Genomic DNA, 72,089 nt, shown 5'->3' on the forward strand with positions numbered 1-72,089 from the left:
TCAAGCACCTATTCATAATAAGACAGGAGAACATTTTGACTGCATATTCAAACTGGTATTATTTCTCAGGAATTTTTAATGGCTAATATTGGTGAAGAAGGATAATTTGAGTTAGGATGAGACATTTTTGGGCAGGATTTGGAAGGAAACATTCATTTAGATGCATAGGAATTACTAAGGTTTTTATAATCAAGCCTTGAGGAAAATTTGGCTTTGGAAGCAGGAGGTGCTCAGTGGCTCTGCCCCGGGAAAGTCTCCTGGAAAGGACACCTCAGCTTATGGTCAGTACAGGGAGAACATTAGCAGGGAGGCAAAGTCTGCTCCCCATGACATCTGCTGTCCCTTCTTGGACATTCTATTGTCTCCTAGAGAGTTCTTGGCGTCCTCTGCTATGTCACCAGTGTTGTAGTGACAACCAGTGCCCTAGTTTGTCTCAGTCCGAGTCTGGCAGATACATCCTAAGACATGTTTTCCAGTCTTAGAAGTGTTTTGGGAGGGGGGATGTCCATTGTGGAGAGACTAGGGTGAAGGAGTCTGACCTTTCATCTCAAAGAAATGATGGACAAAGAAAGTGGTTATGGGAATGTGGAGTAAGTTCTGGGCAGTGTCTTTTGAGCTTTCTGTGGAGGCGGGGGGAGGGATGGTGGGGGTCCTGCAAGCTTAAGCTGACCTTTCTAGCAATTGGCCACAACAACTGGAGCATCTGCAAAGGAATTGAATTTCCATGAATATCACAATTCCTGAAAGTCATGGATTTCAGAACATTAATTTTCCCATCCCCAAAGAAAGGATATGGTAAGGCCAATGCTACTATTCTGTGAACTTCTGGCCTTTACTTTTAAAGTTGATTGGTGGCTTGTTTTTTGTTTGTTTATTTATTTATTTAGTTGGTAATATTATCTATTGCCAAAGTCAAACATCTGGGTTACATCCTGGGACCCACATGACAGAAGGAGAGAAATGGCTCCTGAAAGTTGTTTGGTCATGTGCTGCGCACGCACACACACACACACTCACACACACACACAGACACTCACACTCATACACACACAAACTTTTATGCAATAGTAATTTTTTTTAGAGTCTGATATAATTGGTTCTAATACAAAGACAGCCTGAGTGTAGTTACTATATAATTAAATAGTACTCATGCTCTCAGGCAAAGAGTTTTAAGTTTATAAGTACCTAATAAACTAGCATTGGGACTTATAAAGAACATTTAAATGTTCAGCAGAAATACAAAGAACAAATAATTTAATTTGTTAAAAGTGAAAGCTTATACAATTCTGAAGGTTTCTATACTGGTTTTATTATACATGTAATTATGAAAAGAAAACATACATACTTGATCAATGAAATGAGGAAGAGTGATTTAATGAACAGAAAAATGGATGGTACTTCAAAATTTCCATGATTACATATTATCTATTTAATTCCCTCCACAATAGCAAGAAACGGACATTATTATTTATGCGACATTACAGATACATAAACCGAGAAAATATTGTTTGGCCTGATTATCTGAGCTTTTTAAAGGTTTAGTTAGTTGACAGAGCTGTGGTTTAAAATTAGGGTCCATATTCTTCTGTTTTAAATGTGTGACACTTTTCTCTTTTTTTCTCCATCTTTATTAAATTGGGTATTTCTTATTTACATTTCAATTGTTATTACCTTTCTGGGTTTCCAGGCAAACATCCCCCTAGCCCCTCCCCCTCCCCTTCTCTATTGGTGTCCCCTCCCCATCCTCCTCCCATTGCCACCCTCCCCCCAACAATCCCTTCACTGGGGGTTCAGTCTTGGCAGGACCAAGGGCTTCCCTTTTATTTCTAGTGGGTGTGCTCTCCCTGCTCCATGGGAAGTGGATGGGGGGAAGGCCCGGGCCTGAGCTGAGTTGGAACTGGGGTAGAAAGGCATAGGGTCTCCTAGGTGAGAATGCCAAACCACCACTGCTGCTGCAGCCACCATGGAGAAGCCCTTGTTCCTGCTGCAGGGAAGAGAGTCTTGTGCCCACAAGATGGCTGAAGGGGAGCTGAGAGTGGACAGCTTCATCACCCGCCTGCTGGAGGTATGAGGATATCGTCCGGGAAAAATTGTGCAGATGACTGAAGCAGAAGTCCGAGGGCTGTGTATCACGTCTCGTGAAATCTTTCTTAGCCAGCCAACAGCTGTGAACACAGGTTTCTTTTGGAGAGCAGGCCTGTGCAGGCCCAGAACCTAGGTGGGACAGTTCAAGCTACCCTTTTTCCATGGCCAATCTCAGATCATATTCAGAAAGTATTTCTTGGGCTAAAGAGATGGCTTAGTGGTTAAGAGCACTGACAGCTCCTCCAGAGGTCCTGAGTTCAAATCCCAGCAACCACATGGTGGCTCACAACCATCTCTAATGAGATATGATGCCCTCTTCTGGTGTGTCTGAAGACAGTCACGGTGTACTTGTATATATTAAATAAATAAATAAATCTTTAAAAAAAAAAAGAGTATTACTTCCAGGTGAGGAATTTCCAATTTATGGAATTGAACTAACTTACTGATGGTGGAAGTGACACAGAGAGTTAAAGTACAGAAGGAATAATCCAGAATGTCCACCAACAGTTGCCGTCACACCAGGACTTTTAAAAGCTCAGCTGCTAGAGAAGCAATGTAGTCTTTGGTTATTCTCAAGCTTAGGTCTTCTAGTCATTATAAGCTGACCATGACACAAAAAGAGTCATCTATATCAAAATAGAGAATAGTAACTAGATTCACAACACACTATCACATTACTACTGTATTTGAGGTTCTCAGTTAATATCTAAGAACCTGGAAGAGGCCTGGGTCTTGCTACACATACTTATAATTTATGTCCCCATTGTCAGCTGAGATTCTTCATGCAGCCTGGGGTCAAGGAGGTCATCCCACAAAGCACAAAACACCCATCTCAGATAAACATGTATGGTTTATTGAACCCAAAACATCCATGAATTTCAGGACACAATTAAATGTTGAAACCTAAGATTAATAGATAGAGAAGAGAATTAAGATTTCTAGTTCATAGATCCAGTAAACACCTTCAACAAATCATAGCAGCAAACTTCCATAAGGTAAAGAAAGAAAAGGCCATAAAGGTACAACAAGCCTACAGAACATCAAACTAATTGTACCAGAAAAATTCCTCCATTCACATAATAATTAAAACGCTAAATGCACAGATCAAGAAAGAACATTAAAAGGGGTAAGGTATAAATATCTAGTAACAAATAAATTCAGACGTATCTGAATTACACCAGACTTCTCAACAGAGATTCTAAAAGTCAGAAAATCTTGGGCAGATGTTATGCAGACACAGGCTCCTATATCCAGCATAATCCTCAATCACCATAAAAGGAGGAACCAGGATATTTCATGACAAAACCAAATTTAAACAATTCTTTTCTGTAAGAAAGCACAACAGAGTCAAATAGGAGGAAAACTCCAAGACAATGAACTAAACTATACCCAAGAAAAACCAAGAAATTAATCTTCTCTCAATAATTTAAAAAAAGAGAAGCACACAAACATAATTTCACCTATAACCAGAAAAAGAAGAGAATGCAGCAATCATTGGCTTTAATATCTGAACAGATCTTCTTTCCCTAATCCCCAAGCTCCCAGGGGCCAAACTGCCAGCCAAAGTGTATGCAAGGATGCTCTATGGTTCAAGGTGAGGCCTGTAGCCCCACCAAAGGCAGATCCTAGAGGTGTGAGGTGGGAATGGATATGTGTGGGTGGGGGAGCACTGTCACATAGGCAAAGCTGAGCAGAAATGGGATGTCAATTTGATGAGGGGATTCTGGAAAGCAGGACAACAGTTGAAATGTAAATAAATAAAATAACCGATTAATAAAAAATAGCCAAAAATAAAATAACAAGTAAGAAGGTAAATGAAAATTAAAGCAAACCAAACAAACAAACAAACAAAAATCCCTGTGGTGGATGGGCCTAATGCTGCTTGTATTTTAATGCTAATTTGTAGAACTCAAGAATGGTTAACCCAAAATAACTACCCTGCTCCCAGTTAACTGTGATTATAAAGAAGCCAACAGCCAACAGCTGCACAGCAGAGAGATGGGGGAGGTGAGCTTTGAGGGCTTTGCTAGAGAGGATCATGAGGACGGAAGAAGGAAGAAGAAGCTGCCATAGAATAAAGGAAGAACGTGTGTGATGGAGAGGAGAGAGGAAGAGGACAGCAGCCATGGTTAAGGGAGAGGAGAGCCTGGTCCCGAGGGCTGTCCAAGTGGAACAAAGAGCAGCCAAGATGCTACACAGCCTGTAAGAGTTGAGCGTTATTGTTTGGAAAGTAGATCTGATACCATGGAGGGCAGGCAGCTGCCCAGCTACTGTGCTGACTAATGCACACTAAAATAAATTTAACACAATATGAGTAACCAGTAAGACAGCTCTGTAGAGGATCCTAAAAGGAATACTTTAGTTTGAAGGGAAGAACAAAATACCAGAGAACACAGGGGATAAATTAATAAAACTAGGAAAGTTAATTAAAGAAGACTGTGAAAACCACAAAAACTAACAAAATGACAAAATTTAATACACAGGTTTAAATAATATTTACATATCACTAAACTCAATATCTAGGGTGGTGGGGCATGAATTCTGCCATGGTCTGAACTCAGAAAGGTGGGGTTGGGAGAAACATGTCTGGTTAAATAGTCCACCCACATTGTGTCAATGTGATTTAATCTAAGGACAAAGAAGTGGAGCATCTCTCACGGCTTTCTTCTAACCCCTTGAAAGGATCACTGGGGTGTGGCCTCAGTACTTCATACTTCTTGCTGGGTCAGCGAAACTCAGGGAAGCTTGAGATTGTCATAGCACAGTATTAGGCTAGATATACTGAGTAGATGATACTAAGTTGTTCAGATGGTGATATCCATTTGCATGTGTTCTTAATGTGGACCTAAGGAAAGAGAGATCAAGGTCTTAGAATAGAAGGAACATTCCCAGTCCTTTTCTACCATTCCAGACTGAAAGGCTGGTAGGGAGAAAGTGGTAAATAATAAAGAATTAATAGATGATGGTTTGAATGAAGGGTTGGTTTTTGTGCTGGTTTTAGACAGGGTCTCACGTATCCATGATGCCCTCTCCCTGGCTGGCCCGGTTCACTTTGAAGTCAGTGCTTCCCCTTCCAATAGACAGTCTTACAAGAGGGGCCTCCGAGGTCTCTAGGACAGCATTAGCCATTGACAGTTGAGGTGTGCAACCCACAACTATAGTTTTAGCCACTTTGTTCCATGTCTACCAGCTATTTCAGATTGTTGCTGTCTATGCCTGACAATCAAGGACACAGAAAAATAACCTGATAGAGAGCAAGGACATGGTGATCACATCCTTGCCTCTGCTGTATGTTCTGGAGAGGTTTGTTAAAATTCCAATATTGCAAAAAGCTTTATATAGGGCCCATCACATTAAGGGTCACTATGCACTGTTTCATCAAAAATGGCCTAATCAGAACTGACCGCCAGACAACACTTCCTGCGAAGTTCCTATGAGAAGCTTAAGTTTTTTGTGTTTTTTCTTCTTCCTTCCTTCCTTCCTTCCTTCCTTCCTTCCTTCCTTCCTTCCTTTCTTTTTTCTTTCCTTCTTTCTTTCTTTCTTTCGCTTTATAGGTTTAGAGGAATGTATTTTGGGCCACGGATCTGCCCCTAGTATCTTAGCTATGGATGTGATCAATCAGTGTTAGTGTATGCATTCAATAAAATGTCCATTTTTGACTAAGGTAGATGCTTCTGTGTTTTGTGGGGTGACCCATTGTCAATGTCTAGTGATTTGGGGCCCTGGGTATGGTCGCATACCCCCAGGACACAGGGGGTGCAGAGCAAAGGTATAAGAAACTGCACGCAGTTGCAAGCTTTATTAATCCTTATTAAGCTAAGAATATGCATTACTACAATTTTCATTGTGTCAAGATACCATAAAATTATTATTCCCAGGATACCAGGAACAATGAGGGAAGATTAAACAAAGAAAGACGAATAAACAAAAGCTTCTTCTAAAAATATTCATATAACAAATCACCTCTCTTATTATAATCAAAATATACTCACCATTACCAAGAGAGCGTTAGAACCACTTCCACAGAAACGGGACACAGGAGAACATAATTTAAGGCCAAGTGAGAAAAACATTTTCTTCTCCAGGGCGGCATTCCAGCCCCTACTTGAATCTGTCACCAGGCCTTTCTTGACCCTGCCTGGGAGCTGCATCTCTATGTCTTAACAATTCCTTCTTTTTTCTTTTGTTTTAAAGTAACACTTTACATAACATAGCTAAAGGTCCTTGTAGGGGTTTAGTCATGTAAAAATAAAGCAACATAATACATAATGTACATAAGATTATGGCAAAACTAGCTCCTCCCATGCTATGGAAAATCCTTTGAAGCCAAGCCTTGGGATCTAATCCTGTCAATTGATCAGCCAATAATTTCGCTATTTCCATAGGGGTAGTATCTTCTAGCTGTTTACCAGAAGACATTCAAACATCATATTTCAAGGCATTAATTACTTTTGAAGCACTTTCATTACCCTCTAAATAGGCTTGAATTAACTTCCAATCATGTTCTGTGTCATTATCCATATATTTACTAACAGAAAAGTAGTAGGATTTCATCATGATAAGCAATATAAACCCGATAACTGGCATTGTCCGCAGCAGAAGAAACCATGAGTACCATGAGTGGTACTGAATGCAGCTGTGCTATAGGCTGACATTGGAATAGCCTTGTCCTGGGAACTCCAAAAGAGCAACACCTGCCAAGACAGATATCCTTGGTCCTTGTCCTGGGAACCCCAGGATAAGAAAACATATATCACGTCAGACGTCCTTCATACTGAAATAGCTGCATTGATGTGGTTACAGCCTTATCCCAGGAATTCCAGGATGAGAAACATCTGCCTAGTTATCCTTGGCACGAAATAGCTGAGCTAATGAAATTGTGTAATCTTAACTGACTATTTAAGCTGTACATTTCTGTTGTTTGAGGCTCCTCACATCCCTCCTGCGTGAGGACCGTGTCGAGCCCCAGTGCATTGGTATCCCAAAGTAAACCTCTTGTTTTTACATCAAGACTGAGTCCTCTGTGTTCTTGGGGTGGTGATGGTCCTCAGGACTGGAGCGACAGTCTCCTCTGTCTGAGGGTCTTTCAGATAAAGCTATAGTTGTGGGTTACACACCTCAATTCTCATTGGCTAATGCTGTCCTCACAGTCCTTGGAGGCCCCTTTGTAAGACTACCTGTTGGAAAGTGGAAGCAGCTTTATTTGAGCTCAAAGTGAACCTGACGAGCAACGTAGAGAACAAGATGAGGTAATTGAGAACCTGTCTAAAACCAGCACAGAAACCCACCCTTCATTCAAAGCATCATCTACCAATTCTTGAATTTTTACCATTCTCTGCCAACCAGTCTTTCATTCAGGAAAGGTAGAAAAAAACTGGAAATGATCTTTTTATTCTAAGGACCTTGATCTGTCTTTCCTTAGGTCCACGTTAAGAACAAATGAAATGGGTATCACCATCTGAACAACTTAGTATCACCTACTCAGCATTTCTAGCCTAATACTGTGCCTATGGCAATCTCAAGCTTCCCTGAGTGTTGCTGCCCCAGCAAGAAGAATGAAGAACTGAGGTCAAACCCCACTTAACCTGTCAAGGGGTTAGAAGAAAGCCATCAGAGATACTGCACTTCTTTGTCCTTAGATTAAATCAAGATGATACAACATGAATCTATTGGGATATTCAACCATACATCTTCCTCACAACCCCACCTATCTGAGTTCATTGCTTGGCAGAATTCATGCCCCACCATCCTAGATATTTCTTGATTCATTGCTGCCAAGGGCCAGGTTTCCTGAATTTTGTTTTTTGTAGAATTGGGTGTAGTCAATCATAGTTGCCCTCTGTAAGAAATGACAAATATCTATAATAACTGACCACACTGGACTTGTGTATACAAGTACAGTGGTGGAAAATTCAGCATAACTGAGGAGTGGGAAATCACCACTGTGTCCTGGCCTTTCTCTGCCCATATCACAGCTCACAGGCGGCTGGGGCAAACCTTGAGTTCCTCTGTAGAAACAGAGTGATGTTGAATGGACACTGAGCAGGCAGAGCAACACAGCTGAGGCAACTCAATTCCAGCAACAAATGCATTATGTGTTTCCCATCTTAACAGCTCCTTTTGAGGACTTGTCCCCACACCTAGCTTAAACACAGCAATTTTCATACATGCCTGCCTGCTATTTCATATTGTTGCTGTAATACGCCTCCACATCATAGATTTCAAAAAAGAAAGAAAATAAACCTGACAGTGAGAAGGGTGATGCTTGTCAACATCTAGTGTGTTGGGGGCCCAGGTATGGTCACAAATAACCAGGACACAGGGGATGCAAAGCAAAGGCAGATGCAACTGCATGCAGCTGCAAGTTTATTAACCCTTATACAGGCATGAATATGGATTACCTCACTTTCCCTTTTGGCAAGATATAATAAGATCGTTATTCCCATGATATCAGGAACGACTGAGGCAAGACTAGGCAAAGAAGTGAGACTAAGCAAAGGCTTCTCCTTAAAATATCTGTATAGCAAGTCACCCCTCTTGCTAGTATCACAATCTACTTGTCATACCCCAGAGACCATGAGAGCTGCTTCCACAAAAAACGGACACAGTACAGCATAGTGTAAGGTAAAGTGAGAAAAACATTTTCTTCTCAAGGGCAGCGTTCCAGCCCCTGCTTGCATCTCTCAGCCGTCTTTCCTTGATCCTGTCTGGGAAGTGTATCTCAATGATTCCTCAATTTCTCTCTTTGTCCTTTTGTTTTAAAAGTAACACTTTCTATAACATAGCTAATTGTCCTTGAAGGGGTTTAATCATTCAAAAAGAAAGCAATATAATATATAATGTATGCAACCTTTAATGACTGTATCTATTTTCTTAGGGGTATTATTCAGATACCTTCCCAGATCTGGATTTAACTTTGGTAATTGTTATCTGTCTACAAAATCAACAATATCGAATGAATATTCCAGTTTTCTGGCGTAAAGTCCTCGGGAGTAAGAACTAATGATTTTGGAATTTGCTCGGTGTCTATTGTTATGTCCCTCATTTCATTTCTGATTTTTAATTCATGTATTGTCTCTCTTGTGCATTGTTAGTTTGAGGAAGGGGTTGTCTCTCTTGTGGATCTTCTCAAAAAAAAAAAAGAGGAAGAAAAGAAAAAGACAGCTCTTGCTTTCCTTGACTTTGTATTTTTCTCTTTGTTTCTAAAGGCTTGATTTCAACCCTGAGTTTACTCCTTTCATCAGATCCTACCAGACTCTCTATGGGATGAGGCTTTGCCTCACTTGGTAACAGCAGCATGGAATAAATGAAGCTTCTGCTGATCTCTGTTGTGGTGTTGCACATCACAATCTCACCGAAAACCATGCATAGCCTGGTTTTAGGCTCTATTAAAGCAGCCCAGTATTTCAGTGTTACCTGCAAGGTGCCATGGAACGGTAGTAACATAATTCTGCATGCACATCGACAGGTTTCTCCACGGTCTTCTGGGTCATTTGATAATAATTTATAGTGAGTTCATGGATGAACACACACACACACACACACACACACACACACTTTAATGACATGGTGCATATTCTTTGCACACCAAAAATAAAGTGAGAATTACTGAAAATGCACCAATAATGGAATCGATGGAGGGAGCTGTGGGGAAGCTGGGGCTTAGAGTTACTTAAAAGACTGGATGCAGATTCTCCTTCTATTGGAGGAGAAACTTGATAGACAATGTGGTTCTTTATTTTCTTTCTCTAGAGCACACAGGACTAGGGTGGCAGCTAGGGCTTTGAGTGTATTCGGCAAGTACTGTAGCACTGAATTAAATCCTAGGGCTGGAACCCTATTAATCATCGACAACAATTACAGGGCAGGCTGGATGACGACACTCAGCTGACATTGTGGACATCTCAAGACAGTCACTGGACAATGGCTGACACACTTGTCTGGAGACTGGAAATGTTTCTCGATCTTGGAGAGGAAAGAAGGACCCTCCAACTACACAGTCCTCTAAGGAAGTTTATTCAGGTGAGGGATGACAGGGACTGTTTTGTCTCATGTCACACATGACAGTAGAAAATATCCTAGGTATTGGATGCCGCTGTTAGCATTTACAGAACAAAGCACATAGTGTTGGGAAGGATAATAAATTATGAGTAGGATTAGAAAACCCCAAGCCTCTTCCAGGTTCTAGGAGAGCAAAAGAAAAAAAAAATACCACGAAATACGGCATTAATGTGATAGTTTGGTTAAATCTAGTTACTAGTTTCTATTTTGATACCTATTATCAGTGCCTGCGCCTACAGTGTGTGAATATCGGGTGTAGGTTTGTGGGGTTGAAAGAAAACACGTACATGGGTCACCACTTTTTAGCGAGTGCCACCAAGGCTTTACTGAGATCTCCTTATATACCAGAGGCAAAAGCCGTGGAAAATCAACAAGGCAGGTGAAAATCCCCAACCAGGAAAATAGGACAAGTCTGTGTGGTGAAAGTTCCAGCCCAATCAGGGGCATAAACAGCTTCTTAAAAACAAGAAGCAGGAAAGCTCAGTGGGGAGGAAGGGTGCCATGGAAAATCCCAGCCCCAAATCAGGGGCTAAGAGCAGCTGTCAAAGGTGTAAACAATTTCTTCCTATACCAGGCTGAAAGGCTCAGCGACCGGGGAGGGAAACACCAAGGTAGGGCCCAACAGGAGCCTTCACTGGTGGCTCTAATGTTTCACTTTCCTATGCCAACTGGCCTCCACACTGTTTCTAGCACCATAATGATTTCAAGTCTTCCTCCTAAGGAATTTTGTGGCAACCGTTGAATGCTAAGCACAAGGCTTCATGAGTGTTCCCCTAACACACACCCATGTTGCAACCTTCCATGCAGGCTATTTCTTGATGTGATTTCAAGCACCTGTTCATAATAAGACAGGAGAACATTTTGACTGCATATTCAAACTGGTATTATTTCTCAGGAATTTTTAATGGCTAATATTGGTGAAGAAGGATAATTTGAGTTAGGATGAGACCTTTTTTGGGCAGGATTTGGAAGGAAACATTCATTTAGATGCATAGGAATTACTAAGGTTTTTATAATCAAGCCTAGAGGAAAATTTGGCTTTGGAAGCAGGAGATGCTCAGTGGCTCTGCCCCGGGAAAGTCTCCTGGAAAGGGCACATCAGCTTATGCTCAGTACAGGGAGAACATTAGCAGGGATGCAAAGTCTGCTCCCCAAACATCTGCTGTCCCTTCTTGGACATTCTATTGTCTCCTAGAGAGATCTTGGCGTCCTCTGCTATGTCACCAATGTTGTAGTGACAACCAGTGCCCTAGTTTCTCTCAGTCTGAGTCTGGCAGATACATCCTAAGACATGTTTTCCAGTCTTAGATGTTTTGGGAGGGGGGATGTCGATTGTGGAGAGACTAGGGTGAAGGAGTCTGACCTTTCGTCTCAAGGAAATGATGGCAAAGAAAGTGGTTCTGGGGAATGTGGAGTAAGTTCTGGGCAGTGTCTTTTGAGCTTTCTGTGGAGGTGGGGTGGGGGGAGGGATGGTGGGGGTCCTGCAAGCTTAAGTTGACCTTTCTAGCAATTGGCCACAACAACTGGAGCATCTGCAAAGGAATTGAATTTCCATGAATATCACAATTCCTGAAAGTCATGGATTTCAGAACATTAATTTTCCCATCCCCAAAGAAAGGATATGGTAAGGCCAATGCTACTATTCTGTGAACTTCTGGCCTTTACTTTTAAAGTTGATTTGTGGCTTGTTTTTTGTTTGTTTATTTATTTATTTAGTGGGTAATATTATTAATTGCCAAAGTCAAACATCTGGGTTACATCCTGGGACCCACATGACAGAAGGAGAGAAATGGCTCCTGAAAGTTGTTTGGTCATGTGCTGCACACACACACACACACACACACACACACACACACTCACACACACACACAGACACTCACACTCATACACACACAAACTTTTACGCAATAGTAATTTTTCTTAGAGTCTGATATAATTGGTTCTAATACAAAGACAGCCTGAGTGTAGTTACTATATGATTAAATAGTACTCATGCTCTCAGGAACAGAGTTTAAAGTTTATAGGTACCTAATAAACTTGCATTGGGACATATAAAGAACATTTAAATGTTCAGCAGAAATACAAAGAACAACTAATTTAATTTGTTAAAAGTGAAAGCTTATACAATTCTGAAGGTTAAACTATACCCAAGAAAAACCAAGAAATTAATCTTCTCTCAATAATTTAAAAAAAGAGAAGCACACAAACATAATTTCACCTATAACCAGAAAAAGAAGAGAATGCAGCAATCATTGGCTTTAATATCTGAACAGATCTTCTTTCCCTAATCCCCAAGCTCCCAGGGGCCAAACTGCCAGCCAAAGTGTATGCAAGGATGCTCTATGGTTCAAGGTGAGGCCTGTTGCCCACCAAACAGAGATCCTAGAGGTGTGAGGTGGGAATGGATATGTGTGGGTGGGGGAGCACTGTCACATAGGCAAAGCTGAGCAGAAAAGGGATGTAAGGTTTGATGAGGGGAGTGTGGAAAGTAGGACAACAGTTGAAATGTAAATAAATAAAATAACTGATTAATAAAAAATAGCCAAAAATAAAATAACAGGTAAAAAGGTAAATGAAAATTAAACCAAACCAAACAAACAAACAAACAAAACCCCTGTAGTGTATTGGCCTAATGCTGCTTGTATTTTAATGCTAATTGTAGAACTCAAGACTGGTTAACCCCAAATAACTGACCCTGCTCCCAGTTAACTGTGATTAAAATGAAGCCAACAGCCAACAGCTGCACAGCAGAGAGATGGGGGAGGTGAGCTTTGAGGGCTTTGCTAGAGAGGATCATGAGGAGCGAAGAAGGAGGAAGAAGCTCCCAGAGAATAAAGGAAGAAAGTGTGTGATGGAGAGGAGAGAGGAAGAGGACAGCAGCCATGGTTAAGGGAGAGGAGAGCCTGTTCCTGAGGGCTGTCCAAGGGGAACAAAGAGCAGCCAAGATGCTACACAGCCTGTAAGAGTTAGCGTTATTGTTTGGAAAGTAGATCTGGTCCATGGAGGGCAGGCAGCTGCACAGCTACTGTGCTGACTAATGCACACTAAAAATAAATTTAACACAATATGAGTAACCAGTAAGACAGCTCTGTAGAGGATCCTAAAAGGAATACTTTAGTTTGAAGGGAAGGACAAAATACCAGAGAACACAGGGGATAAATTAATAAAACTAGGAAAGTTAATCAAAGAAGACTGTGAAAACCACAAAAATTAACAAAATGAAAAATTTAGTACATAGGTTTAAATAATAATTACATATCACTAAACTCAATATCTAGGGTGGTGGGGGATGAATTCTGCCATGGTCTGAACTCAGAAAGGTGGGGTTGGGAGAAACATGTCTGGTTAAATAGTCCACCCACATTGTGTCAATGTGATTTAATCTAAGGACAAAGAAGTGGAGCATCTCTCATGGCTTTCTTCTAACCCCTTGAAAGGATCACTGGGGTGTGGCCTCAGTACTTCATACTTCTTGCTGGGTCAGCGAAACTCTGGGAAGCTTGAGATTGTCATAACATAGTATTAGGCTAGATATACTGAGTAGATGATACTAAGTTGTTCAGATGGTGATACCCATTTGCATGTGTTCTTAATGTGGACCTAAGGAAAGAGAGATCAAGGTCCTTAGAATAGAAGGAACATTCCCAGTCCTTTTCTACCATTCCAGACTGAAAGGCTGGTAGGGAGAAAGTGGTAAATAATAAAGAATTAATAGATGATGCTTTGAATGAAGGGTTGGTTTTTGTGCTGGTTTTAGACAGGGTCTCACGTATCCATGTTGCCCTCTCCCTGGCTGGCCCGGTTCACTTTGAAGTCAGTGCTTCCATTTCCAATAGACAGTCTTACAAGAGGGGCCTCCGAGGTCTCTGAGGACAGCATTAGCCATTGACAGTTGAGGTGTGCAACCCACAACTATAGTTTTAGCCACTTTGTTCCATGTCTACCAGCTATTTCAGATTGTTGCTGTTCTATGCCTGACAATCAAGGACACAGAAAAATAACCTGATAGAGAGCAAGGACATCCTTGACTCTTCTGTATGTTCTGGATGAGGTTTGTTAAAATTCCAATATTGCAAAAAGCTTTATATAGGGCCCATCACATTAAGGGTCACTATGCACTGTTTCATCTAAAATGGCCTAATCAGAACTGACCGCCAGACAACACTTCCTGCGAACTTCCTATGAGAAGCTTAAGTTTTTTGTGTTTTTTCTTCTTCTTTCCTTCCTTCCTTCCTTTCTTTCTTTCTTTCTTTCTTTCTTTCTTTCTTTCTTTCTTTCTTTCTTTCGCTTTATAGGTTTAGAGGAATGTATTTTGGGCCACGGATCTGCCCCTAGTATCTTAGCTATGGATGTGATCAATCAGTGTTAGTGTATGCATTCAATAAAATGTCCATTTTTGACTAAGGTAGATGCTTCTGTGTTTTGTGGGGTGACCCATTGTCAATGTGTAGTGAGTTGGGGGCCCTGGGTATGGTCGCATACCCCCAGGACACAGGAGGTGCACAGCAAAGGCAGAAGCAACTGCACACTGTTGCAAGCTTTATTAATCCTTATATAGCTAGGAATATGCATTACTACAATTTTCATTTTGTCAAGATACCATAAGATCATTATTCCCAGGATACCAGGAACAATGAGGGAAGATTAAACAAAGTAAGATGAATAAACAAAAGCTTCTTCTAAAAATATTCATATAACAAATAACCTCTCTTATTATAATCAAAATATACTCACCATTACCAAGAGAGCGTAAGAACCACTTCCACAGAAACGGGACACAGCAGAACATAATTTAAGGCCAAGTGAGAAAAACATTTTCTTCTCCAGGGCAGCATTCCAGCCCCTACTTGAATCTGTCACCAGGCCTTTCTTGACCCTGCCTGGGAGCTGCATCTCTATGTCTTAACAATTCCTTCTTTTTTCTTTTGTTTTAAAGTAACACTTTACATAACATAGCTAAAGGTCCTTGTAGGGGTTTAGTCATGTAAAAATAAAGCAACATAATACATAATGTACATAAGATTATGGCAAAACTAGCTCCTCCAATGCTATGGAAAATCCTTTGAAGTCAAGCCTTGGGATCTAATCCTGTCAATTGATCAGCCAATAATTTCGCTATTTCCATAGGGGTAGTATCTTCTAGCTGTTTACCAAAAGACATTCGAACATCATATTTCAAGGCATTAATTACTTTTGAAGCACTTTCATTACCCTCTAAATAGGCTTGAATTAACTTCCAATGATGTTCTGTGTCATTATCCATATATTTACTAACAGAAAAGTAGTAGGATTTCATCATGATAAGCAATATAAGCCCGATAACTGGCATTGGGTGCAGCAGAAGAAACCATGAGTAAAACACACATTGCTAAGAATAAGTGCTCAGCAGTAAAGGACTTTCCTGAAGGGGACAAATTATTCCTTTCAGTGCTTAATCGCTTCACCTGACCCCACATAGGTAATAGGGTTGTCACTGCACAGATCCTTATCCATTGTTGTTTGTGGACACTAAGAGAAGCCAGGGCCTCAGTAATGGAGGACACCTCCTCATCTCCTGAGAACATCCATCAGGAGAGAATGTAGCTGGTTTAACTGGATTCCTTTGAGGGTAGGGAGCAGTTCTTATTATTCTGTGCTTGGATCCATCTCCCGGGTAATCAGAATAGTCTCCCATCCTGTAATGAGACAAAACCCTCTCCCCTATATACAATGATGTCCCTTCCTGCCATTCAGCATCCTGGGCAATTTTTATCCATACTGTCTGTTCCATGCCTTCTGGGGGAAGTTCAACAAAGTGTCTATCTGCTCTTGATATAACTTCACCTTGTGGTAAATTAAGAAAATTAATAACGTATAATGCTTGTGCCATATAGCTCTGGGACTGGTCTGCAAACTCCATTCAGGTTGCATAAGGCCATCTCTTTTCCCCCTTTTTAATTTTATAATTTGTCATTTCAGGATATGGTGAATTCTTTCAACAAAAGCTTGTCCTTGTGTATTGTGTTCTGTACCAGTAATATGTACAATATGATATCGTTGACAAAATTGTTTATATTGATAAGAAATATATGTTGGTCCATTATCAATTTTAATTTTAGAAGGCAGTCCCATAACAGCAAAATTTTCCAATAGATGCTGTATAACATGAGCAGTGCGTACTCCTGGCAATGGTGTAGCCCACACAAATTTTGAAAAATTGTCTATGCTTACATCTATATGTGAAAGGCGACCAAACTCAGAAATATGGTTTATATCGATCTGACACGATGTATTAAGTTGCATCCTTCTGGGATTAATTTGAGATGGAACACATTTTATACGTGAAGACTGACACATAGGACAATTAGCAATAATTTGTTTGGCTTGAGAATAGGGAAGCTTATATTTAATATGTAAATATCCTGTATTGGCATGATTATGACTGTGTTCTTCTGGGGTAGCAAATGCCACTAATTGATCTACCATATGATTGCCATGTGTTAAAGATTCTGGAAATTTTGAATGTGATCTAGTATGTGTAATGCATATTCTAGAGTTTCATAATAACAATAGTCCTTTAATATGTGAGAATAACATTTAATATAGGCTTAGATGTAGAAACAACAGCAGTCGCAGTATTCTGTACTACTCCTACAACTCCTATAGCTGACTCAGCTATAATATTTTTCATCATGAGTAAAATCCTGGAATACATTAATTACCGCTAATAATTCATTTTGTTGTACTGACCCAAAAGAAGATTCTTGTCCCCAAAATTAATCTTTGGTCCAATAAGCCATCTTGGTGTTAGAGCCATCTGTAAACACAGTAAAGGCTGATGGTAATGGATCAACAGAAATTAGTGTATTTATCAAATTTTTTTTGTTGTTTTTTAAAGCAATCCCACAATTTACTATGGGGAGGATGAAATTCAATATTTCCAGTGTAAGAAATCATGGATAATTGAAAAACCTCAGACTTCTGCATTAAATATTCCACTTTATCTTTGCTTAATGGGAAAACAATAGCAGCACAATCATATCCCCACAGAGTAACAGGTCTTTGTATGCCTTGCTGAACAATTAAAGAAATTTGTTCCTCATAATTTGTTAATGTTTGGTTAAAGTTGTATTTAATATAAACCTACTCTAAAGGCAACTCATCCTGAGCGAAAGTGCCTGTAGGATATTCAAGAGTATTTAAACATATAATTTAATAACTCTATCTGGATCAATACATGCCAAATATGCATCTTTCCATTTTCAGAAAAGATACCCTTGCATGCCTTCATATAAGCATTAATATCCCCAGCCTCCTTTATAGGTAATAATGCTCTCCTGTACTCTTCATTAGCATTTTCAAAAGCAAGCATTTGCAGCAGTTGTCCTCCAGCTTCCTCTCCTACCATTGTTCTTTCCAATGTTAATTTTAATATACATAAAAACTTAATACATGGTTCATAGTAAGCTACTACCTTTTTCAACCAACCAGTATCATCCTTTATAATAAGTCGGTTGGGCCAAACCTTGAATCGATGCTGGACTAATTATAGGAAAAGAAAAAGCAGGTTAATTCGTCATTATCATCGTGTGAATCTAATGGTCAACATGCCATCCTCGGGAAACGACTTAGAAAAACCTGCTTTAGGCAGTGGTGCAGAGGGCAAAACTTTTACTTTCGTTTTGTCTTAATGAAGCTCTAGCTTCTTGTTCTGTATTCGTTATTACCCTGTCTGCATTCATGGCCTTGAACACAGTAAAAATTACAGCCCAAAGAGACCAGAAATTGGAATCTTTTTGCCCTGCCTAACAGCCTTTTTCACCTTAACTTTCACTTTGACCCAGATATCAGAATCCCTGGAACCCTCGTCAGGGAACCATGGAGTTTACTCTTGCTGTCTCTAAACACTTTTCTAAACCAGACTGATAGACATGAATTCCCTGCACTCTTAAAGATGCTTAAGCATAGCGAGATGAAGAGAAGATTTATCTTGTCCCATTTCCTTGTAATAAAATGTACTTACCTTATCTGACTGTCCAGACTTACCTTCAGGGACCCTGTTCCAGTGCCATAGGTCGACGTCTAGGGTGTTGGGAGCCCTGCATCCGGTCGCATTCCTTTCTGTGTTTCCCGATGCTCAGTGGCCATGCCACTCCAGCATGCTTTGAAATGAACCAGTCCGCAACCACCACCACCACCACCACCACCAACACTACCACCACCACCACCACCACCACCAGCACCACCACCAATTTGGTTTTGTAAATAAAGTTTTATTGACATCACCATCCTCAGCATTTACATCCTGTTCAGTGCTGCTTCTGGCTACAGCTGCAGGGCTTAGGAGCCACAGAGCCCTTTAGGCTCCCAGAGCTGAGAGCATTGACCTTTTGCCTTGTTTGTGAAAGAGGTGACTGACCCCTGTGCTCGAGGTGGCCTTTCCGTGCCCCTTAACCCATAGCATAGGTCTCTGTGCCATCCTCTCCCTTTGCTGTGGTGTGCACTTCCTGGTACATTTCCGTTAGCTCTTGACATTTCCAGAGCATTGGGTCTTACAAATTGAATTTGCATGGCACCAGGAATAGACCAGATAGCAGGGTGTGGGACACTCCCTATGGGGACCCTGCCCAGGATCCCCTTACTTTTCCAGTCAACTACCTGAACAGTGAGCCTTTGTGGGACAAGGTACTTCACGACATGACTTGACCTCTCTGCAGTGCACCCAATCCCTGTTTGGCTCAGATGTCCCCCAGAGAGGTTGTGTGAGTGTCCCCAGTAGAGGCAGCACTCTGTGTGGTGGCATTGACATGGCATCCAGGAAAGTCAAAACCAGAGAGACATGTCGGGCAGTTGGAAGCAGATGTCTGTGTCCATGGGGAGAAGGATGGACTAGACACTCCTGCAGGGGGTGAGCTGAGAAGCACTTCCTTGGCTTTTTCACAACTATACATCCTGCATGCCATGCTGTGTACCCATGCTGAGCTGAAGCCCCAGGCTTTGAGTCTCCCACAGCTGCTGTGTCCTGGGGCCAGAGTAGGATTAAGCAGACTTCAGTAGGAGAAAGGTGAAAACCCTGGTTGCGGGGTGGGGATGGCACAGTCATAACACACCTCACATGAGGCCCCTGACTTAGAGCCGTATAGCAGCTGTGACAAGCCAGCTCTGGTGACACTCATCTGCAATCTCAGCCCATGGGGGGTAGAGGCAGTAGGATCAGTTGTTTAATTATCCTTGGCTACACGGCAAGTTCGAGGCCAGCCTGGGCAACTTTGTCTATGAAAATAAGACAAAATGAGGTCTTGACTCTGAGCATCACAGTCTGTACCTGGCACAGTTGACCCACCCAGGTAAGAAACCCCTCTGTCCAGAGGCCATAACTGCAGGAGACCCCTGGCCAAGTGTCTATACAGCGCCCTGTTTGAATGGACTGTGCTGAAGACCAACCACGCTCTCCTCAACAGGAAGGACAAGGGAGAGGCTGTTTCTGTGAGATTCCGGGCCCTGAGACGGCCATTATAAACCCTGTCCTTGGGAAAAGCCATGGAGACTGGGAACCCACGGGATCTCTGCAAACACCAGGGCTGGCAGAGGACTCTGATCCTCTACAGCAGCTGCTCTCAATCTGTGGGTTCTACATCAGAGCTCCTGCACACCAGACATTTACATTACAGTTCCTCACAGTAACAAAGTTACACTCATGAAGTAGCTCTCCAATAAGTTTATGTTGGGATGACAACGACATGAGAACTGAAATAAAGAGTCACAGTGTTAGGAAGGGTAAGAACCGCCATTCTATAGGAACCCAGGCATCTGCACTCGGTGTCTGGAAGTGTGATAGGCTAGACTTCACCCTCAACGATGCCAGCATGTGGGCACCAAGCCTAGGTTCCACCCCAATGCTTACTGGATATGTGCAGGCCTGGTTCCATCAAGAAGTAATAAAGGAACCCTTGGCAAAAAAACACTGGGTACCAAACTGGTCAGGAAAACACACCCCCTCTGCTGCAACTCCTCTCAGGAGGGCTAGTCTTCCCAGGAGACCCCGGCTATAACCACACCTTGTCTCCCAGTGCTTGCCCATTGGTGCCTTGGCCATATTCAGATTTGAGGGCTTTGAACAGAATAGCTTCCAGCAGATTTGCATCAATGAATCCAACAAGTAGTTGCAGTTCTACTTAATCCAGAGCACCTTCAAGCTGGAGCAGGTGAGAGTGGACACCTATTCCCCAGCCCAGCCCAGCCATCACCCTGAATGTCAGCTGTGTCTCTCAGTATCAGCAGGATGGGGCCTGGGCACCGTAGGTTCCCCAGGACCTAAAGCTATGTCCTTGAACTCACTGCCATGCTCAGCCCTTCCAGCCTCTTTCAACACTTCTGGATGCTCAACTGCTCCTGCAGCAAGGCAGCAGTGTGCACATTCTGTCACGTCATTTGTGTGTGTCTACAGGAGGTCAGAGCCTGTCCCCTCTGTTCATTTCTTTTGCTGTATTTGCCTTTCTGAGGAGGCAGGACCCACAGGTATGGGAGGCAGCCACATGCATATTCTGCAGCCATGTCTGATTCCTCTGAGGCTCAGTCCCACCCACACACCTACCCTCCAACCTCCCGACTCCATGTCACCCCTGGGGCTCTGTAAACCTTCCTGCTTTCTGTCTTTATATAACTGGTGACAGTCCAGCCCTCAGTGGTGTCATACAGTGTTAGTTTGTCTTTGCACTGCCTGGAGGTCTGACTTAGGAGAATGGCTACCATTCTCATTCCTGTTCAAGGGTCAGAATCTGAATCCTATGTAAGGCTGAATAATACTCCAGCACATGGCTGGGCCATGTTGAATTTACACAGTCACCTATGGATCTTATATTTTGGCTTGTAAACACACACATATAAGACTCAAGTGACACCCAAGTGGAGAATTGCTGGAGTCCTCCATGGCTTTCTGAACCGTCTGAGAGACCATCCTGTCCACAGTGTATAGGACACCATCTACTCATAGCTCACACAGCATGAGAAGATTAGGGAGGGTTAACCTGGCTTCTCTGTCTCCTACTTTCTCCCACACTAGCCCTAGCATCTTTCTGTATTGCAGTGAATGTTTAGAACCCAGGAGGATTCCAGCTTCCTTGCTCAAATATAGCAAGTTCCTCCTTGCCTGCTTTGAGACTGAGTCTCATGCAGCCCAGGCTGGCTTTGATCTCACCATTAGTTAAGATGGCCATGAACTCCTGGTTCTCATGCCTCAGACGTCTCTGAGTGCTGGGTGACAGGTATGCACCACTCTTAAGTTCTGCCACTGGGACAAGAATGAGCAGAGCCAGCTCTGAAGCACACACTGTGCTGGTGTCAGTGATGACTGACTTATGATCCTGTCTTCCTTGCACATGGCCCTTCTCCTTGGTGCATGCCATCCTTCCTCCCTGTGACTCATGGGGGACACCAAGCCTGAGGATGTCAGCAAGAAGTTTACTTACTTCACTGGGTTGGAGGCTGTTAGGTTCCTGCGTCAATAGGTGAGATTCAAGCTAGAAGGTTTGTGGCATGAGAAACTGGAACAGAACTGGAATGGCAGGAACAATAGTCACCTGGCTCTGAGAAGACCAGGTGGGCAGAAACTCATCGTTGGGCAGGTAGTGAGCTCAAGACCAGGCTGGGCATTGCTCAGCGCATGTGAACAGGTGTGCTTACATGGACATGTGTTTCCCCCACATGGTCACCACTTATCCAGGCACGGTGAATACTCCAAGGAGCTTTTTATGTTTTAACATTGTGTGTGTTTGTGTGTCCATACATACATATACACACATACATTCGTACATAAACACGAATACACGTACATGAAAACACATGCATATACATGACTATACACATTCATGCTCACACACACATATATACACACCTACATGCATACACACACACACACATACACACACATACACACATACACACATACACACATACATGCATACACACATACACATATACATACACACATACACACACATACAATACATATACACACATACAAATACACCTATACACACATATAGACAGACATATACACACATATACATATACACATATACACATACATGCATACACACATTCATATCCACACGTACATACAGACATATACATATATACTCACATACATGTAAGCACATGAGTGGAAGCCAGAGGACAGCTTGGCCCTTGGTTCTCTCCTTTTTACCACGTGGGTCCTGGGGATATAGTCAAGCTCATCACACTTGACAGCAAGCCCCTTTAACTGTAGAGCCCTCTTGTTGGCTGCCAGTCACCTCTTTCCACAAATTCTATCCATGGTGGAATGTTTACAGTTGTTATTCTCATGATTCCTTCAGCAATAGCGCAGACATCATTTACACTGCATTAGGAGTTATAATTCATGTAGATGTCAGGAGAGCTGGAGGCGTGGATCAAGAAGAGAGCCCACTTTCAATGTCATTATGTGGTATTGCCTTAGGCCCTTTTATACACTCCCCTGGCTTTGTCTGAGTATATGTTTGAGGTCTCTCTATGACTGTGCAAAGAAGTAAGAGCTAGGGCTGGGCCACAAAATAGGAAAGTACTTGTTCATCCAAAAACAAAAACAAAAAACAAACAAAGAAACAAAAATAGCTCTAGGGTTAAATATTGGTGCTAGTACTGAACTACACAGCCAGAAGGTATTTTTCTAAGTAAATAACACAATATTGGGGATGACAATATGATCAAATATCCTACAACATAAGTTTGCAATGTTACCTACATTTTATAAATCAAGTCTGACCACCGTTTTGGTTGTTTCCCATCTTGTCTGAGTGCATCATCACGGGAATCCCAAGGAAAATCAGAAATGGGTTCTTGAAGCTGTTGCACAGGGCCAGTATAGACCTAAATACCACAGAGGAAACCTTGATTCTTATCTCAAGGGATCATTCACCATCCCTCTTGTCACATAACTTATGACAAGACATCACCTTTCCTAAACTTAGCCTTTTTCCCAAGTGCTACAGAAGGGAAGATCTGGTGTCAAGGGGTCTGGATTCAAACCACAGGAACACTGAATTCATTTAAATAGGTGTAGTTTATTAATGCACACACCAATACAGTTCAACCAGAGCAACAGCTCACAACTGTGTACTGGACATTTCTAGGCCCAGCTCATTGCAAAATCCACATGGGCTCATGCACAAGTGTTGGAAATGCTTCAGTCTACGGGCCCTGACTCAGGCCATTTTACACATAATTGTTCCTATTTTCCTTGAATCTATTGGGTCCTATGTGAAGAATACACTTGGGGAACTTGTTAAGATTAACAAACCTCATAACATACAGAACATAACAGGGTATGTGACCAGCACCACACAGTTCAACGTCAGAGTTTTTTGTTCTTTGTTAGTGTTTTTCTTGGCATCCATGATGTGGAGGCATATTACAGAACAATAGGAAAGAGCTGGCGGCTGTGTAGCAAATTCGCTGCTATTAAGGTAGGTATGGGGGCAAGACCTCAGCAGTAGCCCTTAAGATGGGAAGGCGATGATGTGTTTGATAACTGAAAGGAGCTGCCTCAGCTGTGTTTCTCTGCTTGCTCAGTGCCCATTCAACATCACTCTGTCCCTGAAGAGGAACTCAAGGTCTGCCCCCTGCTGCCTGTGAGCCAGGACTAGGCACAGAAAGGCTAGGCCACAGCACTGGTTTCCAATCCCTCAGTAATGCTGGATTTCCAATAATGTACTTGTATACACAAATACAGTGTGGTAAGTTGCAATAGATACTAATCATTTCTCACATAGGGCAGCAGTTGATTGACTACAACTAATTCTATTTAAAAAAAGAAACCTGGCTCTTGTAGAAATATACAAAGAAATATCTAGGATGGTGGGGGATGAATTCTGCCATGGACTGAACTCGTGGAAGTGGGGTTGGGAGAAAGATGCATGGTTAAATAGCCCACCAGGTTCACATTGTGTCAACTTGATTTAATCTAAGGACAAAGAAGTGGAGTATCTCTAATCGCTTTCTTCTAGTCCCTTTAAAGCATCACTGGGGTTTGAACTCAGAACTTCACACTTCTTGATGGGGCAACTACACTCAAGGAAGCTTAAGACTTTCATAGGCACAGTATTATGCTATATATACAGAGTAGATAATACTAAGATGTTCAGATGGTGATGTCCATTTGTATGCACTCTTAATGTGGACCTAAAAAAAGAGAGATCAAGGTCCTTAAAATAGAAAGATCAGTTCCAGTTGTTTTCTACCATTCCAAACAGAACAACTGGTAGGGAGAGAATGGTAAATAATCGAGAATTCGTAGATGATGCTTTGAATGAAGTGTGGATTTCTGTGCTGGTTTAAAACAGGGTCTCAAGTATCACATGTTGCCCTCTACCTGGCTGGCCAGGATCACTTTGAGCTCAGATAAACCTCCTTTCACTTTGCAATAAATAGGCTTATAAGAGTGGCCTCCAAGGACTGTGCAGACAGCATTAGCCTTTCACAGTTGAGGTGTGTAACCCACAACTACAGTTTTAGCCATGTTTTTCCATGTCTACCAGTTATTTCAGATTGTTGCTGTTATATGCCTGACAATCAAGGATGCAGAAAAATAACCTGATGCAGAGTAAGGACATGGTGATCACATGGTTATCTCATGGTGCCTCTTCCGTACGTTCTGGATGAGGTTTGTTAAAATTCCAATATTGCAAAAAGCTTTATATAGGGCCCATCACATTACGGGTCACTATGCACTGTTCTATCTAAAATGGCCTAATCAGAACTGACTCCCATATAACACTTCCTGCAATCCTCATATGAGAAGCTTGAGCTTTTAGTTTTGACTTTTTCTTTTCTCGTTCTTTCTTATTTTTTGCTATATAAGTTGAGACAAAGATAGTTAAGGCCATGAATATGCCCCCAAAATTTGAACTATGGATGTGATCAATCAATGTTAGTGTGTGCATTCTATAAAGTATTCATTTTTTACTATGATAGATGCTTTTGTGTTTGGTGTGGTGGCCATTTCCCAGTGTACAGGTGCAGGGACCTTGCTCTATCCACTTAATGATGTTTATAGCCTCATTTTAGACGTTTCATTGCACCCCCTATATCTCTTGACTATTTTATTTTTCTGATAGAAGCTCATGGTATATCTTACTCAGGCCTGTGAGCAGTGCTCCTTTTCGACATTGGTGGAGAGAGGAGAAGCCCACCACCAGCATGAGGTTCCCTTCACTGGTGGCTCCAATATTGCACTTTCCTCTGCCAACTGGTCTCCACTCTTTTCCTAGAACCTTAAAGACTTCAACTCTTTCTCCTAAGGAATTTTCTGGCAATTGTCGATTGCTAAGCACATGACTTCATGAGTGTTCCCCTAATACACACGCATGTTGTAACCTACCATGCAGACTATTTCTTGATGTGATATAAAGCACCTGTACATAATGAGACAAGAGAACTTTTGACTGCATATTCAAGCTGGTGTGAAATCTCAGGAAGGTTTAATGGCTAACATTGGTGAATGAGGACAATTTGAGTTATGATGAGACATTTTTTGGGAAAGATTTGAAAGGAAACATTCATTTAGATGCATAGGAATTACTAAGGTTTTATAATCAAGCCTTGAGGAAAATTTGGCTTTGGAAGCAGGAGATGCTCAGTGGCTCTGCCCCAGGAAAGTCTCCTGGAAAGGGCACCTCTGCTTATGCTCAGTACAGGGAGAACATTAGCAGGAGGCAAAGTCTGCTCCCCATGACATCAGCCGTCCCTTCTTGGACATTCTATTGTCTCCTAGAGAGTTCTGGCATCCTCTGTGATGTCACCAGTGTTGTAGTGACAACCAGTGCCCTAGTTTCTCTCAGTCTGAGTCTGGCGGTTACAAGCTAAGACATGTTTTCCCGTCTTCGCAAGCTTTTTGGGAGGGGGAACGTCGATTCTGGAGAGACTAAAGTGAAGGAGTCTGGCCTTTCGTCTCAAAGTAATGATGGACAAAGACAGCACTTCTGGGGAATGTGGAGTAAGTTCTGGGCAGTATATTTTGAGCTTCCTGCCAGGGTGGCTGCAGGCTTAAGCTGACCTTTCTAGCAATGGGCCACAGCAACTGGAGCATCTGAAAAGGAATTGAATTTCCACGAATATCACAATTCCCTAAAGTCAAGGATTTCAGAATTTTAGTTTCCCCATCCCCACTGGGAGGATATGGTAAGGCCAATGCTATTATACTGTGAACTTCTGGTCTTTACTTTTCAGTTCATTTGCTCTGTTACATTGATATAATAACACCATCAGTAGTCATGGATGGTCCACCTTTTCTGAGTTTAGACAGGGCAGCAATGTATTTCACTATCATTGCTTCTTTAAATACAGTGGGTATCTGACAGTAGTAACAGGGAGAGATTGTGCTTCAGGCAATAATCTTATGTTCTTAGACCTTCTCCGATTTCTTCTAACTGGCAGGGTCATCGTTTGCTTTATATAATAGAGGTTGTATGTTACAAAAATTTTTCTACAATACCAAAACTATTTGGAACGTGTAGACCAAGATTCAGCCTGTAACCTATTCGCACTTCTGGGGCATTTGTTATTTCATATAGGGGAATTGATAAGTCTGTTGAACATGTCCTCCCTGGAAATGTGTTTTAAATCCAAAGTTGTTGGCCTAGAGTATCAGGGTAGGACATCTGAGTGTCTCCAATCACTCAAGTTTTGTGGATGGTGAATTTATCATCTGAGTTCTGAAACCACAGGGGTGAGGGTCCTGAAACCAAGCTGTACCCTGTTCAGCTGATAATAATCCTGGAGAAGCCATCTCTGTGGTACATGTAAGCACGTGATGTCCAGCATAGGGAACACCTGGCTGCTTACATCTCTTGGTCTCTATAGAGTAGTGCGAGAACTGAGATCCCCTGAGGAGGTCTCTTAAGCATAGACCAATCGCCTAGCAGTGACACTGGGTTCCAGGCTTGTTCTCCTGTTTAGGCCTCACTGTGATCTATGTACACTCTATGCATTCTCCCCATGCAGGTTCACTTGTGTTCTTCTACCTACAGATGCTGGGATAGAAACATCTTCCCATGGCACTGACCTAAGCAAGAATCAGGCCATGAAGGAAAAGGAGAGGCTGATTAAAGAGCTGCAGCTCATTACCGAGGAGAGAAATGACCTGAGAGATCGCCTGAGGTTTCTGACAGAGAGATCCATGAAGAACAGGTATGAATCACACCAAATGCTCTTGTTTCATTCCTGGGTCTGCAAGGTCACCTTTTTCTTATCCTGTTAAGGTTTTGGGTTCTAGAAAGCTGTGCCTCCCTAACCACCCTGTGCTAAACCTCACCTCCCATATAGTGGAGATTCAGAACCTTACCCTTCCTCAGGAGTGAGATTGAAAATGGACTCATCTGCTTCCACTTATTTAAAAGCAGAACTTGTGGTCTGAATGAAGAATTCAGGGATAAAGTCAGGAAGAGTGAGTTCCCAGTGTGCATTTGCAAAGCCCTTGACAGCTGGTGGCTTTGCAAGATTGTAATTGCAGTGAGTTTATGGTGAGTCTCTGTACTTGCTAGGCAGGGGACTGAGTGCTGGAAGATCCAGGCAGCAGCCTGGAGTAATATAGGACCCACCCTGAGTTCATATATTCCTAAATGCCGATGTTCATTGTATTCTATCATTTGGGGCCAGGCCACACTTCAGGCCAAATCCATATTATGAAGACCTGGAGAGAATGGAGGAGGCGGTCATGTCAATTCTGCACAACTTAGAGATGGAGAACACTGAGGTCCATGAGAACAACCATAAGCTGAAGAAGGAGATTACCTTCTCTAGGTAAGTCCTGGTCAGAAAGGCTATCACTTGTGGAATGGCCATTTCTGACTTTCTTTGTTCTGGATTGGACGGTCTTCAGCTCTGGTTCTATCTCTTGTGCTATTTACCCATCAGTGTTCCAGGGTCATTAGGACTCAGTTTTCTATTCCATAAAAGACTGTTACTCATCCCAGGATTGTCTAGGCATCTTCAGAAGGCTCTAGATAGAACAGTACTGATTGAAGTCAGCAGAAGGTTATTAGGCTGACCTGGACCTATGGTGTCACACCAGGTTTTATAAAATTCAGTGCGTGGACCACATGGTTAGCATATCCTTCTCTTGGTTCTACTGACCTCCTTTGAGGGTGTTGGCCCACTACTAATTGATGTTGGCCCCATGCATTGGGCTTTCATGATAGTTGTAGATCCATGTTCTTTCTCAGAGGTGTGGACACTAATTGGTGTCAGGCCAAGCAAACAATTTATTCTTCCCCGAATTAACCCTTTACGGTTTGTGCAGCAGCCTTATATGTGTCAAGATGCATTTTATTAAGTCTTCATGGGTATCTGGGATCTGGTAGAGTTAGTGGGACTTGGGAGTAGGAATGGGAGGAAGGGCCAGCATGATCTTACTATGCATACTGTATTTCCAGAAACCTGCATAGCCAGCTCCTGATGGAGAACACATGTAGGAAGAAGTTGGTCCCCCTGAAGCAGGAGAGCAAGGAGGTACATCTTGATTGTGCACTGAACCAGAAATATTTGGTTGACTGCAACAAGAAAGATAAAGACCATCAACGGCCAGAACCAGCATTATCAGGTAGGGATGAGCAGATGTGTTAGCTTAACAATATCTGATAAAATTTGCCAATTTGATACATCTTTGCTTCTCTTACCACCTTTCTAATTTACACTCACAACCAGCCAACCACCTCATGTAATGGAATTGTTCATTGCTCTGCCTATGCACAAGTATTCTGGGAAGTTAACCACTTTTCAGAAACTGAATTATTGTGCAAGCATATTTTGCTGCTCTTTTTGAAGCTGCAGTCTAGAAATGGTGACAGATGAGTAACATATCTAAAATTGCATAACCATGTGATAGATTGGATCCTATGTAGAGTTTTGAACAATTTCTTGGTTCTTGAACAATTGACACTCTGTGGTCATGTGACCTCTTGTGTAGGAAGCACCTTTGGGATAAGAACCAAGTGCAAATGTCAAATTAGTACTTGTCATTGGCTTTAACCTTGGTGACATATGGACATCTCCTTTCTGCCTGCAACCCGATGAGGTCTCTTCCCATTGCCCTGTTCTTGGTTTGCACTGGTATAAGTCTGGGTCCCAGATTGGCAGCCCACATTACTGTGAGGCTTGCTGGAGATTTTGCCCTGCCCACAGAGTTAGCAACAATGATATCAGTTAAAAGGTCCATGTCGACTGTCCAATAGAACTGAGGTGGTAGAAGGCAGCATTCTGACAGCTGGCTTGCATTTCCCGACCAAATCAGTGTCTGAAAAACTGCCTTCCTCTCCCAGGTCTCAGAAAGTGCAAGAGAGCTGGAATTGGACACACCCCAGTAAGAGAGCTTCCTGAAGAATAAGTTGCTTTCTCAGGAGTCCCTGATGACCAACATCCTGAATGGTAACAACATTTTTTGGATGAGTATTCATCCTCTGCGTTAATTTGTCATTTATTAGAGACCCTAAATTTATATACCACTAAGCCATCCTGACTGATTGAGGTCTTACTCACTTTCTTCTTCAGAAAACAGCACTTGAGAGACAACTTGGGGGACCGCCTTTCATTATTTGTGCTAGAGGAGAAACAGCAATACGTCTGTGCTTCTAAATGTTCGTTAAGAATATGCTGTTTAGAAATATTTTTGTTATGATTTTAATTGAAGTTTTCTTTTTGTTGTTTCATATTTATATGTTCTTGTTACTATTTTTACTTTAAAATATTTTTAAATATTTTTATTCATTTTAATCCTGTTTTGTTGTAAAAATGTATTTGTTATGAATAAAAATTGAATTCTATGTCTTGACTCTTAAGACTATCTTTCTTACTCAAGGGTTCTGTCCCTTCCTGTGGACCTAGAACTTACAGCTACAGATGGATCTCTGCATGTTCCATGGAGCCTGGGCTAATAAGTGAATTCAAAGTCACCAAGGTGTACCCAGTTTGACAGTGTCTTTTGTGTGGATAATGTGGCTGTGTCTCGGACACACACTTTATGATGTAATCACTGACACACTTTACCCAATTGTTAGGGTCCATGTGGTTCTTCTGAGAGAGCAGCAGATGCTCTACCCTGTGAGTCATCACCACAGCTCCTGCAGGTGGCTTTTGTTATTCCACATGAGGTGCTGTATTAGGTGGACAGGATCACCTCCAATTAAATAGAGAGATCTCAGGAGATGTGTGTTCACAGGGAACTTACTGAGGCGTGCGTGCTCAACGTGTTAGGTTGTCAGGCATCCCTACAGAGCTCTGGTGTTCCCACTGCTCATTGTGTGTCAGGATCATCCTCCAGCATCACTTAGTTTTCATATTAGAGCAGATCTTTCACCTATTATCAGTGATGACCATATGTATTCTGCACATCTGATAAAATACAGAATAGAAACTAGCTTCTTGTAGGCCAGATTGGCATAATCAGTTTTTTGATTGTTAGCAAGAAAATTATTTTAATCTAAGCAGTTTAGGAAGGAACCTCTAGAGCATCCATAGTGAGTGTAGCTTGCAGCTGTGAACACAGGTTTCTTTTGGAGAGAAGGCCTGTGCAAGCCCAACCTAGGTGGGACAGTTCAAGCTACCCTTTTTCCATGGCCAATCTGGGATCGTATTGAGAATGTATTTTTTCCAGGTGACTGATTTCCAATTTGTGGAATTGATCTAACTTGCTGAGAGTGGAGGTGACTCAGAGAGTTAAAGTACAGAAGGACCAATGCAGTATGTCCACAAAAGCTTGCTGTCACCCCAGGGCTTTTAAAAGCTCAGCAGCTAGAGAAGCAATGTAGTATTTGGTTACTCTCATGCTTAGGTCTAGTCATTCATTAAAAGCTGACCATGACACAAAAAGTGTCATCTGTGTCACAATACAAACTAGTTGTAACTAGATTCACCCCACACTATCACATCACCACCATATTTGAGGTTCTCAGTTACTATCTAAGAACCTGGAAGAGGCCTGGGTCTTGCTACACAAACTCATAATTTATGTCTTCATGACACTATGTGCTTTGTTCTGTTGATGCTACCATTGGCATACAACACCTTGGATACTTTGTGCTGACATCTGTGACCTGAGACAATAGTTCATGTCATCCTAACCTGAATAAACTGTCCTTAGAGTACAGTGTATTGGGAGGGGCCTTCTTTTCCTATGAGATACCAAAACATTTCCAGTCTTCAGTCAAGTCTGTCAGCCATTGTCCAGTGCCTGTCTTGAGATGTCCACCTTTTCAGCTGAGAGTCTTCATCCAGGCAGCTCTGTAATTCTGTAGAAGATTAATAGGGTTCCAGCCCTATTATTTAATTCACTGTGACTGTACTTGCCGAACATGCTCAAAGCCCTGTGATCCACCCTAGCCCTCTGTGCTTTAGAGAAAGAAAATAAAGAACCACATTGCACTTGAAGTTTCTCCTCCAACAAAAGGAGAGCCTGCATAGGGCCTTTAAGTAACTCTAAGCCCCAGCTTCCCCACAACTCCCTCCATCAATTCCATGATTGGTGTGTTTTCAGTACTACTCACTTTCTTCTGTGTGCAAAGAATGTGCACCATGTCAGTAAAGGGTGTGTGTGTGTGTGTGTGTGTGTGTGTGTGTGTGTGTGTGTGTGTGTTTGGTCCCTAGTGAAAACTGTCGAGATACATGCAGACTCATGCTACTACTGTCCCATGGTACCTTGCAGGGAACCCTGAAATGGTGTGCTACTTTAATGCAGTCTAAACCGGGTGTGCATGGTTTCTGTAAGGTCACCACTACAGAGAGCAGGAAAAGCTTCAGTAGTCACATGGATGTGATCAATCAGTGTTAGTCATGCCCTTCCAGCGTGGTAGACTGCAGGTTGTCTGTCCGCATCACTTTGCTCTCTTGTGCCCAAACAATGCCAAGGTCAGGGCCATTGAGCCGTGAGGCAGAGGCTTACCACACTCAGTTCTGCCTACGACCCCTAAGACTGTCTCTTTCGGGTGTGTGTGTGCTGGACACTCATGGATCCTGAGATCTCCGCAGCTGAGGTAAAACAGTACCGGAGCCATTGCAATGTGGGCACACATTGGGTTGTGGAGCTGGGCCACTCTTTGACATTTGGTGAGTGGAGAGACAACTGTTGGCTGAGCCTTTGGTGAACCGGATTGCCCCTGGCCACATCAGCAGTCAGCAGTATCAAAGCTGAGCAACCAGTGTTTTATGTTCCATTTTGTCATCGCTGGTCAGTGTTCTGATGCCACAGCACATGGCTGGTCTCAATCTCCCCATGTGGCCACAATCCCTAATTGATATTGCCTCCACTTCCCAAGTGCCACTGGGATTTCTGTAGAACCCCTAAGGCAGCAGCAAGCAGGAGCTCCTGGCTATTCCCTCCCTGCTCTCTGCATCTGCATGTCGTTCTGTGTACATATGGCTATGTCCTCATATACTCTTGATGCCATGATACCTTAATAAACACTTGAATCATGCCCTGATGGCCAGTTTTCAACTGCTACCTGACACAATCTATAATCGCCTGGGAAATGAGGGACAGTCTGGATCAGACTGGCCTTTGAGCATGACTATGCGTGACTGTCTTCGTTGCTGTGGGAGATGCCAGGCAGCCTCTTTTCTGATCCTAGAGTCCCTATACCCAGCCACTTGTCCCCTCTACAGCCAGACCCTACTTCTGCTCCTAGGCACTGTCTTGGACTTCCTTCCCTCAGGTGGCTTCTCTCCTTTGGCTGCTACAGAAACCTGTTATGAGGACAGGAACAGGGAGTTAAGAGTTCAAAGCCATCTTCCCTTTGATGTTCTTTCTCAGAGGTCAGTGGGACACTTAAAGAGTTTTGTGTATACATTTTATTAAGCAAGGGACAATCATGCATCAGGCACAGGAAACTAACAGCACATCTACCGGACCTCCTTCAACACCTGGGCATCTCTTCTGGCCTGTGCTTCTGTGTGCTGAAACCTGGGGACCAACTTCCTGTGGGGTTTCCCAGGATGACTGTGCACATTACTACACTGACGTAAATCCTCAAAACTCACAAACGGCAACAGGACTGACCGCCACAGGAACGGTTCTCCATCAACAGATACCACAGACCAGCAAGCAGAAGCATGGGCAGGTGGTGCTGTGGTTCACACACTTCTCTTTCCTCACTAGGGCAGGTGACCCACTGAAGAAAACAAGGAGGCAGCAGGATGGAAGAGGAAAACTACAACCCAGTCCTTGCATTAAACACCCAAGCACATTTAGACTAGAGGAGAGAAGTTTGCCAAGAATGAGGGCCACTTTGGACATCCATCATCAATAGCCCTGGCTGTCTAGGCCAGCATCAGATCCAGCCGTCTCCAGGCAGGTGTCCGCCAGGCCCTCAAGGGCACTAAGAGCATTAACCATGAAAAATAGAGCAAGATCTCTGCCTCTTGCCTGCCTGACAGCCAAGCATGTGTATGCCCTGGCTATGCTCACGCTGGGACCCCTGCTAGATATTAAGATATAGAGACCTGATAGTTGATTAGGACCCTGTTCGAAAAGGAAGATACAGGATATTTCCCTCTGGCATCCATATGTGCATGCATGGTTGTACAAGCTGGTAGAATCTCTCTCTTTCTCTCTCTCTCTCTCTCTCTCTCTCTCTCTCTCTCTCTGTCTTTCTCTGTCTGTCTCTCTCTCTCTCTCACACTCTCTCTCTCTGTCTCTCTCTCTCTGTCTCTGTCTCTGTCTCTCTCTCTCTCTCTCTCTCTCTCTCTTTCTCTCTCTCAAAGTTTTGAAGCACAGCAAAAGAATCTCTGGGACTCTAAGCCTGAGCAACCTCATCTGTGAGCCACAGCTTCTGTGTGAGAGCTCCTTTGTGTGAGAGGCATAGGGTGACTGAGGAAGGTTGCTGGTGTCCATCCCTGGCCTGCATGTGCATGCATACAGACACATGGACACATGCACACGCTGAGTTCCCCTCATCCAATCCTGAAATCTGAAAACACTGAATTTCAAATCCAGGCGTTCTCCTAACCTACACCTTCCCTCAGGAATTGGAGATGAGGCCTTGCAGGAATCCTCAACCAGTGAGACTGGCCCAGACCTTCTGAGATCCATTCTGCCCCAGGAGAACACAGCAGGTGTTATCAGGACAACACAGAAACTCAAGACTCCAGCCTGATGCAGGGACCGCCTGCTGGGTTAGGAGAAGACTCAGCATCAGGTTCCTGAATGAAAACATCACCTCTGAACACACAGGGTCGATGTGGCTATGCCTTCAAGGCATCTTCAGCAGCAGCTTAAATGGACTAGGGATGACTATGGGAATCTGCCTGCAGGGTGATGTGGGAATCCTTTTGCTAAGGCTTGATCTCTAGATGTTGCCACAGAAACCCTTGAACTCTTCTTGGAGTACAGTCCAGGCAGAGGCTGAACACAAAACATTCTGATTATGAACTGAGTTTAACAGATAATCCGGAACCTGAAGGCCACAGGTCCAAAGGTCTGCACTGCAGGGGTGAGGCATCACTGCAGGGATGACCACACAGTGCAGGGGTGAGGAGTCACTGCAGGAATGACCACACACTGCAGGGGTGAGGTGTCACTGCGCGGATGACCACACACTGCAGGGGTGAGGCATCACTGCAGGAATGACCACACACTGCAGGGGTGAGATGTCACTGCAGGGATGACCACACACTGCAGGGGTGAGGAGTCACTGCAGGGATGACCACACACTGCAGGGGTGAGGCGTCACTGCAGGGATGACCACACACTGCAGGGGTGAGGAGTCACTGCAGGGATGACCACACACTGCAGGGGTGAGGTGTCACTGCGCGAATGACCACACACTGCAGGGGTGAGGTGTCACTACGCGGATGACCACACACTGCAGGGGTGAGGCATCACTGCAGGGATGACCACACACTGCAGGGGTGAGGAGTCACTGCGGGGATGACCACACACTGCAGGGGTGAGGTGTCACTGCAGGGATGACCACACACTGCAGGGGTGAGGAGTCACTGCGGGGATGACCACACACTGCAGGGGTGTGGTGTCATTGCGGGGATGACCACACACTGCAGGGGTGAGGTGTCACTGCGGGGATGACCACACACTGCAGGGGTGAGGTGTCTCTGCAGGGATGACCAGGAAGTTGACTGAGCTCCTCAGGGCTCTCCCTGTCCTGAATGTGCTTCCCTTCTAGGTGAGCACTGCAGCTTTCAGGGTACTGAAGGCCTGTGTGGGGAGCAGTAGAAACTGCTAGCCTTGTTATTCACAGCTGAAACTATCACACAGGGCATTCCAGAAGTGAACACCACCAAAGTGGGGCATTTCACAGCATTCTGGGTAGGATGGCACAAAGCCCCATGACAATTTCGCCTGTGATCCATACCAAATGTCTGCTGTCACTGCCTGTCTCTTAGGAGCCACCTGGATGATTCAGGGGATGGTCCTGAAGAAAAGGCTTGGCAAAATTGAGGTCTCCAAAGCCAGAGGAGCAGTGAGGAGGTGCAGGGGCCGTAGACCATGGAGACTGATATATGCTGATGTTAGACTACCCAGACTCATCCCTGTGTCCAAGTCTGGATGTCACAGAGGCACCTGGCAAAGGTCCCAACAGTGTCCTTCAGGATTCAGCTGTCTCCCTACTTGCCCTCCACCTAACCCACTTCCTGTGGTTCTGGGAGTCAAGGACTTCATCACCTTTTTCGTTTTCTTCTCATGTTGCAGGTACTGTGACTCGACCACTCTTCCTCCTGCAGGAGACACATCATTTGTCACAGAACAGGACTGCTGCACCAGGAAGACCCAGAGCATAACCAGGACGCTACAATGAAAACATGACTGGCCCTTCATGCTGAATGACAGGAAAAGCACCCAGCCTTCTCTTTGTTGCAGACTGGATTCCTCAGCCTTCCTGTTATGAACAGGGCACTAGTACCCTTCACAGGATACTTAGTGTTTATAAGACATTTATAGAATTCATCTTGTATATAAGGCCATTGGGCTAGGAGCCAGCATCAAGGCATCAAGTAGGAGGAAATACAGAAACATTCTAGGAAGGGACAGCCAGGGGCCAGTGGGATGGCTCAGTGATTGAGGACCAGAGTTCAGATCCCAGCACCCACATGGATGTTCACAGTCATCTCCAGAATCAGATCTAGGGGGTCCCATGACCTCCCCAGCTCCCAAGCAGCTACATGTATACGTCTTAGACACTTCATACTCACCGTGAAACAACCTAAGCCACAAAACATCCCACACCTTCTTGGATGGGCCAATCCCTGGGGGAGTCTTGTGTGTTCTGGGCTTCAACTCTAGGAAGGCTTGGCCTTGTTTTATAGGATGTCTTATTCCTTGTATCAGCAGAGAGAGAAAAAAAAAAAAAGATCCAGTCCTGGAACCCTAGAGGACACTGCCATGATGTCACTGCTGTGCTGGCATAGGCTTAGAGATATCTCCATGATCCATCCGAGTCACCTAGAGCTCAGGGAATGATGGAAAAGTCCATGTGAGATCGCCCAGCGCTTGCAACCATGAGAAAGCTTGGAAAACACAGGGCACATGTTGTGTTTGATCCTGGGACTGTTCAACCCTCTTGAGCCTGCAGCTAAGACAAACAGTTACCCTGGCCTGAGTGCACAGGCCAGATCTCAGAACCTGTTTGCCAACCATGGAACACTCTGGATCCCTCCTCACAGCTGGACCTTGATCTGCTACACCTCATCCACCCAAGCTTCTCAAGAAATGAAGCTACCAGGTTAATATAACAACTAACTGAAGGCAGCAAGAGCCTTCAGCCGCCCTGTGGCAGTAAGGTCAGTTCATAGGTCTCCTGTCCCTGCACCCTCAGTACCTGTGAGAGCCATGGCCACCTATTCCCTTCTGAGGTGAGAACAATTATACACACAACCTTGCTTTCAACAAATCCTGCCTTGGCCACTGGTGGGACCCTCATGAGATGCAGCAATCTGATGCAGGCCTCCTCAGACACTTTGGCTTCCTTTCTGGCTGCTGGAGCTTGGGTCCTCTGGCCTGGCCTAATGTAGGATCAGCAACATCCAACTCTGTTGGGCCTCAGCCATCCCACATTGGGGGCCCTGCTTCACTCCTAGGTGCATCCGTTTCCCACATCTCTCCAGTCTCTCCCTCATCCCTAATTCCCCTCGCCTCTCAGGCCCAGCCCTTCAGTCTCTGATGGAGACTGTCCTGGAAGGACAGGAGCCACTCCCCTGAGATACTCTCCCACCCCATGCTGCTGGACTCATCTCTACAGGCACAGCCTGCTGCTCCCTTGCCCCTGCAACCCACTTCCTAGCTCTGCTTCACACAAACACTCTAAGATCTCTACACTGGATTCCTGTTCTATTTTGCTCCCTCTCTGTCCTCCAGAAGTTCTGCTGCTCTCTCTCACCACAGCAGGACCCACCAAGACACTGCTCCTGACCCCAGCAGCCACCAGCAGCCCAGGTCATGGGGCTACTAACAGGTTTGGCCCAGGACTCAGGGCTCCTTCCTTCTTCAGTATCGAGTCCAGGCTGAGACCATCTGGCCTGCTGCTGGGTCCTTGAAACCCTCAGTCTCACAGCCTCTGGGCACTCTGAGCCCTAGTCCTTATGGCTAACAAGTAGCTGCCCAGTCAAGCAACATGGGCCTCACTGGCTTCCTGGTGTGCCATGATGCTTTCCCTGCATGGCCGGGGATGACTGCATGCTAGGATTATGTCTGGAACTAGACCTGCAGGTAACACCTGATGGGTTGGCCAGGCTGTCCTCCTACTCCTGTTCTCAGGAGATTCTCCTGACTAAGCCTCCCAAGTGCTGGGATGAGAAGTATGTGCCACCATGCCAGCTAGGGGTCTTCAGGTGTGATGAAAGACTGGGATCTGTGGCCCTGGTTACTTCCAAGAGTGGGGACACCAGTGTTCTGAGCATTCTGTCATCTGGGACTTATATTCCATGTACTTCACACGAACACTCTGAGACTTCTGCACTGGTTACCTGTTCTCTTTGAAACCTGTCTTCAGGTATCTGACAGTGGGAGTCTCCATGAAGTTTTTGTCACCCTGAGGATGTGGCTATATTAATAAGCTCAGGCAGCATGCAAACACAGCAGAGGTTACAAACAAGACTACCAGGCTGGGGCCACTTAGTGATAGAGTGCTCCTTTGGCATGGTGAGGGCCCAAGTTCTCTTGCAACCAACATCTGCTGGGGATGTAGCTCAGTGATTAGGCACTTGCCTAGCGTATGTGAGGTCCTGGGCTCCATCCCTAGGACTAAACCCTCATCCCCTACCCTGAACTCACCAGGTCCAGGCATCACTGTCAATCCTGAGGGCTTGAGTTTGATCCTTAGGCCCTCTCTGATACAAAAAGAGAAAAAAACTCCCTTGATTTGTGTTTGACCCCCACATGTGTCATGCCCGCCCCACTTCGAGTGTACAATTAAGGAAAGCATGAGTAAGTGGTTGAGAGGCACACACTGCCCTTGCAGGAGACCCCAGTTTGCTTCTCAGCACAAACTGCATGTGACTCAGCAGGTCTCAGTGTGGAACTGGATATGTGACCCTGTGCTATAGCACTGTCCAGAGTGGTAAATGCAGCTTCTGAAGAGGAATGCAGGCCTGGCCTCCAGACCTCCACCTTCAAGTCCTGTCTGGAGAGCCTGATGCCCTGGCAAAAGAGACTCCTTCTCTCCAGAGGAGCACTGCACTCAAATGACACCTCAGTGATGAAAACTATCTGTCCCCAAAGGCATGCCACTGAGCAGAGATAGCCTCAGTCATGCACCTCTGCCCATCCCCAGTTCCTCATGTCAATAACTCAACCTTTCATGAACTAGATGGTAATGCTTGAGGTAGGATGATCAGTAGTTTACTGGCCAGTCTGGGCTGTATGAGATGCTCTCCCTGAAATCAGAGCCAGCAAGAAATTCAGCATGAAAGCTCTTTGTAAACAAGCTCAATGACCCAGTTCAGAGCCTGGGACCCCGCACAGTAGGATAAAGTGACTCCCATGGCTTTTCCTCCACCTTCAACACTCATGCTTTGGCATGCACACCCCTACAAGGAGATCAATACACATGGAATAAAAAATTAAACAGAAACATTAATGAAGACAATGCAGATAATGTTTTAAAGGATCCCGGGAACCCTCACTTAGCACTTTCCTTTCCTTTGTCTTGGGAACAGCACCTGCACCAGAGACTGGAGACTTCCTGCAAGAGAGAGAGGAGAGATGCACTGTTCATTCAGCTAGAGAGCTGTGCAAAGACCAGAGCCACCCTCCTTTTTCTGACAGTGGGAGCTGGGCCCAAGTGTGGGCTGCTCCTACTAGAGGCACCACAAGAAGAGGACCCCCTTCCTCAAACCTTCCTGGAAGTCAGAGCACTGGATATGGATGTCCCTCAGTCCTCAGAGGACTCTCTTTCAGCGATGGCTCAGAGCCTGTTAGGACAGAGAGGGACCAGAGCTTCCCCCCAAAGGGGAAGGCAGCAAATCCTTCATGAACTCTACAGCTCCTAAGGCCTAGGAAAATGTCTATACCGGGGCTAAACTCATGCTGACCTGTAAGACTACATTTTTCCTTTAAACAGAAGGATGTGTGGTGGTGTGGCACAGGCCTTTGATCCTAACACTTGGGAGGCAGAGGCAGACAGATTTCTGAATTCCAGGCCATCTTCCTCTACAGAGCTAATTCCAGGTCAGCTACACAAAAAACAACACTGTCTCCAAGAGTAAATCAAAAAGAGAAAGAAAGAAAGAAAGAAAGAAAGAAAGAAAGAAAGAAAGAAAGAAAGAAAGATAGAAAGAAAGGAAGGAAGGATTCATATTTTGTATACAATGAGATGCCTGCCTGTCTATACCTGAACCACCATGTTAACTATAACTCTTGTCACATCTGTATTAATTCAAATACTGAAGGCCAAATGGTTAAATCTTAATGACTATACAATTGGGGGGTGGTGCTGAAGAGATGGTTGGTTTAGTGGCTAAGAGCAGAAGACCAAGGTTCAGTTCCCAGTGGCCACATGGTGGCTCCTATTAACCTGTAATTGCAATTCTAGGGAATCAGTCTGGACTTCATGGGCACCACACATACCACATGGTGCACAAGCATTTATTAGGTGAAGCACTCAGGCCCATAAAAATAAGTAAATAAAATATATGGTTAACAGACACTGTGATTCAGGAAGTTCTTAGTGACTTTGGTTATCATTTCTCTCTCCCAGAGACCTGTCTTCCTCATGCTCAGCCTCCCTGGCTTCTAGGACATTTCCTAGCTCTGTGGAGCATGAAGTACTCAACACCATAAGCCAAGCATTGCAAAGCCATCTGCACCTTCACTGCTACACCTTCTCCATGGCTGTGTCTAAAGGGAGAGACTTGGAATCCCACAGATGCAAGGACAAACCTGTTGGGCTATATGAGCCCAGCCACCCAATAGTCAGATCTACTCCTGTCCTTGGCTATGGCATGAGGCTCTTAAGACAAATTAATCTGAAGGATCTCAACAGCTATGCTGTTAGACCTCTCATTGCTCTGCCCAACCTACAAGCTCCTTTACTGGCTCAAATTCACACCCAAACTCCTCTCCTGCCTCAGCCACCATCAGCTCTTCTACTCCTCTCCACCTGTGCTCTGAAGAATCCACACTAAGGTGGATGTTAACCTCTCCATGGACCTCCAGACGTATGCTTGTGATTACTCTTCATTGGCTGTTTTGTATAGGTAGGCGGGTTCTTCTACTCTCATGCAGAACACTGCTCACACATTTTGGAACTTACACCACCCTCTTGATTGAGAATCCTGACTAATGACTGACTGAGCCTTCCATGCCTGAAGTCACCCTCTGTCTCCCAGTCCAAGATGAGAATCCCCACCCTAACACCATAGTGTCCAGTTTCATCTCAGAAGCTAGACTCTGCACTGCCCATTACCTTTTGGTTCTCTCCCTCTAATTCTGTTAAATAGTTCCTCTCTTCTTTAAAACAAATTCATTTTGTTGTTTATTTTTTGAGACAGGGTTTCTCTGTTTGGCCCTGGCTATTCTGACAGGCTCTCTGTAGATCAGACTTGTCAGGAAGCCAGATATCTGCCTGCCTCGGCCTCTTAAGCACTGGGATTACTGGATTGTGCCAGCATGTTTAATTAAAAATTAATTAGTGGCAGTGCATGTTGGCACATGCCTTTAATTCCATCCGTTGGGAGGTAGAGGCATTGTGAGTTCCAGGACAGCCAGGGCTATAAATTAACACCTTGTCTCAAAGAAAACAAGCCAAAAATGAAACAAAAATGTTGCAATATGGTCTTAGGAATGTAACTGAGTCTGTTCTTGAACTCTGAATCCTCCCACTTTCACTCAGGTGCTAATCAGCAGGCTTCTGTCTTGACTTTCACTGAGCACTCAGGGCTGCCAGGACTGTTACCTCTCCCAGTGTAACTCCTGACTCTCTCATCAGCATCATCACAAAACTCCTGCTAAGAATTAAGGAAACCTGAATTCTAAGGAACAGTCGGAGCTCCAGTATTTCCAAAGCTCACTCTAATAGAGATGGATCCTATGCTGCAGTAAAATGGTCACAGCTGGAGGTCTTAATTCCAGGACTTGGGACAGAGGGGTTGGAGGATCTTGAATTCAAGGTTATTTTTATGTTACAGTGTTGCTCAAAGCGAGTTGGGCTGCTACAAGATACCCTGTCTCAAAACTATACCAAACACACCTAAAATGAGACAGAGGAGTTTGAGTGGGCACAGATGGGAAAGCTCGGCACTTTGTGGCTAAGCCACCTGCTGCCAGCACCAAAGTCCATGCACAGCCCCAATTCTGAGCTGTGTCTGGGACCCCACTTAGGAGCACGAACCAAAGTAGCTCAGATCCAGGGCTTTTGGTCTAAGAGGAATTTAGGCAGTCACACTTTGGATGCCAGTTCTCCAGCTCAACTGCCTGTCAGCCCAGGATCTGGTCTTAGTCATGGCTTGGCATCCCTAAATTCCTCCCAGCTGTGCTCTGAACTCACCCTGTGCCCCGTTCTGATGAATCTGCCATTCTCCATGGGAGTAGCCTCAAGAAGTCCCTCACATCTGAAGCACCACTCTGAGTGCACTAAATACTGCAGGGGAGGGGCGTGGCCAGCAGAGCACCCACCCCTTTCAGCTGTAGAACATTTAGCTCTAGAGTGAGCACTGCTGTGCATTGTGGACCTTAAGGAGTATTCCAGCCTTGGCCTGGGAAGAGCCGTTGACACCCACACTTTCTGGGGTGACATTGTCTCCTGAGGATAGAGTCAGGTCAGGAGCGGCAACTGATGTTCACGAGAGACAAACTTTCTTCACCTCCTGCCCATGCTGGCCCTAGGATCTGGGCTTTTTGGGTGACATGAGTGTTGAGCCCCCCAGGTAGATGGGTTTTCAGGGGTCAGGTGGTTATTGTCACCAAAGGTATCCACAAGGATAAGTCATACTGTACTAATTCCCATATTAGATCCCTTCTCATGGGTCACAGAGGTCGTGCTGGGTCCTAAATGTGGACCCAGGTTCCTGGCACTTTTGAAGAGACTGGTCAGGGCGCAGGCTTCAGGACATTTTGTTTGAATTATTTTGGGGGATTTTATTTTTACTGTTGGGGGCAAACCTAGGGCTGCCATGTGCTGGGAAAAGGCTTTGCCACAGCTGTAGATCATCCCTAATTATAAACTCCTAAATTCTCCCAATCTTGGAACTTTCTAGGTCCCTCACATGATGCAACCTTTGGGGGATTCCTCACATAGAATCATGGGGTGGATTGCATCCCAAAGAGAGACAGTGGGAAATGTTCCCCAGTGTCTGCCTGTGGCTGTGGTGATGAGAGTGGATGTAGTGACCAGTGGATGGCAGGACCCATGTGAAACCCTTTTGGTTTCCACTTGAGTGGAATCTTCCCCATGCCTTTTTTTTTTTTCTTGAAACACGGGTTGGCCTGGAACTTACAGTCTTCCATCACCCTTACTCAGTTTCCCATGACTGGGATCACAGGCTTAAATTACTATGCCCATCTTTCTTTTTTTGTATTTATAAATCTTCTAAAACCCAGAAGGATCTAGAATTTAAAATTTTGCGGTCCAAGGCATTTCCAACAGGGGATTCTTGACCTAGGAGTGTCCAGACCAGTGTTTATTGTGTGGCTACTTCATTCCCATAACAGCTTATGTTTGACAAAGAGTTCCAAGGTGTGATGTCACTGGGCATCAGGCAGTGTCCCAAATAGCAGCACTGACTCAGGTTGTAATTTAGGCTGGAGAAACTTACTAGGACCCTGGTAATCCTAGCACCCTGGGGCCTCACATTTCCTTAGTCTGATCTAGTGATGAATCAACTGCTCTTGAGGGTGGATTGGAATTCTAGTCACTGTGAGGCAGGAGCATTAGGACCCTACAGTCACTCTAGGCTCCATAGGAAGACCCTGTTTCAATATAAAAGGGGTCACCTGCGAGTTCTTACTGTCTTCCCTGAGGCCTTCCTGCTGGAGTTAGAATAGCTGTCTCACCAAGTTGAAGTAGAGGGCAGAATGTTGGTGCCTTCTATAATGAGGACTAGTAACAGATAGTCTATGGAAATTCTAGAAAGTTCTACAGGTATTTATGTCCTGTGCATGGGAATTGCTGGCTTCCCTGTGTCCTTTGCCTTTAATTTGCAGTCCATGGGGCACCTGGGAATGTCCCAAAACCAGGCTGCACACAGGGCTTGTCCCATGATTCTCACTTGCACCCAGTGCCTGCCTGATTGTCATAAGTCTGACAGAGCCACTGTATGCTCTCCTGACACCTGCAGAGAGCAGTATATGGGACCCTACCATCCCCACACTGCCCATCAGTGTCTACAATGTCCCTATATGGCACTGAGATGATCTAAGCTGCTTCCGGCCTATGTGCTGCCTCAGAATCTGACCATTCCTAATTTCCTCCTCTCACACCCACACTAGAAGCCCTGTACCCACACTAGCCCCAGCTGGCCTGTTGCCTACTGACATCTCATGGACTCTGCCCCAGTCCCCTGCCCTGCCCTGCCCTGCCCTACCCTGTCCTGCCCCAATCCCCTGCCCAGCCTTGCCCTGCCCCAATCCCCTGCCCAGCCCCAATGCCCTGCTCTGCCCTCACTCAGCTGACATTGTGGACATCTCTAGACAGTCACTGGACAATGGCTGACACACTTGTCTGGAGACTGGAAATGTTTCTCGATCTTGGAGAGGAAAGAAGGACCCTCCAACTACACTGTCCTCTAAGGAAGTTTATTCAGGTGAGGGATGACAGGGACTGTTTTGTCTCATGTCACACATGTCAGTAGAAAATATCCTAGGTATTGGATGCCGCTGTTAGCATTAACAGAACAAAGCACATAGTGTTGGGAAGGATAATAAATTATGAGTAGGATTAGAAAACCCCAAGCCTCTTCCAGGTCCTAAGAGGGCAAAAAATACCACCAAACACAGCATTAATGTGGTAGGTTGGTTAAATCTAGTTACTAGATTCTAGTGTGATAACTATGACCCTTTTTGTGTCATGCTCAGCTTATAATGACTAGAGGACCTAAGCTTGAGAGTCACCAATGCCTCTCCCTTGCTTCTCTAGCTGCTGAGCATTGAAAAGCCCTAATGAGACAGCATCTGTTTGCAGACATACTGGATTATTCTTTTGCACTTTATCTCTCGGAGTCACCTCCACTCTCAGTAAGTCAGTTTAATTCCATAAATTGGAAATGAGTCACGTGGAAAATATACTTTCTCCATACAATCACAGATTTCCACGTAAAAGGTGAAACATGAACTATCCCACCTAAGTTCTGGGCTTGCACAGACCTGCTCTGCAAAAGAAACATGTGGTCACAGCTGCAGTCTGCATTCACTATGGGTGGTCTTGAGGTCCTCCCTAAACTGCATAGATTAAGATAATTATCTTGCTTTCTATCAATAGAATTCATTATGCCAAGTGGGCCTGTAGAAGGAGGCTAGTCTCTTCTGTATTTTATCAGATGTGCATAATCTATATGATCATCGATAGTAAGTGAAAGATCTGTTTGGAATTGAAACTGAGTGATGCTGGAGGATGATTCTGAATGCACAATGAGCAGTGGAGGCACCAGAGCCCAGTATGGATGCCTAGCAGCCTACCACATTGAGCAGGCACCACTCAACGACCTGTACATACACATCTCCTGAGATCTCTCTCCTTAATTGAAGGTGATCCTGTCCATCTAGTATAGCACATGCCCTGGAAGGACAAAAGCTACCTACAGGAGCTGTGGTGATGACTCCCAGGTTAGAGCATCTGCTGCTCTCTCAGAAGAACCACATGGTCCCTAACAATCATCTACAATGGGGAATGCTATTGCCTCTTTTGGATCATGAGGGAAATGCACTCAGGAGTGGCCCAGACATACATTTAAAAAAAAAGATCCATTGAGTTAAATGATAAAAATAAATATAATCAGCAACAATAAAAAACACAGCATATGAATGATCAAGTGAAACAGCACCTATAAAAACCTATTTCCCAAAATGACGTTGATGGTCGTTATCTTTGTGGTTTAATACTAATGCTGTATTGTAAGAAAAAGTGAGGCACATGGTTCTCGATTAGGATTATTCTATATTCCTTTGTGTAAGTTGTCATTTTTTCTGCAGCTCTACAGGCATGAGTGTGTGTTACTCAATATCTGGTGCACACAGTCAATAAGGATGTGTTGTAGACTGATATAGACTAGGATGAGCAGAACACATGAGAGCATGGATACAGTATGTCAGTGATTACATCATAAAGTGTGTGTCCATAAAAAAAGTCACATTATCCACACAAAAGACACTATCACCCTGTGTACCCCTTGGTGGCTTTGAATTCCCTATTTACCCATGCTGCCTGGACCATGCAATGATCCATATCCAGCTGTCAGTTCTAAGTCCACAGGAGTGGAAAGGACCCTTGAATAAGATGGTCATAAGAGTCAAGAGTTACAAATCAATTTTTATTCATAAGGAATAAATTTACAAAAAACAGGCATAAAATGAACAACTAAAATGGTATAAAAAATGAAAAACAGTAACAAGAATATATAACTATGAAATAACAAAAAGAATACTTCAATGAAAATCATAACCAAAAACATTTCTTAACAGCATTTTCTTAATGAACATTTAAAAACACAGTTGTAGTGCTGTTTCTCCTCTAGGACGTGAGACATCAAGGCAGTCCCCTCAGTTGTCTCTCAAATGGTGTTGTCGGTATGAGAAAGGAGAAAGACCTCAATGAGACAGGCTGGCATACGGATACATAAATTTAGGGTCTCTGTACATTGAGGAAATTATCTGAGAAGAAGAATATTCCCCCAAAAAGTCTTTGACTGTGAGGATTGTCGTCACAGGGAACTCCTGAGAGAGAAACTCATTCCTCAGGGGGCTGTCTTCCTGGGATCCGTCCTATGCCATGTCTCCTGCAGTTCCTGAGACCTGGGAGGAGAAGGCAGCTATTAAGACACTGATTTGGTGGGGACATGCATACCAGCTGTCAAGTTGCTGCCTTCTGTCCCCTCAGCTGCACTGGACAGACAGCACTGATCTTTTCACTGAAATCATTGCTGATATCTCTGCAGCCTGGGGAACATCACCAGCAACCCTCACAGTACTGTGGGAGAACAAGCTGCTCCTCAGACTCTACCAGTGCAAACCAAGAATGGGGAAATGGGGAGAGATCTAATTGGGGTGCAGGAAGAAAGGAGAAGGCCACATGATACCCAGATCAAAGCCAATGACCAGGACTCATTTGCCATTTGCACTTGGTTCTTATCCCTACAAAGTGCTTCCAACCATCACATGACCCCTGCATGACCTTTGTCACAGGACCAAGAACTCGTTCAAAACTCTTCATAGCATCCAATCTGTGATAGGGAGATGCAGTCATGTTATATGTTATTCCTCTGTCACCATTTCTGGACTGCAGTTTCAGAAAGGGCAGAGAAGTATAATTGCCAACAATTCAGTATCTGAAGAGTGGTTAACATCCCAGAATACTTGTGCATAGACAGAGCAATGAATAACTCTATCACATGAGGTGGGTGACTGACTGGGTGTGGGGAGATTAGAAAATTGATAGGGGAAACAAAGATGTATCCAATAGGCAAATGGTATCAGACATTGTTAATCTGACTCAGCTGCTTGTTCCTACCACATTTTGCTGGGTCTGGAGGTTGCTGGTCTTCTCCTGTTCGTCTTCATCTTTCGGGTTCAACTCCAACAAATATCGCTGTAACTCCTTGCTCTCCTGCTTCAATGTGACCAACTTCTTCTTCATACATGCCTGGTCCATCAGGAGCCGGCTGTGCAGGTTGATGGAAACACACTCTGCATAGTAAGATCCTGAAGCCTCATCCTCCCATTCCAACTGCCAAAACCCACAAACTCCACCAGGACCCAAATACCCATAAAGACTTCATAGAATACATATCCATACATGTAAGGCTGCTGCACAAACAGCAAATGGCCAATCCAGGGAAGAATAAATTGTTTCTGTGTCCCAAGCACCAATAAGAGTCCATGTCTGTCCAAAAGAACAAGGGATCTACAACTACCCATGAGAGCCCAATGCATCGGGGCAACATCAATTAGTAGGCAGTAAACAACCACAAGAGGACAGTAGAACCAAGGGAGGTCATGCAAACCATGTGGTCCACACATTGAGGTTTGTTAAACCTGGTATGACCCCAGAGCCGCAGGTTGGCCTAATAACACTCTGATGCCTGAATCAGTGTAGTTCTATCCAGAGCCTTCTAAAGATGCATAGACACTGTGCTGAGAAGTCACAGTCTCTTATGGAACTGAAACTGATTCCAAAAGACCCACGGCACAGTGATATTTAAACAGCAGAAGACATGGACCCAGAGCTGCAGGCTCTCCAGTCCAGAACAAAGAGAGGCAGACATGGCCATTCCACAAGTGATGGGCCCTTCTGACCAGTACTTACCGATAGAAGTTAATCTCCTTCTTGAGCTCCTGAAATTTCTCACGATGTTCAATGTTCTTTGTGTCTAAGTTGTGCAGTAATGACATGACCTCTTTCTCCTTTATCTTCAAGTTTTCATAAAATGGATTTGGCCTGAAGTAGGGGCTGGCCCCAGGAAGATAGAACCCAATGAACATCGAGGTTTAGGATTATAGGAACTCAGGCTGTGTCCTGTACTACCCCAGCCCTGGAAGGACACTTTCTGAATTCTACATATTTGGATCTTCTTCAGCTTCAGAAACTTGGAATTGTTTGCCCAGGACAACAGAAGCTAAGCACCCAGATAAAGGGTTCCCTGGCTCACTTTTTTCAATCAGGAGGGATGGATCTGCATTCAAACCTGTTATGCTGTCAAGAGCCTAGTCCACAGAGCTTACCCAACCACACACACACACACACACACACACACACACACACACACACACACATCCAGAAACCTCTAATTTCATTTTTCCTGTTTTGACAAGTGGAATGCTACAAGCCGAATAACTAATATTCTAGAGGCAGACAGTACACATAATTCTGGAGATGAGACCAGATATTGCCACAAACATATAATCTGCCCAAGGCATACAAATGTATAGACAAATGTGACCACACAGGCAAAGAACTGTGCTGTTGAAAGTAGGTCTTCCAAAATAAAGCACTTACACCTCCATGAAACTATTATACATGTAAATCCTGAGGTCAAAAACAGACCCCTAAATTCCAAGGGTGGAGGGACACAGAAACATGTAAAAGTTGTGCATACTTATGCAGACCTGTACACACACACACACACACAAACTGGGACACACCCACAAGAAAAGAAAAGTAAACAGACTCAGAGAATGAGAAAGAGAGACAAATATGGAAAGAGCACAATGAGAATCAGTAGAAATGTATGCACCATTACTGTCTCAGAGTTTAAGGCACACAGACAAGAAGGAAGAGGCCTGAGCCTCAGGCCTTCTAGTTAAGCATTGATATGAACAATGTGGGACCTGTCACCTAACCGTGCTGCCATAAGATGATAGCATTCAGTCACCTTCCTATCAAGTATAAACACTCTCCACAAACTCACAGCACCTAGAACCTTGCAAAGCTGCCACCTGCCAAGGGCTTTCCAATTGTACACTGAGAACTCATGCTCCAGTGACTTTATCCCTGAAATCTTCACTGAGATCACAAGTTCAGATTTTCAACAGGTGGAATCAGAGAGTCCATTTCCAAACTCACTCCTCAGTAAGGGTCAGGTTGTGAATCTCCTCTCTATGGGAGATGAGGTTTAGAATAAGGTCGTTTGTTTGGAGCAATGCATACCTCTTGTTCAAGGGTCCACCTGTCACATAAAGGAGGCAATCTGTCAGCTCATTTCTCTCCTTGGTAGTTAGCTCCAGTTCTCTATTCAGCCTCTCCTCTTCCTCGTTGGCCTGCACCTTGTTTAGGACATTTTCAGGGGATGACGTCTGTCTGCAGGCCTCTGTAGGTAGAAGAACACAAGTGAACCTGCATGGGGCGAATGCATAGAGCATACACAGACCACAGTGAGGTCCAAACAGGAGAACATGCTTGGAAGCCAGTGTCACTGCAAGGAGTTTGGTCTATGTGTAAGAGGCATCCTAAGTGGATCACAGTTCCCCCACTACTATATAGAGACCAAGAGATGTAAGCAGCCAGGTGTTCCCTATGCCCGCCCACACAGGCTTACAAGTACCAGAGAGATGCCTTCTCCAGGATTATTATCAGGTACGCAGGCTACAACCTGGTTTCAGGACACTCACCCCTCTGGTTTCAGACGTCAGATCATCAATTCAGCATCCACAATGACTTGATTTATCAGGGATACTCAGATATCCTACACTGTTACTCTAGTCCAATAACTTTGCATTAAAAAGTCATGTAGGGGGAGGACATGGTCAACAGACTTATTAATTCCCCCTACTGAAATGACAAATGCCCCAGAAGTGCCAATAGGTTACAGGCTCTTTCTCTACCTGCTCCATATAGTTTGGCTACTGTAGAAAAATATCTTCCACAGAGAACCTCTAATATATGAAGGTAAGATTGGCCCCGTCAGCCAGAGGTAGTCAGAGGAGTTCCAAGAATATAAGGTAATGGCCAGGAGCACAATTCTCTCCCTCTGACTACTGTCAGATAGTCACTGAATTTAAAAAAGCAATGAAAGTGAAGTACATTGATGCCCTGTTTAATTCAGAAAAGTTATACCCTCCATGACTCCTGATGGTGTTATTATATCAATTTAACCCACCGAATGCACTGTAAAAGTAAAGACTAGAAGTTCACCCAATAATAGCATAGGCATTGCCATATCCTCCATGTGGTTATGGAGAAACTAATAATGTGAAAACCTTGACTTTCAGGAATTGTGATAATCATGGAATTCAATATCTGTGGAGATGTTCCAGTGGTTGTGGCCCATTACTAAAAAGGCCAGCGGAAGACCCCCACACACACCCCTGACAGGAAGCTCAACATACACTGCCCAGAACTTACTCCACATTCCCCATGTCCTGTGTCCATCATTACCTTTAGGTTTCGTTTGCTTCACTCTAGACTCTTCTCTATCAACATCAACTCTCCCAAATCGCCTACAAAGACGGGCAAACATGCCTGTGGATATATCCTTTGGACACTAAGAGAAAAAGTAGGGAATTGGTTGTCACAACGATACTGGTGACATCTAGGGATTCCAAGGTCTCTCTAGGAGACAATAGAATGTCCACGAAGGGACTGCTGATGTCACGGAGAACAGACTTTGCCTCCTTGCTAATGTTCTCCCTGTACTGAGCAAAAGCTGATGTGCCCTTTTCAGGAGACTTCCCTGTGGCATAGCCACTGAGCACCACATGCTTCCAAAGCCAAATTTGACTCTAGGCTTGATTGGAAAACCTAAGACATGGCTATGTACCTAAATGAGTGCTTCCTCCCCAGTCCCTGCACAGAAATGTTTCATCCTACCTCAAATTCTCCTCAGTCAGCAATATTACCCATTAAAGATTACTGAGAAATCACACCAGTTCCTATAAGTAGCCAAAGAAGTCTCCTGTCTCATCATGTGCAGGTGCATGAAATCACACCCAGAAATAGCCTATCGGGTAGGTTGCGATGTGGGTGTGTGTTATAGGTACAACCTGAAGCTTTGTGCTTAACATTTGACAGTTGCCACCAGATTCCTTAGGAGAAAGAATTGCATTCATTATGGTCCTGGCAACAATGTGGTGATCTGTTAGCAGAGGAAACTGAAATATTGGATCCACCAGTGAATGCACCCTCAGGCTGAGTGTGGGGCTCTCCTCTTTGCACTTAAGTTACCAAAGAAGGATTGCTTACAGGCCTCTCTAAGCTATAACGTGTAAGTTCATCTGAAAAAATAAAATAGTCAGCAGATGTGTGTGTATGAGGGGGTGCAGCCAATGGAGTAGGACAAGCCTAGAGACATAACTCAGTGGACAGAGTAAGAAACAAGCATCTTCACTCCTGTTTCATGGATCACCCCACAAACACAAAAGCATCTATCGTACTAAAAAAAAAAAAACCAAGTTATTTTATTGAATGCATACACTAATACTGTTTACAGTATTAGTAGCAAAGCTCAGATTTTGGGGGCAGATCCATGACTTGAACTATATTCCTGACAACATATAAAGCAATAAATAAATAAATAAATAAATAAATAAATAAGGAAAAAAACAGAAAAACAAAAAAACACAAAAAGCACAAGCCTCTCATGTGAAGTTACAGAAGAGTGATCCAGTGGTCACTTCTGACCAGGCCATTTTAGCTATGACAGTGCATAGCGACCCTTAATTTGATGGGTCCTATATAAAGCTTTGTGCAATTTTGTCATTTTAACAAACCTCATCCAGAACATACATAACGACACAGGATATGATTGCCATGTCCTTGCTGTGTATCAAGTTATTTTTCTGTGTCCTTGATTGTCAGGCATATTACAGCAACAATCTGAGATGGCTGTTAGACTTGGAAGAAAGTGGATATGAAAGATCCCCATTTATATATCAGTACAGCCATTTCTTAAGAATGAGAATCTTTTAAGCTGGCCCTCGCTTAGCCCCTTGACATTAGACAATAGACCAGAAAGTACAGAAAGCACATTCCCACCCAATGTCTAGGAAGCTGCCTGACCATAAGAACAGAGGGTATAGAACATATTTATTGCAGGGCAATTACAAGACAGGAAACATCTCTGGGAAGCTGACTGATCACTATAGAAGTGAGATGTCCTTGGTACTGAATGCAGCTGTACTATAGGCTGACATAGCTATAGCCTTGTCCTAGGAACTCCAGAAGAGAAACACCTACCAAGACAGATATCCTTGGTCCTTGTCCTGGAAACCCCAGGGAAAGAAAAACATATATCAAGTCAGACGTCCTTCATACTGAAATAGCTGCATTAATGTGGTTACGGCCTTATCCCAGGAATTCCAGTATGAGAAACATCTGCCTAGTTATCCTTGGCACCGAAATAGCTGAGCTAATGAAACTGTGTTCGTAAATGACTGTTTAAGCTGTACATTTCTGTTGTTTGAGGCTCCTTACATCCCTCCTCATGAGGACCGTGTCGAGCCCCAGTGCATTGGTATCCCAAAGTAAACCTCTTGTTTTTACATCAAGACTGAGTCCTGTGTGTTCATGGGGTGGTGATTGTCCTCAGGACTGGAGCGAGAATCTCCTCTGTCTGAGGGTCTTTCAGATAAAGCTATAGTTGTGGGTTACACACCTCAATTCTCATTGGCTAATGCTGTCCTCACAGTCCTTGGAGGCCCCTTTGTAAGACTACCTGTTGGAAAGTGGAAGCAGCTTTATTTGAGCTCAAAGTGAACCTGACGAGCAACGTAGAGAACAAGATGGGGTAATTGAGATCCTGTCTAAAACCAGCACAGAAACCCACCCTTCATTCAAAGCATCATCTACCAATTCTTGAATTTTTACCATTCTCTGCCAACCAGTCTTTCATTCAGGAAAGGTAGAAAAGAACTGGAAATGATCTTTGTATTATAAGGACCTTGATCTGTCTTTCCTTAGGTCCACGTTAAGAACAAATGAAAAGGGTATCACCATCTGAATAACTTAGTAACACCTACTCAGCATTTACAGCCTAATATTGTGCCTAAGGCAATCTCAAGCTTCCCTGAGTGTTGCTGCCCCAGCAAGCAGAATGAAGAACTGAGGTCAAACCCCAGTGAACCTTTCAAGGGGTTAGAAGAAAGCCATCAGAGATACTGCACTTCTTTGTCCTTAGATTAAATCAAGATGATACAACGTGAATCGATTGGGCTATTCAACCATCCATTTTCCTCACAACCCCACCTATCTGAGTTCATTGCTTGGCAGAATTCATGCCCCACCATCCTAGATATTTCTTGATTCATTGCTGCCAAGGGCCAGGTTTCCTGAGTTTTGTTTTTTATACAATTGGGTGTAGTCAATCATACTTGCCCTCTGTAAGAAATGACAAATATCTATAATAACTGACCACACTGTACTTGTGTATACAAGTACAGTAGTGGAAAATTCAGCATAACTGAGGAGTGGGAAATCACCACTGTGTCCTGGCCTTTCTCTGCCCATATCACAGCTCAAAGGCGGCTGGGGCAAACCTTGAGTTCCTCTGTAGAAACAGAGTGATGTTGAATGGACACTGAGCAGGCAGAGCAACACAGCTGAGGCAACTCAATTCCAGCAACAAATGCATTATGTGTTTCCCATCTTAACAGCTCCTTTTGAGGACTTGTCCCCACACCTAGCTTAAACACAGCAATTTTCATACATGCCCGCCTGCTATTTCATATTGTTGCTGTAATACGCCTCCACATCATAGATTTCAAAAAAGAAAGAAAATAAACCTGACACTGAGAAGGGTGATGCTTGTCAACATCTAGTGCGTTAGCGGCCCAGGTATGGTCACAAATAACCAGGACACAGGGGATGCAGAGCAAAGGCAGATGCAACTGCATGCAGCTGCAAGTTTATTAACCCTTATACAGGCATGAATATGCATTACCTCACTTTCCCTTTTGGCAAGATATAATAAGATCGTTATTCCCATGATACCAGGAACAACCGAGGCAAGACTAGGCAAAGAAGTGAGACTAAGCAAAGGCTTCTTCTTAAAATATCTGTATAGCAAATCACCCCTCTTCCTAGTATCACAATATACTTGTCATAAGCCAGAGAGCATGAGAGCCGCTTCCACAAAATAGGACATAGTGCAACAGAGTGTGAGGTAAAGTGAGAAAAACATTTTCTTCTCAAGGGCGGCATTCCAGCCCCTGCTTGCATCTCTCAGCCATCTTTCCTTGATCCTGTCTGGGAAGTGTATCTCAGTGACTCCACAATTTCTTTCTTTGTCCTTTTGTTTTAAAAGTAACACTTTCTATAACATAGCTGAATGTCCTCGAAGGGGTTTAATCATGCCAAAAGAAAGCAATATAATATATAATGTATGCAACCTTTAATGACAGTATCTATTTTCTTAGGGGTATTATTCAGATACCTTCCCAGATCTGGTTTTAACTTTGGTAATTGTTATCTCTCTACAAAATCAACAATATCAAATAAATATTCCAGTTTTCTGGCGTAAAGTCCTCGGGAGTAAGAACTAATGATTTTGGAATTTGCTCGGTGTCTGTTGTTATGTCCCTCATTTCATTTCTGATTTTTAATTCATGTATTGTCTCTCTTGTGCATTGTTAGTTTGAGAAAGGGGTTGTCTCTCTTGTGGTTCTTCTCAAAAAGAAAAAAAAGAGGAAGAAAAGAAAAAGACAGCTCTTGCTTTCCTTGACTTTGTATTTTTCTCTTTGTTTCTAAAGGCTTGATTTCAACCCTGAGTTTATTGCCCTTCATCAGATCCTACCAGACTCTCTATGGGATGAGGCTTTGCCTCACTTGGTAACAGCAGCATGGAATAAATGAAGCTTCTGCTGATCTCTGTTGTGGTGTTGCACATCACAATCTCACCGAAAACCATGCAGAGCCTTGTTTAGGCTCTATTAAAGCGGCCCACTATTTCAGTGTTCCCTGCAAGGTGCCATGGAACAGTAGTAACATAATTCTGCATGCACATCGACAGGTTTCTCCACGGTCTTCGAGGTCATTTGATAAAAGTGTATAGTGAGTTCATGGATGAACACACACACACACACACACACACACACACACACACACTCACACACACACTTTACTGACATGGTGCATAATCTTTGCACACCAAAAATAAAGTGAGCATTACTGAAAATGCACCAGTAGTGCAATCCATGGAGGGAGCTGTGGGGAAGCTGGGGCTTAGAGTTCCTTAAAAGACCAGATGCAGATTCTCCTTCTATTGGAGGAGAAACTTGACAGACAATGTGGTTCTTTATTTTCTTTCTCTAGAGCACACAGGACTAGGGTGGCAGCTAGGGCTTTGAGCATGTTTGGCAGTTACTGTAGCACTGAATTAAATCCTAGGGCTGGAACCCTATTAATCGTCTACAACAATTACAGGGCAGGCTGGATGAAGACACTCAGCTGACAATGTGGACATCTCAGGACAGTCACTGGACAATGGCTGACACACTTGTCTGAAGACTGGAAATGTTTCTCGATCTTGGAGAGGAAAGAAGGACCCTCCAACTACACTGAACTCTAAGGAAGTTTATTCAGGTGAGGGATGACAGGGACTGTTTTGTCTCACATCACACATGTCAGTAGAAAATATCCTAGGTATTGGATGGCGCTGTTAGCATTAACAGAACAAAGCACATAGTGTTGGGAAGGATAATAAATTATGAGTAGGATTAGAAAACCCCAAGCCTCTTCCAGGTTCTAGGAGAGAAAAAAAAATACCACGAAATACAGCATTAATGTGATAGTTTGGTTAAATCTAGTTACTAGTTTCTATTGTGATCCTATTGTCTGTGCCTGCCCCGTCAGTGTGTGAATATCGGGTGTAGGTTTGTGGGGTTGAAAGAAAACACGTACACGGGTCACCCCTTTTTAGCGAGTGCCATCAAGGCTTTACTGAGATCTCCGTATATACCAGAGGCAAAAGCCATGGAAAAACAACAAGGCAGGTGAAAATCCCCAACCAGGAAAATAGGACAAGTCTGTGTGGTGAAAGTTCCAGCCCAATCAGGGGCATAAACAGCTTCATAAAAACAAGAAGCAGGAAAGCTCAGTGGGGAGGAAGGGTGCCTTGGAAAATCCCAGCCCCAAATCAGGGGCTAAGAGCAGCTGTCAAAGGTGTAAACAATTTCTTGCTATAGCAGGCTGAAAGGCTCAGCGAGGGGGGAGGGAAACACCAAGGTAGAGCCCAACAGGAGCCTTCACTGGTGGCTCTAATGTTTCACTTTCCTATGCCAACTGGCCTCCACAATGTTTCTAGTACCATAATGATTTCAAGTCTTCCTCCTATGGAATTTTGTGGCAACCATTGAATGCTAAGCACAAGGCTTCATGAGTGTTCCCCTAACACACACCCATGTTGCAACCTTCCATGCAGGCTATTTCTTGATGTGATTTCAAGCACCTGTACATAATAAGACAGGAGAACATTTTGACTGCATATTCAACCTGGTATTATTTCTCAGGAATTTTTAATGGCTAATATTGGTGAAGAAGGATAATTTGAGTTCGGATGAGACATTTTTGGGCAGGATTTGGAAGGAAACATTCATTTAGATGCATAGGAATTACTAAGGTTTTTATAATCAAGCCTTGAGGAAAATTTGGCTTTGGAAGCAGGAGATGCTCAGTGGCTCTGCCCCGGGAAAGTCTCCTGGAAAGGACACCTCAGCTTATGCTCAGTACAGGGAGAACATTAGCAGGAAGGCAAAGTCTGTTCCCCATGACATCAGCTGTCCCTTCTTGGACATTCTATTGTCTCCTAGAGAGTTCTTGGCGTCCTCTGCTATGTCACCAATGTTGTAGTGACAACCAGTGCCCTAGTTTCTCTCAGTCCCGGTCTGGCAGATACATCCTAAGACATGTTTTCCAGTCTTAGAAGTGTTTTGGGAGGGGGGATGTCGATTGTGGAGAGACTAGGGTGAAGGAGTGTGACCTTTCGTCTCACAGAAATGATGGACAAAGAAAGTGGTTCTGGGGAATGTGGAGTAAGTTCTGGGCAGTGTCCTGTTAGCTTTCTGTGGAGGCGGGGGGGGGGGGATGGTTGGGGTCCTGCAAGCTTAAGCTGACCTTTCTAGCAATTGGCCACAACAACTGGAGCATCTGCAAAGGAATTGAATTTCCATGAATATCACAATTCCTGAAGGTCATGGATTTCAGAACATTAATTTTCCCATCCAAAAGAAAGGATATGGTAAGGCCAATGCTACTATTCTGTGAACTTCTGGCCTTTACTTTTAAAGTTGATTTGTGGCTTGTTTTTTCTTTGTTTATTTATTTATTTAGTTGGTAATATTATTTATTGCCAAAGTCAAACATCTGGGTTACATCCTGGGACCCACATGACAGAAGGAGAGAAATGGCTCCTGAAAGTTGTTTGGTCATGTGCTGCACACACACACACACACACACAGACACACACACACACACACACACACACAGACACTCATACTCATACTCTCACTCATACACACACAAACTTTAAAGCAATAGTAATTTTTCTTATAGTCTGATATAATTGGTTCTAATACAAAGACAGCCTGAGTGTATTTACTATATAATTAAATAGTACTCATGCTCTCAGGCAGAGTTTAAAGTTTATAGGTACCTAATAAACTAGCATTGGGACATATGAAGAACATTTAAATGTTCAGCAGAAATACAAAGAATAGCTCATTTAATTTGTTAAAAGTGAAAGCATACATAATTCTGAAGGTTTTTATACTAGTTTTATTATACATGTAACTATGAAACGAAAAACATACATATTTGATCAATGAAATGAGGAAGATTGATTTAATGAACAGAAAAATGGATGGTACTTCAAAACTTCCATGATTACATATTATCTATTTAATTCCCTCCACAATAGCAAGAAACGGACATTATCATTTATGCGACATTACAGATACTTAAACCAAGAAAATAATTGGTTGGCCTGATTTTCTGAGCTTCCTTAAAGATATAGTTAATTGACAGAGCTGTGCTTTAAAATTAGGGTCCATATTGTTCTGTTTTAAATGTGTGCCTTTTCTTTTTTTTTTTCTCCATCTTTATTAAATTGGGTATTTCTTATTTACATTTCAATTGTTATTACCTTTCTGGGTTTCCAAGCAAACATCCCCCTAACCCCTCCCCTTCCCCTTCTCTATCAGTGTCCCCTCCCCATCCTCCTCCCATTGCCACCCTCCCCCCAACAAGCCCCTTCACTGGGGGTTCAGTCTTGGCAGGACCAAGGGCTTCCCTTTTATTTCTAGTGGGTGCTGCTCTCCCTGCTCCATGGGAAGTGGATGGGGGGAAGGCCCGGGCCTGAGGTGAGTTGGAACTGGGGTAGAAAGGCATAGGGCCTCCTAGGTGAGAATGCCAAACCACCACTGCTGCTGCAGCCACCATGGAGAAGCCCTTGTTCCTGCTGCAGGGAGGAGAGTCTGGTGCCCACAAGATGGCTGAAGGGGAGCTGAGAGTGGACAGCTTCATCACCCGCCTGCTGGAGGTATGAGGATATCGTCCGGGAAAAATTGTGCAGATGACTGAAGCAGAAGTCCGAGGGCTGTGTATCACGTCTCGTGAAATCTTTCTTAGCCAGCCAACAGCTGTGAACACAGGTTTCTTTTGGAGAGCAGGCCTGTGCAGGCCCAGAACCTAGGTGGGACAGTTCAAGCTACCCTTTTTCCATGGCCAATCTCAGATCATATTCAGAAAGTATTTCTTGGGCTAAAGAGATGGCTTAGTGGTTAAGAGCACTGACAGCTCTTCCAGAGGTCCTGAGTTCAAATCCCAGCAACCACATGGTGGCTCACAACCATCTGTAATGAGATATGATGCCCTCTTCTGGTGTGTCTGAAGACAGTCACGGTGTACTTGTATATAATAAATAAATAAATAAATCTTTTAAAAAAAGAGTATTTCTTCCAGGTGATGGATTTCCAATTTATGGAATTGAAATAACTTACTGATGGTGGAAGTGACAGAGAGTTAAAGTACAGAAGGAATAATCCAGAATGTCCACCAACAGTTGCTGTCACACCAGGACTTTTAAAAGCTCAGCTGCTAGAGAAGCAATGTAGTCTTTTTTTATTCTCAAGCTTAGGTATTCTAGTCATTATAAGCTGACCATGACACAAAAAGAGTCATCTATATCAAAATAGAGAAGAGTAACTAGATTCACACCACACTATCACATTACTACTGTGTTTGAGGTTCTCAGTTAATATCTAAGAACCTGGAAGAGGTCTGGGTCTTGCTACACATACTTATAATTTATGTCCCCATTGTCAGCTGAGATTCTTCATGCAGCCTGGGGTCAAGGAGGTCATCCCACGAAGCACAAAACACCCATCTCAGATAAACATATATGGTTTATTGAATCCAAAACATCCATGAATTTCAGGACACAATTAAATGTTGAAACCTAAGGATAATAGATAGAGAAGAGAATTAAGATTTCTAGTTCATAGATCCAGTAAACACCTTCAACAAATCATAGCAGCAAACTTCCATAAGGTAAAGAAAGAAAAGGCCATAAAGGTACAACAAGCCTACCGAACATCAAACTAATTGTACCAGAAAAATTCCTCCATTCACATAATAATTAAAACGCTAAATGCACAGATCAAGAAAGAACATTAAAAGGGGTAAGGTATAAATATCTAGTAACAAATAAATTCAGACGTATCTGAATTACACCAGACTTCTCAACAGAGATTCTAAAAGTCAGAAAATCTTGGGCAGATGTAATGCAGACACAGGCTCCTATATCCAGCATAATCCTCAATCACCATAAAAGGAGGAACCACGATATTCCATGACAAAACCAAATTTAAAGAATTCTTTTCTGTAAGAAAGCACAACAGAGGCTAATAGGAGGAAAACTCCAAGACAATAAACTAAACTATACCCAAGAAAAACCAAGAAATTAATCTTCTCTCAATAATTTAAAAAAAGAGAAGCACACAAACATAATTTCACCTATAACCAGAAAAAGAAGAGAAAGCAGCAATCAGTGGCTTTAATATCTGACCAGATCTTCTTTCCCTAATCCCCAAGCTCCCAGGGGCCAAACTGCCAGCCAAAGTGTATGCAAGGATGCTCTATGGTTCAAGGTGAGGATTATTGCCCCACCAAATGTAGATCCTAGAGGTGTGAGGTGGGGATGGATATGTGTGGGTGGGAGAGCACTGTCACATAGGCAAAGCTGAGCAGAAATGGGATGTAAATTTGATGAGGGGAGTCTGGAAAGCAGGACAACAGTTGAAGTGTAAATAAAAAAAATAACCGATTAATAAAAAGTAGCCAAAAATAAAATAACAAGTAAAAAGGTAAATGAAAATTAAACCAAACCAACCAAACAAACAAACAAACAAAAATCCCTGTAGTGGATTGGCCTAATTCTGCTCGTATTTTAATGCTAATTTGTGGAACTCAGGACTGGTTAACCTCAAATAACTGACCCTGTTCCCAGTTAACTGTGATTATAAAGAAGCCAACAGCCAACAGCTGCACAGCAGAGAGATGGAGGAGGGGAGTTTCTGAGGGCTTTGCTAGAGAGGATCATGAGGAGGGAAGAAGGAAGAAGAAGCTGCCAAAGAATAAAGGAAGAACGTGTGTGATGGAGAGGAGAGAGGAAGAGGACAGCAGCCATGGTTAAGGCAGAGGAGAGCCTGGTCCTGAGGGCTGTCCAAGGGGAACAAAGAGCAGACAAGATGCTACACAGTCAGTGAGAGTTGAGCGTTATTGTTTGGAAAGTAGATCTGGTACCATGGAGGGCAGGCAGCTGCACAGCTACTGTGCTGACTAATGCACACTAAAAATAAATTTAACACAATATGAGGTACCAGTAAGACAGCTCTGTAGAGGATCCTAAAAGGAATACTTTAGTTTGAAGGGAAGGACAAAATACCAGAGAACACAGGGGATAAATTAATAAAACTAGGAAAGTTAATCAAAGAAGACTGTGAAAACCACAAAAATTAACAAAATGACAAAATTTAATACATAGGTTTAAATAATAATTACATATCACTAAACTCAATATCCAGGGTGGTGGGGCGTGATTTCTGCCATGGTCTGAACTCAGAAAGGTGGGGTTGGGAGAAACATGTCTGGTTAAATAGTCCACCCACATTGTGTCAATGTGATTTAATCTAAGGACAAAGAAGTGGAGCATCTCTCATGGCTTTCTTCTAACCCCTTGAAAGGATCACTGGGGTGTGGCCTCAGTACTTCATACTTCTTGCTAGGTCAGCGAAACTCTGGGAAGCTTGAGATTGTCATAGCACAGTATTAGGCTAGATATACTGAGTAGATGATACTAAGTTGTTCAGATGGTGATATCCATTTGCATGTGTTCTTAATGTGGACCTAAGGAAAGAGAGATCAAGGTCCTTAGAATAGAAGGAACATTCCCAGTCCTTTTCTACCATTCCAGACTGAAAGGCTGGTAGGGAGAAAGTGGTAAATAATAAAGAATTAATAGATGATGCTTTGAATGAAGGGTTGGTTTCTGTGCTGGTTTTAGACAGGGTCTCACGTATCCATGTTGCCCTCTCCCTGGCTGGCCCGGTTCACTTTGAAGTCAGTGCTTCCATTTCCAATAGACAGTCTTACAAGAGGGGCCTCCGAGGTCTCTAGGACAGCATTAGCCATTGACAGTTGAGGTGTGCAACCCACAACTATAGTTTTAGCCACTTTGTTCCATGTCTACCAGCTGTTTCAGATTGTTGCTGTTCTATGCCTGACAATCACGGACACATAAAAATAACCTGATAGAGAGCAAGGACATGGTGATCACATCCTTGCCTCTGCTGTATGTTCTGGATGAGGTTTGTTAAAATTACAATATTGCAAAAAGCTTTATATAGGGCCCATCACATTAAGGGTCACTATGCACTGTTTCATCTAAAATGGCCCAATCAGAACTGACCGCCAGACAACACTTCCTGCGAAGTTCCTATGAGAAGCTTAAGTTTTTTGTGTTTTTTCTTCTTCCTTCCTTCCTTCCTTCCTTCCTTCCTTCCTTTCTTTCTTCCTTTCTTTTCTTTCTTTCTTTTTTTATAGGTTTAGAGGAATGTATTTTGGGCCACGGATCTGCCCCTAGTATCTTAGCTATGGATGTGATCAATCAGTGTTAGTGTATGCATTCAATAAAATGTCCATTTTTGACTAAGGTAGATGCTTCTGTGTTTTGTGGGGTGACCCATTGTCAATGTGTAGTGAGTTGGGGCCCTGGGTATGGTCACATACCCCAGGACACAGGGGGTGCAGAACAAAGGCAGAAGAAACTGCACGCAGTTGCAAGCTTTATTAATCCTTATTAAGCTAAGAAAATGCATTACTACAATTTTAATTGTGTCAAGATACCATAAGATCATTATTCCCAGGATACCAGGAACAATGAGGGAAGATTAAACAAAGAAAGACGAATAAATGAAAGCTTCTTCTAAAAATATTCATATAACAAATCACCTCTCTTATTATAATCAAAATATACTCACCATTACCAAGAGAGCGTTAGAACCAATTCCACAGAAATGGCACACAGCAGAACATAATTTAAGGCCAAGTGAGAAATACCTTTTCTTCTCCAGGGCGGCATTCCAGCCCCTACTTGAATCTGTCACCAGGCCTTTCTTGACCCTGCCTGGGAGCTGCATCTCTATGTCTTAACAATTCCTTCTTTTTTCTTTTGTTTTAAAGTAACACTTTCCATAACATAGCCAAAGGTCCTTGTAGGGGTTTAGTCATGTAAAAATAAAGCAACATAATACATAATGTACATAAGATTATGGCAAAAACTAGCTCCTCCCATGCTGTGGAAAATCCTTTGAAACCAAGCCTTGGGATCTAATCCTGTCAATTGATCAGCCAATAATTTCGCTATTTCCATAGGGGTAGTATCTTCTAGCTGTTTACCAAAAGACATTCGAACATCATATTTCAAGGCATTAATTACTTTTGAAGCACTTTCATTACCCTCTAAATAGGCTTGAATTAACTTCCAATCATGTTCTGTGTCATTATCCATATATTTACTAACACAAAAGTAGTAGGATTTCATCATGATAAGCAATATAAGCCCGATAACTGGCATTGGCCGCAGCAGAAGCAACCATGAGTAAAACACACATTGCTAAGAATAAGTGCTCAGCAGTAAAGGACTTTCCTGAAGGGGACAAAATTATTCCTTTCAGTGCTTAATCGCTTCACCTGACCCCACATATGTAATAGGGTTGTCACTGCACGGATCCTTATCCATTGTTGTTTGTGGACACTAAGAGAAGCCAGGGCCTCAGTAATGGAGGACACCTCCTCATCTCCTGAGAACATCCATCAGGAGAAAATGTAGCTGGTTTAACTGGATTCCTTTGAGGATAGGGAGCAGTTCTTATTTTTCTGTGCTTGGATCCATCTCCCGGGTAACCAGAATAGTCTCCCATCATGTAATGAGACAAAACCCTCTCCCCTATATACAATGATGTCCCTTCCTGCCATTCAGCATCCCGGGCAATTTTTATCCATACTGTCTGTTCCATGCCTTCTGGGGGAAGTTCAACCAAGTGTCTATCTGCTCTTGATATAACTTCACCTTGTGGTAAATTAAGAAAATTAATAACGTATAATGCTTGTGCCATATAGCTCTGGGACTAGTCTGCAAACTCCATTCAGGTTTCATAAGGCCATCTCTTTTCCCCCTTTTTAATTTTATAATTTGTCATTTCAGGGTATGGTGAATTCTTTCAACAAAAGCTTGTCCTTGTGTATTGTGTTCTGTACCAGTAATATGTACAATAGGATATCGTTGACAAAATTGTTTATATTGATAAGAAATGTATGTTGGTCCATTATCAATTTTAATTTTAGAAGGCAGTCCCATAACAGCAGAAGTTTCCAGTAGATGCTGTATAACATGAGCAGTGCGTACTCCTGGTAATGGTGTAGCCCACACAAATTTTGAAAAATTATCTATGCTTACATCTATATGTGAAAGGCGACCAAACTCAGAAATATGGGTTATATCGATCTGACACGATGTATTAAGTTGCATCCTTCTGGGATTAATTTGAGATGGAACACATTTTATACGTGAAGACTGACACTTAGGACAATTAGCAATAATTCGTTTGGCTTGAGAATAGGGAAGCTTATATTTAATATGTAAATATCCTGTATTGGCATGATTATGACTGCTTTCTTCTGGGTAGCAAATGCCACTAATTGATCTACCATATGATTGCCAAGTGTTCAAGATTCTGGAAATGTTGAATGTGATCTAGTATGTGTAATGAATATTCTAGAGTTTCATAATAACAATAGTCCTTTAATATGTGAGAATAACATTTAATATAGGCTTAGATGTAGAAACAACAGCAGTCTCAATATTCTGTACTACTCCTACAACATAAGCGGACTCAGCTATAATATTTTTACATCATGAGTAAAATCCTGGAATACATTAATTACCGCTAATAATTCATTTTGTTGTACTGACCCAAAAGAAGATTCTTGTCCCCAAAATTCATCTTTGGTCCAATAAGCCATCTTGGTGTTAGAGCCATCTGTAAACACAGTAAAGGCTGATGGTAATGGATCAACATAAATTAGTGTATTTATCAAATTTTTTTTTTGTTTTTTAAAGCAATCCCACAATTTACTATGGGGAGGATGAAATTCAATATTTCCAGTGTAAGAAATCATGGCTAATTGAAAAACCTCAGACATCTGCATTAAATATATCACTTTATCTTTGCTTAATGGGAAAACAATAGCAGCACAATCATATCCCCACAGAGTAACAGGTCTTTGTATGCCTTGCTGAATAATTAAAGAAATTTGTTCCTCATAATTTGTTAATGTTTGGTTAAAGTTTTATTTAATATAAACCCATTCTAAAGGCAACTCATCCTGAGCGAAAGTGCCTGTAGGATATTCAAGAGTATTTAAACATATAATTTAATAACTCTATCTGGATCAATACGTGCCAAATATGCATCTTTCCATTTTCAGAAAAGATACCCTTGCATGCCTTCATATAAGCATTAATATCCCCAGCCTCCTTTATAGGTAATAATGCTCTCCTGTACTCTTCATTAGCATTTTCAAAAGCAAGCATTTGCAGCAGTTGTCCTCCAGCTTCCTCTCCTACCACTGTTCTTTCCAATGTTAATTTTAATATACATAAAAACTTAATATATGGTTCATAGAAAGCTACTACCTTTTTCAACCAACCAGTATCATCCTTTATAATAAGTCGGTTGGGCCACACCTTGAATCGATGCTGGCCTAATTATAGGAAAAGAAAAAGCAGGTGAATTTGTCATCATCATCGTGTGAATCTAATGGTCAAAATGCCATCCTCGGGAAACGACTTAGAAAAACCTGCTTCAGGCAGTGGTGCAGAGCACAAAACTTTTACTTTCGTTTTGTCTTAATGAAGCTCTAGCTTCTTGTTCTGTATTCGTTATTACCCTGTCTGCATTCATGGCCTTGAACACAGTAAAAATTACAGCCCAAAGAGACCAGAAATTGGAATCTTTTTGCCCTGCCTGACAGCCTTTTTCACCTTAACTTTCACTTTGACCCAGATATCAGAATCCCTGGAACCCTCGTCAGGGAACCATGGAGTTTACTCTTGCTGTCTCTAAACACTTTTCTAAACCAGACTGATAGACATGAATTCCCTGCACTCTTAAAGATGCTTAAGCATAGCGAGATGAAGAGAAGATTTATCTTGTCCCATTTCCTTGTAATAAAATGTACTTACCTTATCTGACTGTCCAGACTTACCTTCAGGGACCCTGTTCCAGTGCCATAGGTCGACATCTAGGGTGTTGGGAGCCCTGCGTCCGGTCGCATTCCTTTCTGTGTTTCCCGATGCTCAGTGGCCATGCCACTCCAGCATGCTTTGAAATGAACCAGTCCGCAACCACCACCACCACTACCACCACCACCACCACCACCACCACTACCACCACCACCAGCACCACCACCACCAGCACCACCACCAATTTGGTTTTGTAAATAAATTTATTGACATCGCCATACTCAGCATTTACATCCTGTTCAGTGCTGCTTCTGGCTACAGCTTCAGGGCTTAGGAGCCACAGAGCCCTTTAGGCTCCCAGAGCTGAGAGCATTGACCTTTGCCTTGTTTGTGAAAGAGGTGACTGACCCCTGTGCTCGAGGTGGCCTTTCCGTGCCCCTTAACCCATAGCATAGGTCTCTGTGCCATCCTCTCCCTTTGCTATGGTGTGCACTTCCTGGTACATGTCTGTTAGCTCTTGACATTCCCAGAGCATTGGGTCTTGCAAATTGAATTTGCATGGCACCAGGAATAGACCTGATGGCAGGGTGTGTGACACTCCCTATGGGGACCCTGCCCAGGGGCATAAGCTTACTTTTCCAGTCAACTCCCTGAACAGTGAGCCTTTGTGGGACAAGGTACTTCACGACATGACCTCTCTGCAGTGCACCCAATCCCTGCTTGGCTCAGATGTCCCCCAGAGAGGTTGTGTGAGTGTCCCCAGTAGAGGCAGCACTCTGTGTGGTGGCATTGACATGGCATCCAGGAAAGTCAAAACCAGAGGGATATGTCGGGCAATTGGAAGCAGATGTCTGCTGAGAAGCACTTCCTTGGCTTTTTCACAGCCGTGTAGGCTGCATGCCATGCTGTGTACCCATGCTGTGCTGAAGCCCCAGACTTTGAGTCACCCACAGCTGCTGTGTCCTGGGGCCAGGGTAGGATTAAGCAGACTTCAGCAGGAGAAAGGTGAAAACCCTGGTTGCAGGGTGGGGATGGCACAGTCATAACACTCCTGTACATGAAGCCCCTGACTTAGAGCCGTATAGCAGCTGTGACAAGCCAGCTCTGGTGACACTCATCTGCAATGCCAGGCCATGGGGGGTAGAGGCAGTAGGATCAGTTGTTTAATTATCCTTGGCTACACGGCAAGTTCGAGGCCAGCCTGGGCAACTTTGTCTATGAAAATAAGACAAAACTAGGTCTTGACTCTGAGCATCACTGCCTGTACCTGGCATGGTTGCCCCACCCCAGGGAAGAAACCCCTCTGTCCAGAGGCCATAACTGCAGGAGACCCATGGCCAAGTGTCTATACAGCGCCCTGTTTGACTGGTCTGTGCTGAGGACCAACCACGCTCTCCTCAACAGGAAGGACATGGGAGAGGCTGTTTCTGTGAGGTACAGGGAGAACATTAGCAGGAAGGCAAAGTCTGCTCCCCATGACATCTGCTGTCCCTTCTTGGACATTCTATTGTCTCCTAGAGAGTTCTGGCATCCTCTGTGATGTCACCAGTGTTGTAGTGACAACCAGTGCCCTAGTTTCTCTCAGTCTGAGTCTGGCGGGTACAAGCTAAGACATGTTTTCGCGTCTTCGCAAGCGTTTTGGGAGGGGGAACGTCGATTCTGGAGAGACTAGAGTGAAGGAGTCTAGCCTTTCGTCTCAAAGTAATGATGGACAAAGACAGCACTTCTGGGGAATGTGGAGTAAGTTCTGGGCAGTGTATTTTGAGCTTCCTGCCAGGGTGGCTGCAGGCTTAAGCTGACCTTTCTAGCAATGGGCCACAGCAACTGGAGCATCTGAAAAGGAATTGAATATCCACGAATATCACAATTCCTTAAAGTCAAGGATTTCAGAACTTTAGTTTCCCCATCCCCACTGGGAGGATATGGTAAGGCCAATGCTATTATACTGTGAACTTCTAGTCTTTACTTTTCAGTTCATTTGTTCTGTTACATTGATATAATAACACCATCAGTAGTCATGGAGGGTCCACCTTTTCTGAGTTTAGACAGGGCAGCAATGTATTTCACTATCATTGCTTCTTTAAATACAGTGGGTATCTGAGAGTAGTAACAGGGAGAGATTGTGCTCCAGGCAATAACTTTATGTTCTTAGACCTTCTCTGATTTCTTCTAACTGGCAGGGTCATCGTTTGCTTTATATATTAGAGGTTGTATGTTACAAAAATTTTTCTACAATACCAAAACTATTTGGAACGTGTAGACCAAGATTCATCCTGTAACCTATTCGCACTTCTGGGGCATTTGGTATTTCACATAGGGACACTGATAAGTCTGTTGAACATATCCTCCCTGGAAATACGTTTTAAATCCAAAGTTGTTGGCTTAGAGTATCAGGGTAGGACATCTGAGTGTCTCCAATCACTCAAGTTTTGTGGATGGTGAATTTATCATCTGAGTTCTGAAGCCACAGGGGTGAGGGTCCTGAAACCAAGCTGTACCCTGTTCAGCTGATAATAATCCTGGAGAAGCCATCTCCGTGGTCCATGTAAGCACCTGATGTCTGGCATAGGGAACACCTGGCTGCTTACATCTCTTGGTCTCTATAGAGTAGTGGGAGAACTGAGATCCCCTGAGGAGGCCTCTTAAGCATAGACCAATCGCCTAGCAGTGACACTGGGTTCCTGGCTTGTTCTCCTGTTTAGGCCTCACTGAGGTCTATGAACACTCTATGCATTCTCCCCATGCAGGTTCACTTGTGTTCTTCTACCTACAGACTCTGGGAGAGAAACATCATCCCCTGGCACTGACCTAAGCAAGAATCAGGCCAAGAAGGAAAAGGAGAGGCTGATTAAAGAGCTGCAGCTCATTACCGAGGAGAGAAATGACCTGAGAGATCGCCTGAGGTTTCTGACAGAGAGATCCATGAAGAACAGGTATGAATCGCTCCAAATGATCTTGTTTCATTCCTGGGTCTGCAAGGTCACCTTTTTCTTATCCTATTAAGGTTTTAAGTTCTAGAAAGCTGTGCCTCCCTAACCACCCTGTGCTAAACCTCACCTCCCATATAGTGGAGATTCAGAACCTGACCCTTCCTGAGGAGTGAGATTGAAAATGGACTCATCTGCTTCAATTTATTTAAAAGCAGAACTTGTGGTCTGAATGAAGAATTCAGGGATAAAGTCAGGGAGAGTGAGTTCCCAGTGTGCATTTGCAAAGCCCTTGACAGCTGGTGGCTTTGCAAGATTATAATTGCAGTGAGTTTATGGTGAGTCTCTGTACTTGCTAGGCAGGGGACTGAGTGCTGGAAGATCCAGGCAGCAGCCTGGGGTAATATAGGACCCACCCTGAGTTCATATATTCCTAAATACTGATGTTCATTGTATTCTATCATTTGGGGCCAGGCCACACTTCAGGCCAAATCCATATTATGAAGACCTGGAGAGAATGGAGGAGGCGGTCATGTCAATTCTGCATAACTTAGAGATGGAGAACACTGAGGTCCATGAGAACAACCATAAGCTGAAGAAGGAGATTACCTTCTCTAGGTAAGTCCTGGTCAGAAAGGCTATCACTTGTGGAATGGCCATTTCTGACTTTCTTTGTTCTGGATAGGACGGTCTTCAGCTTTGGTTCTATCTCTTGCGCTATTTACCCATCAGTGTTCCAGGGTCATTAGGACTCAGTTTTCAGTTCCATAAGGACTGTTCCTCATCCCAGGATTGTCTAGGCATCTTCAGAAGGCTCTAGATAGAACAGTACTGATTGAAGTCAGCAGAAGGTTATTAGGCTGACCTGGACCTATTGTGTCACACCAGGTTTTACAAAACTCAGTGCGTGGACCACATGGTTAGCATGACCTTCTCTTGGTTCTACTGACCTCCTTTGAGGGTGTTGGCCCACTGCTAATTGATGTTGGCCCCATGCGTTGGGCTTTCATGGATAGTTGTAGATCCATGTTCTTTCTCAGAGGTGTGGACACTAATTGGTTTCAGGCCAAGCAAACAATTTATTCTTCCCCGAATTAACTCTTTATGGTTTGTGCAGCAGCCTTATATGTATCAAGAGTCATTTTATTAAGTCTTCATGGGTATGTGGGACCTGGTAGAGTTAGTGGGACTTGGGAGTAGGAATGGGAGAAAGGGCCAGCATGATCTTACTATGCAGACTGTATTTCCAGAAACCTGCTCAGCCAGCTCTTGATGGAGAACACATGTAGGAAGAAGTTGGTCCCACTGAAGCAGGAGAGCAAGGAGGTACATCTTGATTGTGCACTGAACCAGAAATATTTGGTTGACTTCAACAAGAAAGATAAAGACCAGCAACGGCCAGAACCAGCATTATCAGGTAGGGACGAGCAGATGTGTTAGCTTAACAATATCTGATAAAATTTGCCAGTTTGATACATCTTTGCTTCCTCCTACCTCCTTTCTAATTTACACTCACAACCAGCCAACCACCTCATGTAATGGAATTGTTCATTGCTCTGCCTATGCACAAGTATTCTGGGAAGTTAACCACTTTTCAGAAACTGAATTATATTGCAAGTATATTTTGCTGCTCTTTTTGAAGCTGCAGTCTAGAAATGGTGACAGATGAATAACATACCTCATTATTGCATATCCATGTAATAGATTGGATCCTATGTAGAGTTTTGAACAATTTCTTGGTTCTTTGACAAATGACACTCTGTGGTCATGTGACCTCTTGTGTAGTAAACACCTTTGGGATAAGAACCAAGTGCAAATGTCAAATTAGTACTTGTCATTGGCTTTAACCTTGGTGACATATGGACATCTCCTTTCTTCCTGCAACCCAATGAGGTCTCTTCCCATTGCCCTGTTCTTGGTTTGTACTGGTATAAGTCTGGATCCCATATTGGCAGCCCACATTACTGTGAGGGTTGCTGGAGATTTTGCCCTGCCCACAGAGTTAGCAACAATGATATCACTTAAAATGTCCATGTCGACTGTCCAATAGAACTGAGGTGGTAGAAGGCAGCCTTCCGACAGCTGCCTTGCATTTCCCCACCAAATCAGTGTCTGAAAAACTGCCTTCCTCTCCCAGGTCTCAGAAAGTGCAAGAGAGCTGGAATTGGACACACACCAGTAAGAGAGCTTCCTGAAGAATAAGTTGCTTTCTCAGGAGTCCCTGATGACCAACATCCTGAATGGTAACAACATTTTTTCGATGAGTATTCGTCCTCTGAGTTAATTTGTCATTTCTTAGAGACCCTAAATTTATATACCACTAAGCCAGCCTGACTGATTGAAGTCTTACTTTCTTCTCAGAAAACAGCACTTGAGAGACAACTCGGGGGACCGCCTTTCATTATGTGTGCTAGAGGAGAAACAGCAATACGTCTGTGCTTCTAAATGTTCGTTAAGAATATGCTTTTAGAAATATTTTTGTTATGATTTTAATTGAAGTTTTCTTTTTGTTGTTTCATATTTATATGTTCTTGTTACTATTTTTACTTTCAAATATTTTTAAATATTTTTATTCATTTTAATCCTGTTTTGTTGTAAAAATGTATTAGTTATGAATAAAAATTGAATTCTATCTCTTGACTCTTAAGACCATCATTCTTACTTAAGGGTTCTGTCCCTTCCTGTGGACCTAGAACTGACAGCTACAGATGGATCTCTGCATGTTCCATGGAGCCTGGGCTAATAAGTGAATTCAAAGTCACCAAGGGGTACCCAGTGTGATAGTGTCTTTTGTGTGCAGAATGTGGCTGTGTCTCAGACACACACTTTGTGATGTAATCACTGACACACTTTACCCAATTGTTAGGGTCCATGTGGTTCTTCTGAGAGAGCAGCAGATGCTCTACCCTGTGAGTCATCACCACAGCTCCTGCAGGTGGCTTTTGTTATTCCACATGAGGTGCTGTATTAGGTGGATAGGATCACCTCCAATTAAATAGAGAGATCTCAGGAGATGTGTGTTCACAGGGAACTTACTGAGCCGTGCGTGCTCAACGTGTTAGGTTGTCAGGCATCCCTACAGGGCTCTGGTGTCCCCACTGCTCATTGTGGGTCAGGATCATCCTCCAGCATCACTTAGTTTCC

At 43.5% G+C, this 72,089-nt stretch overlaps 1 protein-coding gene and 1 long non-coding RNA gene across 3 annotated transcripts; both read left to right on the forward strand.

Moving 5' to 3' along the window:
* The first annotated feature begins 25,970 nt into the window (after nt 1-25,970).
* LOC134483187 (uncharacterized) lies at nt 25,971-29,960 on the forward strand. 2 transcript variants are annotated; one of them, XM_063278454.1, is made up of 6 exons: nt 25,971-26,137; nt 27,171-27,330; nt 27,799-27,942; nt 28,575-28,741; nt 29,460-29,565; nt 29,689-29,960. In XM_063278454.1, the coding sequence occupies exons 1-5, from the start codon at nt 26,011-26,013 to the stop codon at nt 29,522-29,524; spliced, it is 663 nt and encodes a 220-aa protein (XP_063134524.1). In that variant the 5' UTR covers nt 25,971-26,010; the 3' UTR covers nt 29,525-29,565; nt 29,689-29,960. The 2 variants fall into 2 exon arrangements, with proteins under 2 accessions (XP_063134524.1, XP_063134523.1); XM_063278453.1 differs by having other exon boundaries at nt 29,460-29,960.
* Nucleotides 29,961-71,074: 41,114 nt separating this feature from the next.
* Nucleotides 71,075-71,577, forward strand: LOC134483198 (uncharacterized). The gene is made up of 2 exons (XR_010060073.1): nt 71,075-71,188; nt 71,307-71,577. It is a non-coding gene; the product is annotated as an uncharacterized LOC134483198 (long non-coding RNA).
* The last annotated feature ends 512 nt before the right edge of the window (nt 71,578-72,089 follow it).

Source organism: Rattus norvegicus, chromosome 19 (genome assembly GCF_036323735.1).
Source record: "Rattus norvegicus strain BN/NHsdMcwi chromosome 19, GRCr8, whole genome shotgun sequence".
In the NCBI taxonomy this organism is placed as follows: Eukaryota; Metazoa; Chordata; class Mammalia; order Rodentia; family Muridae; genus Rattus; species Rattus norvegicus.

What these genes read in the sequence shown, in the direction of transcription:
- LOC134483187 (XM_063278453.1), top strand. Translation starts at nt 26,011, where the DNA reads ATGTTTTCCCGTCTTCGCAAGCTTTTTGGGAGGGGGAACGTCGATTCT. An exon ending in AAGGAGATTACCTTCTCTAG is followed by an intron (nt 27,943 to 28,574) that starts GTAAGTCCTGGT and finishes CTGTATTTCCAG; the next exon opens with AAACCTGCATAGCCAGCTCC. An exon ending in GCCAGAACCAGCATTATCAG is followed by an intron (nt 28,742 to 29,459) that starts GTAGGGATGAGC and finishes TTCCTCTCCCAG; the next exon opens with GTCTCAGAAAGTGCAAGAGA.